This window comes from Falco punctatus, assembly GCF_963210335.1.
Source record: "Falco punctatus genome assembly, chromosome: 4".
NCBI classification, from domain to species: domain Eukaryota; kingdom Metazoa; phylum Chordata; class Aves; order Falconiformes; family Falconidae; genus Falco; species Falco punctatus.
In genome coordinates this window covers 29,632,526-29,685,512 of record NC_137583.1, presented here as the reverse complement: position 1 = coordinate 29,685,512, position 52,987 = coordinate 29,632,526, and the positions used below count along the sequence as shown (strand labels likewise).

The window sequence follows — 52,987 nt, the reverse complement described above, 5'->3', positions numbered from 1 at the left end:
TGGTCTTAAATGGCTGTGGGCAGCAGCCAGCCCACAGGGCCACGGTGCTGGTGGCCCAGCCGCAGCACCTTGATGCCGCTCCAGCCCTCCCTGGGGCCAGCACTGCAAATTCTGTTTCTGGGGAGTAAGTTCATGCATGAAATACCTGATATTTTGTAGCTTACTGGGCTTTAAAATGTTCAACCGGCAGCAGAGGAGTTTACAGAAGAAAAAAAAAGACAACAGAGATGATCAGATTAGTTTGCATTTGAACGTTGCCCTGAATGTCACAGAGCAATTTACACCTGTACGAAGTCTGCAGAGTTATATTGAATCAGACCTGGAGCATTTTACAGCCACTTTGCATGAACATAAATGATAACATAAGGTGCAAAGGAAACAGCCAGCCGGACAATTACAGAGCATCTTCACATGCCTTATTAATCCTCATTACAGCCCTCTGTGCTGAGGCTCAGCATCCTCCCTTCCCTGACAAGGGCCAGTGAGGCTGTGGAGACAATTTAGCCACGTGCCAAACGTGCGGTGTCTGGCTGCTGGTATCAACATGCCCTTGGTCCTGGAGAGCTGGATGCTCCTTGCCAGTGCCTGCGATGCATCTTGCTAAATTACAGTGATGGGAATCTCAGCTGCCCCTCCTGTCCTACCAGGCTTCTGAGCAATATGTGATGTTATGCTCAACAATATGTCTGTCTTTTTGTCTTGGTGTTTTGTGGTTTTTTTTTTCCCTAAAGCTTACCTTCATAGGTATCTCAGGAACAGGGCGGGGAAAGATGGTGTTCATCTGAAAGACCACAAGCCCAGTTCCTTGCCTGTGCGGTTACGCCCATGAAACAGGTCTGGGTGCTGTGTGTGCGTGCAGGGTCGTGAGCCTCGAGACACAAGGAAATGGGCTAAAAAAGGATTATTCAGCCACTCTCGGAGTGAGAGGCTAGAAGCGCTGCCAGCACGTGTCTGAGCTGTGCCTGTGCGCTCAGGTTAACGACCCAATACAGAGCTGCCAGCATCGCTCTGTATCTACAGTAACATTTCACGAGCGGTACGATTGTTTGCTGTAGCTCTCACATTTATGTCTGATGTTGAAACTCCTTAGAAGAGAGCAGCTACCCAGGGTTTCTCAGCGGTCCCAGAACTCTCACCTGTTTCCCACTCGGAGCCTCCTCCTTCCAAGCTGGTAGACCTGAACTTTTCCCGCTGAAGATGACAAGAAAGACATGGTGAGTGTTGAGCTATGCAGGCATGAGACAGCCTGAAGAGTCAGACCAGTGGTACACAGTTGGGAGATTGGCTGTCTAATGTTCTTTCTGGGAATCTTATTAATGTTATCTTATTATTTCATAATAGATATAACCCATGTGGTAGTGCTGGCAGGCTGTAATTGGGCCTTGCCAGGGAATTACTCATATTTTTCATTCTTGAAGGAATGAAGAGCGTATTCGGTTATGCTAACGACCTCATTTGTGTGGATTCCATTCACTTGATATGTCTCGCTCATGAACTATTACAGCGAGAGTGATGATTTCTTAGCCAAAGTAAACGTTGGGGTGTCTCAAAGCAGATGCTCTCCTCTCCAGATGCTGAATGGATTCCTCTGCCGTGTTTGCCTCTCCTCCAGCAGCTGCAGACTCGCCCAAAGGTGTTCTTTTTGCACAACGTGTTTTGCTGATGGTGAGGTACATCTTTCCCTCTCAGTGTCTTGGGGTACTGTGAGAGACGTAGAGCTCTTTGAAACAGGGCAGGGGAAGTATTTGCTATCTCTTGCTGCTCTATAAATCCTTTCTGCCTATTTAGTCACCCTTGTTTGGGCCTTGGGCCTTTTGGGGTGGCTTGTAAAACATTACAAGAAGTTGAGTGTCTATCCAAGTTCTTAGCTGAGGGGTTTTTTAACTCTCCACAGGGTATAAATGATAGTTTCAGCCATGGAGAACCTTCCTCTCCATATTTACAATTACTCTTCTTTGTGCACATATCAAAGCACAAGCCACATATCCTCGTCAATAAAAGCCCTTTCTAATTCTTTTTTATCCTCCCCAGGGGACCCCTTAGAGCCCTGTGGAACCTCGAGCAGCCCTTTAATTCCTCCTGCTTTGGTCCTTGCCACTGCTTGGGGCCTGTTGTTGTAGCAGCTACGCCAGCTGTGAAAAATGCTGCTCCTTAATCGAGCCGAGCGGTGGTGGCTGAAAGACACAAAGCGTTACCTGCCCATGGGGACCCAGCGCGCCACCCGCTTCTGCAGCGTTAGCAAAAATGTTTCCATGCATTTGTTTGTAAAACGTCTTTATCCAGCCAGGAGAAATGTCCCTTGAAGTGATCTAACCAAATAAATAAATAACAGTCAAAGACAATGCGGGGGGGGGGGGGGGGGGGGGGAAGTTTCTAGAGGGAAATAAGTGATGGATTGGAAGAGATTTGAGGCTGTTGTGTCGTACAACTCGGTGCGCAATGTGACAGGCGAGAGTCCTCGCTGTGCTGCATCCTGGCACCTTCCATTTTAAATGAAGTCCTGAAAAATGCTAATTTAAAAGGGTTGAAGAAACAGAATAAAACAGCCTGATGTACACTGTGGACATTAGATCTTTTTTCATAATATATCTGCTGGTAGCCGTATCAAAATAAAGCTCCTCGGCCAAGGTGCAGGAGGGATGCCTGAGCTACCAGAGGTTTTTCAGTGCGTTCAGGCACACATCTGAGCAAAGAGAGGAATTATTTTACTTTTTACATATAATAATAACAAAGAGAAGGAATCTTGACCTGGAATTTGTCTTTGCTTTCCAAGAGCATCCCTGAGCAGTCTACGGAGACCAGAGGAAAATGTTGATTAATACCACCATTAATGAAAATAAACACGGGCTAAAATTCCAAGCGCTGTGCTTGCTTCTCAAAGCATCCAGGGATAGCAACAGATGCAATAAAGCAGAAATCCACTTTGGCTGCCAAGGGATAACATTTCCTACTTCAGACTCAAGCCATGGAGGGGGGGCGGCCAACGTACCTCCCATTGCAGAGCAGCCCATGACCCTGAAGCTCTCTCATACATTTGAAAAGCCATCTCAGAAATGCAGCAGACTTGAACACTCCCGAGGGCAGCTTCCCAGCCCCTGCAAGGGGACTCATATCATTTACTGACCTGCATGGGACCTGGATGCTGTTCATGTGTATGTGCATTGGCTTTTTCCATCTGAGTATTTATCTCATTGATTTGAGCAAAGGAATTACAGGATTGAAAGAAAATTAATAGTTCCTTGCCCAGCCAGATTCTTATTTTGATTTGTTCCATTCTTGTCACTTTGAGTGAACTAAATAATTAATCATGTTACTGAAAATAATTAGGGCTAATATCACACAGATTACACTAGCCAGTTCTAACAATAATGTTGGTTGAAACATCTAAATAACCTGATATTTAATTATAGTCTGGCTTGTTTAGTGATGTACAGGTTTGGGGCTTTCTCTCACTCCAAATTTTGGCCAGCTACATTGAATAAATAAGAACTTTTTATAGCTGGTGTTCAAATTACCAAATACTTGCCTAAAGCAATCCCATTGATCAAGTGTATCATTTTTAATACAAATGTTTTTATTAGGACGCTTTGTTCAAAATAAATGAAGGATCAAATTAACTGGAGATTGGATGGGGTAGGAAATGCTGCAGCTGGATAATTTCAGCCACTGAGGCTGAACATTTCTTTCAAATGATGAGAAGTCATCAGCTAAGTCTTAATATAAAACACACACACGTGGAGGCATCTCTGTATTGTTTCCTCTCATTGCTGCGACACACTTTATATGAAACATATTTGCGTTTTGTAGGACAGGCTGCAAACCCATCACCTCACTGCAACTAAAAGAGACTGAGATTTTATTCTGGCCAGAATTAGGTATGCTATCAAAATACCAGCATGCACCAAAACCCTCTTCCCACTCCCTCATTTTTCATCCACATTCTGCTGCCCCTGTTACCACCCAGCAAAACTCCTTGCACAGCTCTGCTCTTAACCCAAACATCTCCTTTGCAACCAGAACAGGGCAACCATTTTCCTCTTTTTAGGAAGAAAAACCACTAGAAGAGAGCCAGCACGAATATTCAACTGTTCTAGCATTCATGGTAGCATAGCAGGAGCTGGACATGATCAAGAGTTTATCCATGACCAGCCAGTGGAAAATGATCATGTGAGTGAAATGCTGTTACTTTTATTTTTATGTGTATGTATAGATAGATAGATAGATATAGATATATACACACACACACACATACTTTTTAATCCAGACCAAATTAGGACAGCTATTTGGCATAACATTTTCTTGGCTGTTATGTAGAGCTGTAGATATTAAGTAGTTGCTTTCTGAAACAACTCTCCCTTCTCTGCATCCCGCTCCCAGAGCAACGTGTAAAGTGTTTGCTGATACAGGAATTACAGATGTTGGAGGAGCTGCAATAAAACCTCCCAAGATTTACATCTCCTCCGTGAGGCTTCTCTGCGGGCTGACTTCACAGGAAGAGTTTTTACAGGCATTCAGGATCCTTTTAAATGTATCTCCAGAGGCATTTGCAATAATCGGAGGAAATCCCTTGAAGCCCATCAGATAAAATACACAGAGTTAGGAAGGGAACGCGGAGGTCAGTTAGTCCCCACGGACAAACTATTTTTGACTTGTTCAGGGACACAAAGCCAAGTTTCCAACTCATGCTGAGTGCCGGCTTCATGAAGACCTCCAGATGCTTGCAGCCTCACCCCAGGTCCAGTTTGGGCTGGCTTACAGACTGAAAATAAAATTAAATCTCCCAAAACTGCTGGGTTTCTTCTTAATTTGGGGTAGAGAGGAAATTTCAGCTCTTAGACCCGGATCCAACCAGTCCTAATGCCTGTCCCAGTGCTCCATTGATGTGCCAGGCTGGTGCTTCAAGCAGGCAAATACGCAGCACAGCTTTTAGAGAGAATTATTACTTTATTCATTACTTCAGTGCAAGAAGTAATGAGCCCAGGTGGAATTACAGGTGGTAATGAAAAACAGAGACTTGTTTTTCTCAGGTATCATTTGTGGCCACTTCAACTATATGTATTATGTACTTGTACGTGCTTATACATATTTATATGTGTGCAAGTACCTGTACATGTACCACGTATATATGACAAAGATACAAAGGATTACAGATATATATATATGTTTGTCATGTTACATCCCTATTTTGGAGCTGCAGGCTTTGGGTTGTGAAGGCTTGTATTTTGCTTTTATGCTGTGGCCAATAATAGCTTATTGCCCTCATCATAAGGTTTAAAACCTGTGACAATTACATTTGCTGAAGGAAGCTCTAACTTCACTTTGGAAAACTGCAGTGTATTGGCCCAAGGTGTATTTTGTCCAGAAGAGCTGCAGCTATTGTAAGAAAAACAAGCGAACAATCAAATTTATGAGTTATAGTTAAAGAGATGGGGAATGAGAGCAAATTAACCCCTTTACGCTGTAGCCAAGGCCACAGCACAAGGACGTCGCCGCTGCCTGCCCAGGAAAGTGAGGAATGACAGCAACAGAGTGTATCGGTAATGGGTAACTTGGTACGAGGCAAGCAATTTAATTTCTATAGGGAGCCCCGTGACTGAAAGCAGCACTAATGCTGATTAATCCGCGCCCACCCACCCCCCACCTTTTCTGTCCCCTAATTTCTCAGTGCTCAGTGCTCTTTCCTCCTTTCAGTGATTCCCACCGTGCAGGTACACAAGGCACCTCATGTACCTACACTGAACACATGTAAAATCCCTCCGATTATGCTATTGCCTTTATTAGCCTGTGTGACAGTTTATACCACTGTGTTTATCTCTGCTGATTCTAAAACAACGTATATAGTTCATTTAATTACTATTTTAGTAATTTACCACAAGAAAATCTAGATTTTTCATCAGACTTTCGGGGTTGGTGTTTTTTCGGGTGGGATTTTGCAGCCTTGCATCCCTGTTTGGTTCCCAGGACCGTTCTCAGAGGACAGGATCTGACAGGACACACATTCTTCCCTGCTTCTTTTCTCAGTCAGGTATGAGCACAGGTAAACTCAAAGGGGAGAAAAGTTCGTGCTCCCCACAACTGTCCTTATTTTAGGAAAGCTGACCTGGCTTGACTTCAGGGGGCATGTTTGTTTCGGTTTTGTTTGGTAGATAATCTGATTTCAGGGAGAGAAAAGCATGCTCTAAGTTTAGAAACTACCCAGGTTTGGCCACCCAAACAACATAAGAGCTCTTCGACTCTTTTCTGTGTTGGGAAAGCTCAGTTAAGTGCAATGTCCCGCCTCTGCCTCCTGCATCTCCTGGAAAAGCCATGGAAGTGAGTCATGGATTGCTTCATCCAGCAATTGACTGCTGCTATTGCGAAAAGAGATTTCCCCATCTGCAGCAGCAGCTGGGCTGCTGTGTGCGGCTGAAACTGCCTGTGAAAGCAGAGGATATCTGGGAGACACGCTGATCCAGCACACTTTCAGGCAGGAATGCATCTGAGGACAGAGTTTGGCAGGGAAAACTGAAAAAGGGAAAGTGTGCAGAAGTTGCAGGAACAAAATCCTGATTTTTCACATATTGCCTTCAAAAGGAGAGTGATATTTCTGGGGGAAATGCCAGGATTTTCAGTACCTGGTTTTCTTTTCTGACTTTCAGAGAGGCCTGCCCAATGGGATAGTGGTGAAGTTTGATTGATTTGTTTAGAGAAAAAGTGTTCCCAATTGCCAAGGAGGCTGGGCTGTGTATGCTGGTTAAGAGCAGGCACTACTTCTGAGCACCTGCGTTCACGGGCATTAATAATAATGTGCTGTGCTTTTACCCCAGCCGGCAACTCAGCCCCACACCGCCGCTCGCCTGCTCCCCTCCGCTGGGATGGGGGAGAGAATCAAAAGGGTAAAAGTAAGAAAACTCATGGGTTGAGATACAGACAGTTTGGTAGGTAAGGCAGAAGCCATGCATGCAAGCAAACAAACCAAGGAATTAATTCATCACTTCCCATGGGCAGGCGGGTGTTCAGCCGTCCCCAGGAAAGCCGGGCTCCATCACGTGTAACGGTGACTTGGGAAGGCAAACGCCATCACTCCAAACGTCCACCCCTTCCTCCTTCTTCCCCCAGCTTTATATACCGAGCATGGTGCCGTATGGTCTGGGACATCCCTCGGGTCAGCTGGGGTCAGCTGTCCCGGCCGTGTCCCCTCCCAGCTCCTGGTGCCCCCCAGCCTGCTCGCTGGTGGGGTGAGGAGCAGAAATGCCCTTGGCTCTGTGTAAGCCCTGCTCAGCAGGAACTGAAACATCCCTCTGTTATCAACACTGCTTCCAGCACAAATCCAGAACACGGCCCCACGCTCGCTACTGTGAAGAAAATTAACTCTAACCCAGGCAAAACCAGCACCTAATAATACTACTAATAATAGAGCTAACAGAACTTCTCCTTAGGATAGAACAATTTTAAAAAGTACATAGTTTAAGGCAAAATAGTTGTGACTTCTGCCTGAGGTTATGGACATGAACTCTAGCTGGTCAAAGAAAGACAGTAAACTCATGGTCAACTGGTGTCAAAGAGATGGCTGGGAAGGGGGAGAACCTCCTGTTGGCCAAGAGGTTGTAAACTCTTGCACAGAGGAGCAGTGTCTTGGAGGACTGAGGATCAGCCAGGTCGCATGGGAGGCCAATGGACCTCAGACTTGGTCATTGCTGTCATGAGAAGCACAATATCAGTGCTGCTGAGGTTGGGTTTACATCTGACTTCAGCTGGAGCAGGATCAAGGACTTCATTATTCAGCATCCACTCCATCTGCTTTCCTGAAAATGTGTGCAAAGATTAAACATGACAAGGAATTTGTTTCCAAGAGACTGATATTTTGGGATGGATTAAGAAACATGAGTACCCTCCTTTTCCTAGAGACTGAGGCAGGCTGGCTCTGCCTCTCAGCTCTGGTGTCCTCCATGCTGGCCAGTACCACAGCAGAACAGAAAATGGTATCACAACCATCATGGCTTTTGGAGTTTATGTCTCTTCTTTTCCTACAGACCCCTTCAAGCTGAAAGAAGACAAGTTCATCAAATGTCATCTCAAGAATATCCATCTGCATCCAGGCATCCTGTGTGAGAAATGACTTGTCGGGCAATACTAGGGCCGGTGTTCACCTGTACTGATCCATCTCCTGTCAGCATCCACACCCCCGTTGACAAATTGAATTTCACCTTGATTTCATCTTTCCAGCTAACACAGATTAACTGGGAGCTGTGTAGAAATTTTTTTGTTTGTTTTTTTGCTTTGAAAGCATGCAGAAGGAGCAATCCTACAGATGTTGTCTGAGAAAATCCTGCCCTCCTGGTAAGCGACCCAGATCAATGTATTGCTGGAAACAGAGACACCAGAGGTACCAGCACCTCCTCTAAGGTTTTGAGCACAGTAAATGTAAACACCTGTGTTATTACAGTGTTTAAATACTGTTTTCATGTCTCCCAATCAGCATCTCCTCCAGGGTTATTGTCTCCATCTTCTCTCATTCAGCCTGGCATGGTTGGCTAAGATACTTCTTGAAGTGACTCTAGGAGATCTCTGAACATCTATCGTGGCCTTGTGTGTGAGGCAAAGACAGCCAGTCCACCGCTCAGGCAGGCAGGAATAGAGCCGGTGGCTTCAGATCCTGGAAGAAAACCACCTGTATTACACTGTACTCAGTACATATGGCTGTGTACACATACACCGGTGAGAAGAGATCATTCCTTCTCATTCTGTTCAGAGAAAAAGACGTAGGAAATGGAGGCTGTGATGAGATAAATGGCTATTATGAGGTATAGGCATTTTTAATTAGCTCCTGCAGACCGCACCACACTGCTAATGAGCTCTTGCCAAGTTTCATGCGATTCGTCTTTACTTTTTGTAACTCTGTAATAGTAACAATATAATCATTTTCTATAATAACCATGATAAACCCCAGATAATCCTTCTGTAACTCCTGCATAAGCTTCACGTAATTAAATCAGTTGGTGCAACATTCTTGGTCTAAGGCATGGATGAATATAGCACAGCTCTGCTACCCAACGAAGAGGACAATGTGCAGAGCGTAGTCCCCACGTCCTCCTACCCCTAGAGCTGGATAAATCCAGTGTAAGACTGGAATAGGGTTAAAAAGGAAAATGGTCATGTTTGGATCTCAGATTAGCCCACGACTGCCAAAGCGGAGGCCAGAATATTACCAAAGCAGTGAATGTGGTCCTGAGGGAAGACCCTAATTTGTGTTTGGTGGGTTGGCAAACAGGCAGCTGCTGGGCTCCCAAAGCAGAGCCTGGGTGGGTGGGGAGGTGTGAGAAGGGAGGAGGGGAAGAGACATCACAGGAGTCCCACTTTCATCTGCCCTTTGAAAGAAGGGGGAGTATTTCTCAACACTGTCGAGAATGCAATTTAGATAAATAGCTGGCAGCTCCTATGAAGAGTTTATCCAGCTTGTTATCTTTCACTGGTCTGCTCTGATTGATGTACCCCAGGTGGTGTCATACGTGCTTCTTCTTTTCTTCCTTTTTCTTTTAGGTAGGAGACACGTTTTCCGATAATTACTCTTCTTACAAGAATTTCTCATGCAAAAGTATATACACATTCCAAAGGAACAGCCTCTGCGCTCGAGTTGGGTGAACAATTGCAGATCTGCTGTCCTCCCTCCAGGAGCCTGGTGGTGATGAAGCCTTTTGTGATAGTGCCTTTAGATAGGAACCTAGCTTCTCGCTTTCCTGACTCATGTTTAAGCCTGCACAGTTTATTGTCAACTGTAAGAAATTTACCCTTGGGCAGAGAAAGGCAGCTGCCACCCACAGCAGTGCCGCAGACTTGATTCCTGCAAGGACTTCCGAGCATAGCTGTGGGAGAGCAAAGGCATCCCAGACAGTCCTGCCACACATCCCCATCCCACAATTTCACGGTCAACAGAGGTGGGGAGATCAACAGAGGTGAGTGAGCATCCAAAATCCTCCTCATACATTCCCTGGGTAGCAATTAGTGCTACAGCGTGGCCCAGCTAATGTGACAAACCTCAGTTTAGGACAGTGGCATGGAGGAAGGTGAACTTGTAACACAAACCTGCTTTGGCTCTCCAACAGCCCCTGTGCTCCCAAGCACCAAGATGTGCACACAGGTGGTTCAGGGTTATTTGTGGTGACATGGAGGGCACAGGCTGCTGGCTGCTGGCTCCTCCTTGCACTCTCCTGAGGCCAGCAACCTTCTGCTGGGTTTCAGATGAGCATTTTGTACCCATTAGGAGCTGACAGTGATTGGGATGTTTTGTCTCTCCATCTCCTACACCCACACACAAGTCATTAAGTAACTCCTCTGCTTTGTATCCCTGTCCCCAGTCACCTGTAATGGCTTCATTCATCAGCCTGCTCTTGTTTTGGCTGTGTTTTAGTGTGTACTGTGGATTTTTTTAGACTGGGTGCTCTGCATGCGCTGCACTGTGATCTCCATGACCTGCTAACACAGGGACCAGCAGCACATTGCAGTCTTTCATGCTGCCTCCTTCCAGCTCTTCTTCTCTGCCAGATGCTTCCACCCAGACTTTCCTTGTTCTGCTGTGATCTCCTCACCTCTGAGCATCTTTCTTGTGCCTTTACTTTAATAACTGGCCACGAGAAGAGCTTCATAGATTTCAGGGAGGATGTTCACACTCATGCTTTTAAGCGAAGGACTAAGGAAAAGATATTAATCTAGAAGACGGTGAAATGTGTTGTGAAACAGATATGATGCCCTGAGAACAAAAGTCCATTTCATTAAGAGACAGGAAAATCCAACCTCAACAGTAAACTCTGACAGTGTTTGGACGTGTTCTGGTTGGTGGAGCATCCAGATTTTACTGTTTGCAAATTGGGCTCTTAACTGAACCAGGTGCTGAACAAGTGCTTTCCACAGGTCGCTGAGTCCAACTTTATTCTAAATAGCACCAGCCCCAGGCCAAATTCACTCCTGAAATAAATGGACTCATCACTCGCTTACAAAGCCACATGCCCTGGCGTAGCGCATCTTCTGCGGTAGCCTGCGGCATCAGGAAACGCACAGCAGGCTGAGTTGCTCTTCAGCTCTCCTGCGGGCAATGCAGCTACGCACTGGCCCTTGTACGGGTTACTGCCTTTCTGCTCCAGTTATTGCCGCAGTTTATGAAAGCCTGCAGTGAAAATGTACTTTTCATCTTAAGGGGAGGCAAAAGGCTGGAGGAAGCCCACCATGAAAGTACTTGGAGCGTTGGGTGGTCTCCTTCCCTTTGTTTGGCTGCCTTCTACCTCTCTCACATCCCGTGCTGTAGGAGCCACTGCCAAAATGCTGCTCTGTTACAGTCTTTCCTGCCTGCTATATATCAGATGGACGCGATTTTGTTCTGATGTGCACAGATTCCACCAATTACTGCAGCTCATCTCTTCCGTAACTAAATGCAAGCAGCAAGGAAAGTCTGGGTATGGATGATCACCAAATTTGAGCATCAGAAGTATGTCCCAGTCACCTGAAAGCTGAAGTATTACTTTAATTTTTTTTTTCTTCTTGCTGCTAAGGGGAAAAAGGAAAAAATTATTTCAGAATTAACTAGATACTCCTTTACCCTTATAGAGGGGTTGCTGCGGTTGCTCATTTTCTCAGTGCCCGCTCTGAAGTACTAGTGCCACATCCAGGCTGTCAGATCCAAAGACACTGGGGGGGGAAAGGGTAGAAAAGATAACAACGATTTAGTGTTTAAGGCCTGAAAGAGGCTTTTAAAATCTTCTGCTTTCTCCCCATGCAGCAAGCCTGGAGACACTCAAACCTCAACTAGACAAGCCCTAAATCATCAGGCAGAGATTTCCCCCTGCTGAGGATGAAAGAGGGTCTCCTGCATCCTCCGCATGGCTGGATGGGGGCAGGCAGACTTTCAGAGCCTTGGCCAGAGCATGAACCTGCCCAAGCACTGACAGGTCTTAATGACGCTGGTCAGCCTCAGCTGGGCTCTCCACCCCCATCCAGGGGCCCAGAGCCCGTTTAAGCCCAGCCTGGCAGCGTGGGTCTCCAGTGCTCCCAGCCCAGGAGCAGTGTGGGTCTCCAGTGGAAGCACAGCCATGCACATGCTTGACCATGACCGCCCAACATCCACTTGGAGAAGGTGGTCTTCCCAGCTAATACCAGCACGGTAAGGTCTTGTTTTGCTTAAGGATTCAAACTGGTGGGTTTGTGGCTCGTGCTCTGTAAGTGTGAGCTTGCTGCAAGGGTTTCAGGGGGGAGCAGGGTGTTTGTGGTGGTGTCCGGGGAAGGATGGGGACAGCCCTGCCCCAGCCATTTGTGTCCCCTGAGCACCACAGCTACTGACCTGCAGCTTAAATAAGCTTTCCCCAGCCTCCTGCACCGGCTTTGCACGGAGCTGTGCCTGCATGAGAAACTCAATTCCTTTAGGATCTGATGCTTTTAGATGTGAACAAGCATAAGGCCCTGGGCAGAGGTATGGGAAGCCGTGTAATTCCCCTCTTACACACAGAGGTTCACCTTTTCCTATTTACTTCTGAACATTTTTCATTACGATGTTCTCACAATGCTTTAGGGCTGGAAACATCAGGAATATAAATCAGAGCTTGTCATTCACAGCCATCACGTTTATTTTACATTAATGTATGTTTTCTGTTAAAATATCACACATTTAGTCATGAATCTTGGCTATTATCAGATGCTTATTGTGCTCATTTTCCTTCCTTTTTATTTGCACACGTGAAATGCTGTGTTTAATGATGAATTGGCTTCTGATTGAAGGGATCAGGCTGTTTGGAAAGTCACAGCCTGCATGGCCTCTGTGCTCTGACTTAGCAATTTAGTCACCACTGTTCCCCTGGGCTTTATCCCCCTTCCCACTGGTGAAGGTAGCGAGGGAGCACAGAAAGCCTCTTCTCCACTCTTTTCACAGCTAATACTAGAGCAGAGTTCGGTATGCTCCTTTAGACTAAAAATCTGGAGAGAAAAAAAAATAACATAAAAGGAATCTATAATTCTGGAAGGATTTGAGGATTTGTCTGGGGAGGCTGAGAGTGGGGAGCCTTCCCCTGTCACTGTTGGCATCAGTCAGCTGTAAAATGCTTCCTGAGAAATGAAGGCATAGAGAGGGGGCAGGTCTTATTATCCTGGGCTGTCTGGTAGGAATCAGAAGGGAGGTATGTAACCAAATGAGATTTTTTTCGGCTGCGAGCCTCCAACTGCATGACATTTCCAATTATCCAAGCACATACATATGGATGCGCAGCCCCCCGCAGTCCCGTGCGGTGACGGAGGGCCTGGCGGAGGCAGCCCAGCACCGCTCTGCCGCCATCCTGCTCCTGCAGGTGGGCACAAATCCCAAAGCCTCATTTAAAGGACAGCAAAACTTTGTCCTTGAGATGTCTGCGTACCGTCAGGCTGCATGATGTTCAGCAGCTTTTTGAAGCGTAGTCCAAAGCCTCGATGAGAGTGAAGATACTTATTTCCTATGGAGCTCTTCCTCCCCCTGATGCTTTAGCTCAGGCCAGTGGGCAATTAACTAAACCTCAGGCAGACAAGTTTGGGCATCCCATAGGACCAATCGTGGGTTTCCTGAGGGGCGTGAGCAAGGACACCGTTGTCTCTCACAAGGGTTATTAATGACTGGGAATTCATCCATCCTCTGGCGTAAAAGCTGCTAACACCCAGTTTCAATGAGTCAGAGCCCAGATAGCCAACACGGGCTGAACTGGAGAGCGTGGGGTGGGGGGGAAGTAACCCATCATACTGATCAACCCTCGTTGGCAATGGAAAATGGGGGGGTCCTTGAAAGGATGCTCTTCTCCCAGGTTTTCCAGATTAGGTGCAGGATCTGGGCTTTGTAAATGTTACAGTTAGGTCTGCTGATCAGATATGAAAAATAGATTATTTTTTCCTATACGTTTCATTTATACTTATTAGAGTGCTACAAGTAATAATACCAGGAAATAGATTTACAGGCAGAAGTATGATTTTAAAGTTAAGGATGTTCATTTAATTTCAGCTCTTGTCTTCTAGATGTGCCTCCTCCTAATGCTCTAAATAGCTCCTCTGCCTTTTTGATGTTTACACCCTTCAAATGCATAAAGACAGTTCTCTACAATTCCTCATTTTGCCAAGCAATACATACTTAGTGCTTTTCATCTCTCTCCATAAATCAATCCTTTTCCTCCAACAGGAGCTAGAATAGGATTTATATTTTTTTCCTTATTAGATTTGTACTGAGAATTTCTTTTCAGAAACAGATAAATGATACAAGGTTTTTTCATGACAAAGCACCCTATCATACATTATTAGCAAACACTTCCACAGTAGAACAGGAATAAAAATAGAAAGTGAGCTATAAAAAAGAACGTATAGCAGGATAGCATCTAATCTCGCAGCATGGTACTAAAAGTGGAGCAGTTCCTTCACATTTCTTTGCAGATCTTCAAGGAAAGATCCAGGAGGCCGAAGGAACGCTTAGCATCTTTTACTTAAGGATTTCGTTAAATTCTGTGCGATCTTTGACATCAAGTTAATGAATTTTCTCCTTATTCAAAAAGCCCACCTACCGCTTGTGATGCGTTTGAAGCTGAGGATCCTTTCTAGCTGGCTTGGCTGCTGTTCCCTGCCTTGCTGTCCCTCTTCCCTGTATCTCAGCACAGCACTGGTTGTGCACACCCTCTTCCACAAACCTTTACCTGAGAAACCACCTGAGTTCCAAATTCTTTCAGGTGCCACTTATCTCAAAACCAGATTTTATTTTTAATAGAAGCTTTCAGTGGAAGCCATCAAACATGAACTGCTTGGGGTTCTCACCTGGCAGGTCAGATTAACAAGTACATAACGTGTTTTTTAGATTGCTTCTTCTGATGGACCCTTCCCAGGGATCACACCCTCTGACCTAGGTGGTTGCCAGTGCTTTAGAGGCTGCTGTCAGATAAGGTTTGCTGAGGAAAAACAGGCACCCTCAGGTTTCCCATATTTCTGAAAGCAATTTTGGTTGAAGTCCAGCAAGCCCTGCAAAAATGGATTTAAAATGAAATTACAAATGAAAGATGAATGCTTAAATAGACAAAAATTTCAGCAGGTATTTGTCGGGAAAAGATTGAGATTTTGGAGATTAGCATGCCTGGGCAATTGCTGCCAGGGGACAGAGGCATGTGCGGGTGGCACTCAGACGCATGTTCAGCTGAGTGCTCTCTGGCTTGGTGTTCTTCCCCGCGTTGCTCTTTCAGCTATGAATACAAGGAGTGAGGAAAGGAGAAGCAGATGGATGGGTTTGTTTACCTCACTTGTGGCTTCAGGGGGTGAATTTGAGAATGGGAACATCCCCCTGGGGCTGACCCGGGGCTGGCTTCCAGGTCCCAAAGGCTACCTGGGAGCTGGTATGGAGATGGGCAGAGGCAATGAGGCTTGAACCTCAAGCATTTTGGTGATTATTAAGTACATGTGGCAAATAATAAGCTGTGCAGCTGCAGCATATATATTGAGGGAGGGAGCCTGGAGGTAGCTTCTATCATCTTGCAAAGGAGCAGGTGCTGCAAAGGAAACCAATATCTGAAACTTTTAGCAGAATGCCAAAGATCTTCTCTAGAGCTGCTGCCAGCAAGCTGAGAGAAGGCAGAAAACCCAACACTGCTTTGTAATAAACCAAACTGGTGCCAGAACTTGTGCGCTGGGTTTTGTGACTGTGCATTTTAATCTTTGTTCTCGCTGTCCTTAGAGCTGGGTTAGCACAGCAGTGCGTCTGGCCACTTCCCTGGGATGGCTTCTTGTTGGACACTACTGCAGATTTGTCTTCTGTAGCAGTGTGTTCTTGTTGCAGCAACTTCATTGCTTCTACCTTGGGGCCTGCTGGGTCCCCATGATTTATGGTCTGGCATTTTGAAGTTTGCCATTTGCTAGCTTAAAAGAGCATTTGAATATGTTGGACAGAACAGTTTAGGTTGGAAAAGACCTTTAATATCATCAAACCCAACCATTAACCCAGCACTGCCAAGCCCACCACTAAACCAGGTCCCTAAGCACTGCGTGTACGTGGCTGCTAACCCCTCCGGGGATGGTGACTCCACCTCCCTGGGCAGCCTGTCCCAGTGCTGACCACCTTTGCAGTGAAGACATTTCCCCTAATATCCAGCCTAACCCCCCTGGCACAACTTGAGGCCGTTTGCTCTTGCCCTGTCGCTTGTTCCCTGGGCGCAGAGACCGACCCCCCCTGCCCACAGCCCCTGTCAGGCAGCTGGAGGGAGCGATCAGGTCCCCCCCGAGCCCCCTGCTCTCCAGGCTGACCCCCCCCAGCTCCCCCAGCCGCTCCCCACAGGGCTTGTGCCCCAGCCCCTTCCCCAGCCCCTGCCCGGCTCTGGACACGCTCCAGCCCCTCCACGTCCCCCTGGCAGTGAGGGGCCACAGCTGAGCCCAGGGTTCGAGGGGCGGCCGCACCAGTGCCCCCAGTACAGGGGGACGGGCACTGCCCTGGCCCTGCTGGCCACGCTGGTTCGGGTACCAGCCAGGATGCTGCTGGCCACCTTGGCCACCCGGGCACACGGCTCCTGCCCAGCGGCTGTTGGCCAGCCCCCCCAGGCCCTTTCCCTCCGGGCAGTTCCCAGCCCCCTGCCCCAGCCCGCAGCGCTGCGGGGGCTGCTGTGACCCACGGGCAGGGCCCGGCACGGAGCCTGGTTGAACCTCGGCCCCTGGGCCCGGCCTGCCCAGCCCCCCTGCAGAGCCCCCTGCCCCCCAGCAGGGCAGCTCCCCCCAGCCGGGTGCCACCTGCAGAGTGACCGAGGGTGAGCCCCTGACTGCCAGGGCCAGATCTTTGCCACCCGTTACCACTCCAGGTCCAGACCTTTGTGAGAGGAATGGTACAAAAGGCCTCTCGCACTGGACACTGAAGAGGACAGTGGACTTCTACCAGGGATGGCTCCTCCATGATAGTCTCCACTGTAGAAGAATGAAGCTGGGATAATTAGCATTGATAACATACAGCTGTGGTTGGCTTCGGGGTGGCGGGTTGGCCGATGTAGATAAGGTGCAGCTGTGGCTGGTTCTGTTACGTGGTTGAGAGCCAATGAAGAGAGGCAGCCGAGGAAGAAGTGGGGAGAGGAAGAAGTAAGAGGAGAGAGAATACATGTCCTGGAGGAGGTGAGAGGAGGAGAAGGCAGCAGAGGGACTGTATGAAGAGTATGCTGGTGTGAGATGGTAAAAGACCTTGTTGCAGCTTGATGGTTTTGAGAGTGCTGCGACACTCCACATATGTCAAAGTGCTGATAAATGCTGAGACCTGAAGCGGTGAAAGCCATTTATAGATATCTGTGTAGTGTTCATCCCTCTGACACCCCGAGGTGTGTGGCAGGTCCTGGGACAGGACCTGAGGATGGTGCTGGCACTCAGGCTCTGTCGGGATGTGTTGGGAGCTATCTCTTCTGAGTTAGCAACATAGCTGAGGGATGGGTGTCTGTAAGAGTGGGACCTGCCATAGCCTAGACCCAAGGACTGAAAACACTTGGATACTTTACTCGAAGGGGAGGTTTTGAAGTGTTAGCAATTTCTAGCTCTCAGTGTTGCTGATGGTGTAGATCTCTGCTTTCCGCCTTAGAAAAATAGTATTATTTTATTTTTAAGTTAATACAAAACCATCAATAACTAAAGGTAGTCCCTCTCAGACACAGAAACTTGAAAGGTCAACTTCTTAAACTCAAAGGCCCATGTTTCAAAAACTTATAGTATTCTTTTTGACCCATTTTAATTGTCTTCCCTAAGATGTGCTTGAATGTCACTGCCCCTCCACGGGGATGCTGAGAACTGCTCGGTTTTGCTATTGCTGCTGAGAACAGATTTCTTTAACTGCTCTTGCTAGTGCTGCACAGAAGCTTAGCACAGCAAGATGATAACAGCTAGGAGCTGGTGGTGAGAAGGCCTCTGAAATTCAGGTTGTGGGTTAGTAAAGAGCCCAAACTGACCGATTCTGTTGAAGTCGTGCAGAAAGATGGCAGTGGTTTTGGTATTTCAATGTCAAGAGCAGTTGTACACCTTGATGGTGCAGAGCAGGTAAATGCACCTGGTCCAGGCACCAAGTGTCTCACCTCTGAGTCCCTGGGTGGAGATCAGACCTGGTGCTGGAGAATCTCTCCAAAGACTAAATGGATACACCTCTGCCCTTCGCGTGTGTATGTATGTACACACAGATGCGTGTGTATCTATATCTACACATACTTGCAAAGTCTGAAATAGCACAAGCTGTCTGTGTTTGCTGCACATTCTGTTTCTTAGGGCAACATTTAGACTGTGAACTCCCCGAGGAAAAGACTATCTTGCTGAGTGTTTCCAACACGCCTAATCCTCCTGGGCTTTCATTTCCTGACTGGCTTTTAATGTAATGTAAAGATCAGAAATAATATCTTCCATTAAAACTTTATTAGGTAGTTCTTCCACTTAAGAGAGCTGTTTCACTTACTCCCAGCCAAATGAATTCCAGTCATTGAAAGCTAAACATGAAAATTCAGAAGGGGGAGGCTGAAAGCAACCCACAGCCTTGGGAAGATGAGGAAAAACAGGAGTGGTGGGTTCAGTGACCTGTCTGAGAAGATGCACATAGCTCAGTACAGAGTCCTGGGCCAGAGCTATGTGTGACAGGGCATGAGAATACAACAGCCAGCATGGGAAATTTCTTGGCAAGGGGAGCATGCAAATGCATGTCCCCCACTTCTGCATCCTGCTGATTTTTTATTGGAGTCTGTTATAATTATTGGGAGCACCAGACATCTGCTTGCTTCCATGGATGTTGCTAAGGCTGCTGGTAGGCTGATTGATGTGTGGTTACCACTAGAGAGCAGCTTGAGTGGCAGCAGCTGACCTTGTTAGGAGCATCTGCATCACTCCTTACCTTCCCTGTGGCTTTTGCCATGACCTTTGGATACAGATCGATTTCAGATTAGTGTTTGTTAACAATAAATACCCTAAAATTAGGATCCAAGTAGACAAGTTTTGAAAAGGTTAGAGAAGCTCGGGGCAAGTTAGTGCAAGATTCTGCTCGCCATGCTGGTGTTTTCTCTGTGGTCTACTTTCCAAAAGTATTCTCCATTCATTACCTATAATTCCAGAGCAAAACCAGCTGGACAGCCCCAGGATGGGGGAGCTGTGGTGTGGCACCTGTGCCTTCTCAGCTGGGCTGCACAAAGCCCTGATAGTCCAGGGGATGGACTATAACTTATTTTTCTGGGCACATTATGGTGTGTTGATGGAACTAGCGTTTTGCCAAGCAAAGAAGGGTAAATGCATCCAGCTGTACTGGACTGGCTTCACTTCATAAGTGACAGGCAAGGTTTGTCATTTTCCCTCGAACAGTTATATTGTCCTCCCCACTCCATTTGCAAACTTCTGGCTGCACAAATAGATCAAAGTATGCTTATGCATTATATAAATATATATGATATGGAAGCTGAAGGCCATGTAAGAAAATAAATTTGTATCTAGACATTGTACCCAGCCATGTAGGAAAGCCCACAGAGAGCATCGCTGATCATCAACTATGAACTGGTTAAATAAAAACTTTGATCCGTATCATCAAAGGTATTTTGTGCATCTTTGCAACATCTTCAAGTGTTCAGTAACAAAAATAAAGCTCTGAGGGGTAAATTAACTGTGTCATGGGTGATATAAAGCTGCATCAGTACCTATAAAGTGCTGTAGCAATACAAGAGAATTGAAGTAATGAACAGAAATGCTCAGTTAGAGCTTTTTCCATATTTTATGTTAATCATTAGGGTAGAGCTGAAATTAGCTTTAATTGATATTAAGGGTTGAAAAAATGAATCCTCTGGAGAATGAGTCTCTTTAACCTTTAATGATGCAGTAAATAAAATATCCTGTCAACATTTGTGCAACAGTAAGGGTTTTCAAAATTCCATATCTGTATGGTGAGCGATTCAATATGCCTAATTCTCTCCATTACAGCAGATAAAAGTGATGTCAGTGCATAAATTCAGCTACAGGTTTTCCATGTTTCCAAGCTATTTGTCATACTCTGGTAATTCCCCATGCAGGCTTGTTACTTCTAATAGGGAGACAGAGAGAGGAAGGAGGGACTGAGAACTAAACAAATTCTGCACGCTGGCTTTTTCATTTGTGCACCTTTCCGACTTGCAGGCTGCTGATGCCAGGGTATCAACAGAGATAATACCAGAAAGCAGAGGGGTAAGGTAAAAGGAGGAACGCTGCCTAATCTTCCTTTCAGGTGAAATATGTCTGAAAAAGTTTCATCTTTCACTTTAAAGGCAAGGGAGAATTGCAAAAGATTTCAATACTTTAGGGACACTTAGTTTGGTAATAGTCAGGCCATTCTTCTATCTGTCAGGGCTCAGCCTGGTATTGAAACTCCTAATAACTGACTTGGTGAAGCACATGAAATATTCCTCCGCTGTAAGCAGGAAATCTGTTTTTCATAAAATCCATTTGATCATCGCAATCGACTGAAAGTATTACATCATTTAGGCAAGTTACCGTAACATTGATGGTTACTCTGCTATAGCTAACTAAGAAACAGAAAACAAATCTCCCCACTCATTAACCACCTTTGTCTTTCTTCAGGAAGGATACAATAGCAGTTCTCCTATCATGGGGAATATAACTCCTCTGGAAAGTTCCCAGCAAGCCTTTCTGTATTAAGAGGAATATATTGCTGCATACTTATAGAAGCCTTCCTGAGTGATGCTGGTGTTTTACCAGGGTGTGAGGCTGTTATGCTTGCACAGTGATTCAACAATAACTTACCTGATGAGACACAACTGTAAAATCTGTAGGAAATGCATATTTTTTTAAGATGCTGGTGTAATATTGATTTTCTTCATTTTTTTTTTTCCTTCTGAATTAGGGTTTGGGAGGGTTTAAGGGAGGAATTGAAATAGAAGTGTCCCGAAAATAAACTTGTACCTTGTACTGTGTTTGGAAGCTCTTGTCTCTGACAAAGACCCAGCTATCTTGGGACAATACAATGTCCCAGGCCTGCAAGGGATGCACTGAAACAGTTAAAGGAATCGGCAAAGGTCGAGACAAAGTAAATAAGTGTCATCAGTGCAAACATTAGAATTAATTGCCAATATGTCTGGTTTAAAAAGGAAACAGCCAAACCAGTGAGGAAAAAATTGTAATGAATGTATGGCTACTAGGACCAGCAGACTCTTGGCCAAGTCACATCCATTTCTGAGGGGTGGCCAGCAAAGCAACGGAAAGTGCTGGGAATGATGGAGGCAGCCCTTATAAGCACAGTAATTTTATGGAGTTAAGGCACAGAGGATCTAATTTTCTTTTAGAAGACTCATTACCATGATTTTGTTACACATTATTTATGGGCTGTTATGATAGTCCTGGCAGGTCATAATTGGCTGAAGCCAGAGAATTAGTCACATTTTTCACATTTGGAAGAATGATCTGTACAGTTACGCTAATGACTTCATTCCTGGAGATGCCACGTGCTGGGCAGGGGCTGCCTGTCTTGGTACAGCTGAATTAACCCTTTCTGGCTCTAAGCGCCATGCAAAGGCACTTGATTCTGTTCATGAGACACCAAAATGAATTTTCTTTACTTCAGAGTAGCTGTTTGGCATGTAAGTGACTTGCTGCATTTGTGATGGTTTCCCCTTTCTTTCCCTTTCCTTGAGCCTGGCGTTAGTTTTGCCTGGCACTATTTTGCTGTTGGAGAAATGCATTTTTTTAATTAGTCCATCCATGCAGGGTTATTGCACTCTCCCCATCAGAGCTACTGCAGCAGTAAGACAGGCCCAGTTCTTCCACTGATGGTTTTTAACCCCTGGTAAAAGATGAGCAAGAGTTTAAACTGAGGAAGGACCTTATTGGCAGCATTCCTAACGATGCCTTGCAGTGTACATAACAAAACCCAAACAATTTTTCACAGGTGATGAATCAGAAGGGAGCACTATAATTGTTTTATCTGCCTTTTGGGACAGCACAAGCTGCTTAGTCTTGAATTAGAGCCTGGTGAATGTGGCTGCATCTTCCTGAAAAATTGACAGCTTTGACTTGGGGATTTCCAGTGATCAGGAATCCACTGCACCACCAGCTGACCACTCCCAAACCCCTTAACTGCTGTTGCTAAAGAATGGACATGAATTCTTGAATAAATTTGTATTACGTTGGATCATGGCATTTGGGTCATGTTGCAGTTTTGTCTGCTAAACTACAGAGAAAAACATGTGGCCACAAGAGGGGTTTATGGATAATTCAGAAAATATTGCCTTGAAATGAAGGATGCTGGGGGAAAGCTAAGGAGTGACTTGATCTGGTTTGCAGCTCTTCCAAAAACCTTTCCCGTTCTTCTAGCATCCTTCTTGGTTTGTAGGTGTCAGGATTAGCACAGTATACTGGAGTTAACCGGTATGTGATGTTAGGACCCAGGAGAACCTCCCATCTGCTTTTTGATATTCCCTGTTTATTTGGTCAAAGCATCATGCTGCTGGCAGGACCAGTCCATAGGGCCCAAGCCATGGACTGCTTCGGAGCTGTTTAAAAGCAAAGCAGCTCACAGCAGGCTAACATCCCACCATGGGCAATGTGTAAACTCTATCCATGGCTCTGGGAGGCAAGACCCAGCTACAAGCTGTGTCCAGACAATTTCTCCAGGGGCAGTGGCCCTGCTGCTCTCCGCAATCCGTCCTCTGCCACTGGAGGAGGGTTGGCCAGTGTTGAACTGAAAGCAACCTCTTAATCAAACTAAGTGGGACTTACAGTGTTTGTAAAATACTGTACAAATGGGAGGGTTTGATCGCATTAAATAAAGGATCAGATTCATTAAATTAAGTGGAAAGCAATGTACATGGATAATTTCAAGGGTTGAGGCTGAATATGGTTTTTAAATAGGAAGTGATCAGCCACTATACACAACACAGAGCAGCTCTCAAACATTTTTAATGACAGTATTTGTACACACTTTAGTTTAATTAACACATGGCGCAGGAGAGGTTTGGTAACTAGGATGTAGTCTCACACCAGTCATCTCAATTATAACACATGAAATTTCAAGCATCAATACACCAAGAAGAATGTCACCCATCCCTGCCCAGTGAGGTCTGGTGATTTGAATTTCTATCACACCTTGTTTCTCTTGGATGCAACAGTAATTTCTTCTCTCCAGATGGAGAAATCCCCTCAGAAGTAGCTGATCAGCTTCACATTTGGATTTATTTCTTGTTTTCTGCAATCAAAATTAGGGGGACTGTGTATTGTTGCTGTCCAGTGATCCACATTACGTTTCTGACAGCTATGTTTATTAGTAAATATGTAGTAATTGCTTCCAGAATTAACTAGAGCTGCTTTTCTGTGGCTGGATGTAGAGGAGAGATTTCATGCGATGTGTGATCCCTTTGTTAGCACAACACTCATTAGACAGCGGAGAATTGTGGCAGGCGCAGCTGGGTTTTATGCCTCTGCAGGAGCGGTGCTGGTCCGCGGGACTAGCTTCAGCATGATGGGTTTCTCTGGTTTTAGCAATCCCTGTGAGCTCAGCTTGAGAGGGATCTGCAGCGACAAGAGGAATAACAACGCTTGGAGATAGACAAATGAAATAAGGAGAGATTAAAGGAAGGAAACTTGGCCACAGTTAGGGCATAACTGGATCCGTGGCGCCTGGGAGCACACAGCATCTGGTGTCAGCACCCATGGCAAGAAACCCATCATCTGGTTCATCACATGTGAGTTTAAAAACATTACATGCTCCTCACCTGAGTTTCTTTGCAGGTTTGGAAGGTGAAGTGTTGCAGTAGGATGATGATGGCAACTTTCAGACTCAGGAGACCAAACCGCATCCCAATGCAGTTCCTGGGGCCAGCTCCAAAGGGTAGGTACGTATATGGGTCTATGGTGTCTTTGTTTTCCTTACTGAACCTGGATAATGACATGGGAAAAAGAAAGGAAGGCAGCAAAAACCCAGAGCTCTGTGTCTGTATTACTTATCCAGAGATCACTTGCTGGTGCCCTACAGAGACTTGCTTCTTTGCTAAGGTATCTCAGTGTCCCCCAGCAACCAAGTGCTGTGTCAGAGTCCTTGTCCAGAACAGGGTGGGTTCCCACATGAGTTTCTGATTGTAATTGTGTCTGTCCAGACTAGTAGAAGTTGGAAGCGAGGTGAAAATCTAGGCAACGTGTTCTCCCAAGGTGACTGATATTTCCTGTCTGTTGTATTTGGTGAGAGGGAAACCAGAAGTCATCTTGGTTAGAAGCAGCTTGTGGCTTCATCTTGCTGAGAAAGAGGTAGATATCAATTATAAAAATAACCAGCTAGGGAGAATTTATCGCTTCCTCAGAAACAAGGAGGGAAGGGGACTGCAAGGATCAATTCTGGCAGATCTGGTAGCAAAGCCTATGTGAAGGGAACGGGTTCAGCAATGAAGATTATACAGAAGGATGGCTGGCAGTTACAAAAACTCACCAACTACCGACTCTGTCAGCAAGCCTAAAAACTGTATGCAAGCTGTTGTGAGGTATCAATGTTATTCTTCCAAGATTATGTTGTTTGAAACCCCGCTTTAAGCGCAAAGCTCATTTTCTTCTTAAAATGACATTCCCATGAGCCTGCAATCTCTCATTGGTATTGTTTGTAAAAAGATGGGAAGAACACAATTAGGAAGCTAATCAGAGATTAATACTTAATTACTACATGGGGAAAAAGCAGCACATTTCTTCCCTTTCATTATGCTTTTGTACCTTTCTGGTCTGAACTCCTCTGGGTTTGGCCAGTACTCAGGGTTGCGGTGGAGGGTATAGGGTGGGATTACAACAACAGTTCCTTTGGGAATCATCACTCCATTTATTTCTATGTCTCTCTTGCAGACTCTCTCAAGCCGTCCTCCAAGGGGAAAGAGCCGAAGGGTTTCATTCACTGTCATATCAAGATAGTCCAATTTCATGATTGCGTCGTATGTGAGAGGAGCCTGTTGGATGACAAGAGAAAGGTGTCCAGGTATGTTGGCATGAGGATTGAGTAGTCCTAAAATGACTGAGACCAAAGTGTCCCCAACCCTTACTGTCCCAACTATGACCTGGACTCACTGAAGACAAAATGCAAGGTAGAAATTGCATAACTGGTTTCATTTTCCATCCCTGAGTGATGAAATACCTGGAAATCCACATCCACTTGTGCATGGGTGGAGGGTATGGCAGATGGGTTTGTGCAATGGGGTGGCCTGGAAGGTTTTGGTTGCCAAAAAAAAAATTGCTACGGGGCTCAGTTGTCTCAGGAGCTCTTGGAAGATCCTGTGGCAGGTGTTTAGGAGCTAAAGATTTCTGTTTGACTCGACCGAACAAGGAGGACAGCAAGGTCAGAGGGTCTTCACCATCGCTCAACACCCCCTTACCTTGTTGGGTAACACAGTGTCTATCTCCTCCAGCACTTTTTGCTGCACATCAGGATGCAGGGCCAGCTCATATGCTAGGAAGCAAAGTGTGTTGCTGGTGGCCTCATATCCAGCAAATAAAAAGATGAATGCTTGTGACAGGATCTCTATGTCAGTCAGGCCTGTGGGGGGAAAATGTGAGGAGGTGAGCAAAACCAGCAGTGGCTGATGGTCTTGGCAAGGAACAGGCAGCTATGGGTGGGGTTGGGGCAGGTTTGTTGCAGTTGTTTTCTGATGACACATTTATAGCTACCCTGTAATCTATGTTTGGGAAATGCCATTCGAAGGAGGAGCCAGATAATTTCCTGGGTATACGTTAATGGCATGGTGGTTGTATTTGCTGGCAAAGCACCTGGGGGATTCCCCTTTGGTCTGATGCTGGCAACAAGGGACAGACTTCTGCCTGTCTGGAGGTGGTGGTGACCCACTGAGCCTTTCTCTGGGAAACAGCTCCCCATATTCTGCTTTTCTCCCATGGCCCCCGTTCCTCTGGTGAGTATTTGGCTGTTGTTACCTTTGTGTGAATGAGCAGTTCCATTGCTTCCATGACTGGTTGAGTCCTGGGATTCAATCATCAGCTGCAGAAAATCTACTCTGCCCTGAGAACAGTGGGAGAGTTCTTTGGTGATATGTCCCCTGGAGGGCTCAGATAAGCAGATCTCATAGCCTAAGCATAATTTTTAAACTGAAAGCATCCCTGAAATGCACATGAATTCCTAATTGAATAACATAACACTTGCCTTTTATTTGGAAAACCTATCAGGTTGTTTTTGTGAAGCCATTGGAGCTGGGGTGGGGGAGTGAAGAAGTGTCTTGAATGCATTTTGGAAAAGGGATCCAAACTCTGAAAAGGAGAATTTTGCCAGGAAGCGGCTTCAGTTTTTGGGAAGTGAGAGGGAAAGGTGCAGCCCTAAAAGGTGGTATTGCTGCTTTTGTGCTGCTTACTCTGCTCTACCTAATCTTCAGGGAGTCTCTGATATCAAAAGTTCTGTCAAACCCAAGCTTAGTCCAAATCTACCACACCTTTAGCTCCACATCAAGGATGTACAAAGTCCACTTGCTTCTCTGCCAGGACTGGCCAGGCAAGGCTTTTCTGACAGTATTAAACCCAAGTGTTTACACTTAAGTAGATTCAGGGTTTTGCCGAGTCATTGTACTTCAGCTTCATCTTTGATATCAGCACCCTAATTATATATCATTTAAGTGTATTTTCTGCCACAATTGCTAGGAAATTCACGCTCACTTACATTGTGAGTCTCTTTTTCACGATCCTGCCTGATTTTGGCGACGGATCTCATGAAGAAATTTAGAGCATCCTTGGGGAAGATGTTTACATTCATCTTTGCCAAAAGAGGAATAACGAATGGGCATACAACTGAAAAACAAATTGAGAATAAAATTGCACACTAAAACTGCACCTCATAAGATAGCTATGGAAGTTACTGAAGAAGTGATGATGCTACTGAGAAATTATTTCCTTTCTTGATTTCTTTACCTGGGAAAAGCCTTGACTTTGCCTTTTTTCCTCTTTCTCTTTCCCTTGGGATAGTTTGTTTTGATGTAACCCTCTGCCAAGTGGGCACAACTGAGCTGGGTATAAACATTGCTTTAGGAGCTGACCAAAGCACAGGCCACATTTTACCGAGGCACTATTCTAGAAGGACAGGTTATTTCTGTGCATTGTACAGCGCTACAGCAGGAATGTGGCTCAGAAGAGAAATATTGCAAATTCTGAATTCTTTTTTTTCAGGCTGAGCTATCCACCACCATGCTGTGCTCATACGCATATTTTCAAGTCCCCTTCAGAGCATTTCCTTCATCATGGAAACTAGCTCTTGAGCTGGTGTATAGCTTCATAAAATCTCCAGCACTAGAGCCTGCTCTATGTAGATCACAACTTTCTCTGTATTTTAGCAAGATATCTAATCTTGATTTAAAGCTGCAAGTGATAGAAGGTCCACCACAATCACTGCTAAGCTATTGCACTGCTAGGAAATTGCATCTAATTACAGTCCCCACTCAGCACTCTCTTCCAGAAAACTCACTTCAGATAGCACCACCCTTCTCAAACCTCACAGCTGAACTTGCTTTTCAACCCCCAAATCACTTTCCAGCACTCTTATTTGGATATTGCCTGGGATGTTCACGTTCCTTGCATTGCGGACACTGAAAGTAGAGGAAGCTTTTTACCCACTGCCTTCCTTGAGTTTTAGCATGAAGCTAACAGTGAGGAAACAATGAGACGAGGCATTAGGACTTCCACCCTAGCTAGAGAAGCTGTTTAGTGCATTCTATACATATTACCCATTCTGACACGCATGCTGAAGTCACACTTCAACAGTACTCTGACACCTGACTGAGGTTTTCAACAAAGTCACTTACATATAAGGATGAACAATGGGTCAAAAAAATCAAACTTGACCAGCTTCTGCATCTCTCTGACAAAGGGGTCTTTGGGGTTGTTCATTGAGTCGATGTTCACACCAAACGAAGTGCCGGTGATGACATCCATGCTGTAGCTTCCAAAGATACTGAGGAAAGATGGAAAAGCTAAACTGTGGTTAAGTATTTGGACCAAGCGAGTATATTTTTCCTAATGTCTATGTGACATTCAAATATAAAGTCTCATAAGACCACCTGCCCTGGTTTTGGAAAGGAAATTGGATATATAGTAACTGAAAAGCACTTATAGTGAAAGGGATAGATTTTTTTTTTTTTTTGAGAGCTTTGGTTTCAAGCCTGTGTGGGTTTTGAAATAGAACGCTTTTCTGAGGATTTTTAAAACAGCATGTAGCTACATGAACGGGTTAGTGCAAGGGGAGGATGTGGCTCTCAAGCACGTTAATGTTAGCTTCATGGGGAGGGGTGGTAACACCTTGCTTCGAACATGTCATGAAAATGGTCTTGTTTAACCCAGCACAGCCCTATACTCTTGCAAGCTGTCCAAGTTTTCCCCTTATGTGGGGGTTTTAGCAGGTGAGAGCTTTGCTTGTGTGTGACTACTGGTGTGTAGCTGCCCCTTCTGCAGTTGTGCTTTGAAATTGGGGGTGCAATGGAGTTTTTGTTCCAGAGCGCATATGGAGGGCACAGATGATGATGATATACCTAGGGCCACACTACAGCCTCCCTCCCCTCAGCAATGGGGCAAGTGATGGACAAGCATCCCACGGTGCTGTGTGGGGCAGAGAGGCCAGCAAGCCCTCATCTCTGCAGTATAAGGTGGTAGTGCACAGAGATCCTGAGCATATGCAGGGAAAAAAAACTCAGTTTTCCTGGCAGATTTGGGGTTGTCTTGGGTCTGTGGATTCATAAAGCTGTGATGGAGTATTTTTTCCCCATCTAATTTTCTTCAGAAGAATTCTCTGGGTCTCTGCTTCTAGGAAGTTTCACTAACATCCCAGCTAAAATTTTTCTTTTCAAATTTCCAACCAGGCTTTCAGCTCGCCCCCTTCCTCATTTCAGAGGTCTGCTTTACCCAGTGAGTGATCTGCATTGCCAGTAACAAATAAACCACAGCACTTGCTAACAAGCTTTGCTGCTCAGCCTGCTGCTCCTAGCAGCTACTTACTCCTTTACAGTTAGAGCCTCGTCCTTTTCCACTCGCTTTTGAACATTTTTCACCAAAACTTCCCCATAGTGCTTTATTATATGGAACATCTGTAACACAAACCAGGTATGGTCACTTAAGTATAGTACACTTTACTGCTTTAAGACAGGCTTACAAAGACTCCAGGGAGTTTCATGAATATTTACAAATGAGGTCTCTCTGCTAAGGTTTTATTTTAGGCCTTTTTTGTTTTAATTTAGGCATAAATTAAACAGGCCAGCTTAGTTGCCAGGCTCTGACTAAAGAAATAGGACCCCTGTGACAACCTCAGCCTGAAAACACTGTCTACTGACTTTCTGATTTAGTTTGTACCTGTTCCTCTGTGTTTTACCTCCTTTAGCTTCCCACTGGTGAAGGTTGGAGAGAGCACAGTGCGAATCCTTTTCCACTGTTCGTCTTCGGCTAATGAGATAGCGTTGCTCAGCACCCCTACTAGTTCCATACGCTAGAGGGGAAAAAGGCAAGGTGTTAACCCCAGGAAAGACAGGGGCTTCATTGCAAGGATGGGGATGTAGCGTGCAAGTCCCTGCCCAGGCTGTTTCAGGGGCATTACTATTGGCAGCTGCAAACAGCCTTTCCTGAGCCACACATACATAAATAATCCCCTTTCCAGCAGTAGACCAGCTGTGAGATGCCATTTCCATATCCAGAACAAGTAACCCAGCAAGCCCAACATATACATTTGGGTGCCCACCCCTAGCTGTGCCACCCAGAGCCTGCATCCCAGCTGGTGGTACATGTGCTAGCTGGACCTTTATGGGTTCCTGTGTGCTCACACATTCAAATTCATCCATTCATATATATATGTATAGGTGTAAGAGCAGAATTTGTCTGATGTGCAGGCAAACCGCTTGCTCTGCCAGCCTGGGTATGCGGTCCCCAGCCTGTAAGGCAGGGGAACAGTGACATGCAGTGGCCATTTACAGTAGTCCCTATAGCACAGTCACTCGTCCCCTGTGGGAGCCCTGCTATGTGCTTGTCTTCTCCTGTTCTTTGTTTTCTGGACTCTGTGGTACACCACGATGCTTCTGCTCTTACCCTGCGGTTGGTAAAGGTGGAGTAACACTCTTTAACCAGCACAGATTTAATGATCTGGGGGTCCACAACAGCCATCACAGGTTGCCTGCCATCGTAAATCCTGGTGGGGGAAGAGAAGACAGATAAACAACCCCAGATAGTTGATGTACAAGACTTGGCTGCTGCCCATGAAACAAAATGTGTTACACAAATGCCTCCCCCACACCAGCCTTGATGTTCTGCAGATGCCAAAGTACAGAAATGTAGAGATGGAAAAGGACTCCTAGGCCTTCTCCCATCTGGTTTTGTGAATGATAATGGGGGCTAAACACCTTCTAAATTCATTGGGAAATGAGCAGGACTCAGTCCCTCAAAGGACCAGATACTAAATGAAGCAAGCGTCTTCCCTTTCTCCCCTGACTCTCCGTGTTTTTCCAGGCACTTAAACACATTACAGTATTAGAAGGAAACTTGTTCGACCCCTTTCAGGCTCTTGAATTGGGTGCCTGGAGACCTGGGCTAACAGCATGGAAATTTCCTTGGAGATGTAATTCAATCCTTGTTTTTGTCTTTTTAATCTGCCAGTTCTGAATGCTTTCATGGAACAGATGTAGATTAAGCGGATTTGTGCACTTCCCCATTTATGCAAAGATATCTTTTCCAGACTCCATTTTTAAAGTTGCTACAGGGACCAATGGATGCAGTATAGAGCGTATGCAAGTTTGTAAGCCAGGTTACAACAAGTAGAGATAAAAGCCATGGGAGATGTCCAGAGCAGAGCAAAGATAACTGCACTAGCTCCCACCACCGCAGGCACGGATCAGCAGCACGAGGAAGTTGGCAGGCTTTGGATCTGCTTCTTTGCTCTGCCTTGGGAGTCACTCACATGTTTCTGCTGTTGACAAACTAGAAGAACCCAACCTCCCAGTTCCAGATTTTCCCCTAAGTAGATAGTTTAGCTGCTGATTTTGTTAGGAGCAGGTGAAGGCCTTTGGTTATCAGCTCTAAAACAGCTTTCCTAGTGTAGGTCAAAGCAATTTCCACATAGTGTAACAGCACAGCCCTGCAATCGTCAGGCTTTGATGTAAACTACCATGAGCACCTCGTCATTGCCATGCTTGTGCTAGGACCATCAGGGCAGCAGGTAGAGGAAAAGAAGTTTTCCCAATGGCTTTTTTCTCCCTTTTGTATGGATTCTAGATTTACCTTAAGAAGAGATCAGTGGTTCATACTCACCCCCAGACTTTCCCATATTTCTGGAAACACTCGTTGTCAAACTCCAAGAAACCCTATGGAAAATAATTTAAAAATCATCTCAGAGAGGGTGCAGTGGAGGGGATGATGTTGGATATGGTGGGTTGGGAGGAATATCTGTTCCTGAACTGATGTTCAAATCTGCCTTCTGAGTTCTACTCTCCAAAAGCATCGTGAAGGACAGCAGAAATGTCCATCGTGCTTGTGAATGAGCTGGGCACTGGCAAAGGGCAGCTGTGAATCAACCACCCACGAGTGCTTGTTTGGGGATGCTGTAAAGGCGAGGTGTGTGTTACTGATCCCTTATCCCACGTTGGCCTCTGCACAACTTGTGCATTAGTGGAGCTTGGCATTTGGAGATAACTTATCATGGCCATGTTATCATACGGCTGTATGAGCAAAAGCAAATATTTCTGGAGCCAGGAAGGCTTCAGTCACTTACTTTGCGATATTCCAGGCACGTCCCAAAGAAAGGCAGAGGTCTTGGCCCAGGAATACCCAACTTCTTGAAGACACCAAACGGCCAGGTTCCATATCTGTGGGACAGAAAAACGAGTGCTCCACCAGCATGGCATCGGGGCTGCAAGCTCTCCTAAACCTGGAGACTGCAGCAACGTCCCTTTGGAGACAAGGTAGAGGAGTAAAAAAGGGGGCCCGAAAGAAAATTCCCTTTATAAGCTACTTAATAAGCATGGCAAGGCTTACTGCTGCCATGCAGAGCTTCAGAGAGATCACTCTGATGTGAAAGCAGCCATCTCCTAAAGGCGTAGGTGCTCTGGTGGGAGCGGGACCTTAGTGCCTTCAGCAAAAGTCAAGAGCGGAGCTCATTGCCAACCAAAGGAGAGGTAGAAAAGGGAGCTGGAAGAAGGAACGCCAAGCTTATGTGTTGTTATTGAAAAGAAATCAAAGCAATGCCAGAAGTGTTGTCCCAAACAAGGTTTTTGTCAAGCTGCACTTTAATTTCATTTATTGTTTTCCCTCCCCTTAGCCTGGCATTAGTTCCATGGTGCATCAGGAATTCTTGTCATGATGGTTTTCTCTTTAGATTTTATTGACAGCTTTGCAGATTTCTTTCCTCTGAAGCACCCTTTCTGGCAGCTGTAAAGTTATTACTTCTACCTCGGGGCCTTCTGTTTCTCAACAAGGGCCTGGGCTGCAGCCCTTTGAAGCTTGTCTTTGGCTGTGTTGAAAGAGCTCCTCAAAATATTTGTTTTTAGCTAGTAGCTACAGCTTCCCAAGTGAGTGGTTCATTGCAGAAGGGATGTAAAACTGCAAAGGTTTGGCAAAGGGATGTTATCAGAGACCCGCTTGGGGCCACACAGCAGCAGCCACTCAGCCAGCATCTTGAGGATGCTTTCCTGAAGAGTCTAGGCCGAGACTTAGGGGGATTTTCCTCACAATTAATAATATTTTCTAAATCTGGGGGACCCCAGATGAGATAAGTCCTCCCAGCACAGGTCCTGCCAGAGCACAAAAGCAGACCTCTTATGTTCCAAACGGAGCAGGCAAAAAACAGGAAACGGGGTGTTAGCAGGTGCAGAAATGTTTCACAGAGCTCAATTTGTCAATGTCTAACCTCTTCTGTCAAAGGTTAACTCAGTACTAGGTATAAAACGTTGGTGGATTCTCATTTCTAATGTTTATGGGCAGCCAGAGCTGTGGGAGGGTCAGGAAATGCCAGGCTGGGCTGGTTACAAAGCCCAGAAAGGCTATAAGAACATAGGCTAGGTTTAATCCATTTGAAACATGGCCAGGAAAATGTAGTCTAATGCTCTTATGACTCAAATGTGACATGGTTTTCTGCTGGCTTAGAAGGGCCATTCAGAGTAAAGAGAGAAATAATCAGTACTGCTTCTTACCATGGATGTGAACCAGAAATGCCTGATACTCCTTCATGTGTGAAGTAGGACAGCATTGCCCCAGATGGACAAGAAGCCTCTGAACAACTTCCCTGTGCTAATGGGCAGTGAAAATTCTATTTTTAGCTCAGATACCAGAACACAAAGATCTGAGCTCTGTCCCTGTCGCAACAGCAAAATTGCAAGTAGCTGCAGAAGGTGGGAGTCTGGTAACCAGCAATCTCAGATAGCCACAGAGTTATTGAACGATGAGGGTATGGGTCAATAATGAGGGTGGGGGGGTTAGGGGTGTTTTGGGTTTTTTGGGGGGTTTTTGGTTTGGTTTGGGGTTTTTGTTTGTTTGTTTGTTTGTTTTTGGGAGTCTGTCCCAAACAGGCTTTTGAGTGATCCAAATCCCAAGGAAGGGTTTGAAAAACAGGGCTAAAAGTTTCAGAGCTTACTGAACTGCTGTGGTCGGAGCATTGCCAGGGCAGACAAATGCGTTGTGCTTGTGTGCACCGCATTAATCGTTAAGGTTTATGGTTTGTCAGTCCAGCCTTGTTGGCAGGGGCTGCCAGCAGAGACGCTGTGTGTCCCAGCAGAAGGGGGGTTTCAGCCAGCCCTGCTACGCTGCAGCACTGAACAGCATCAGCAAAACAGACGAAAACATTTTCTAAGAACTTATCCTATGAGTCCTCTTTTTCTTCTGCCTTTCTGCTGCTCTCCACCTTTGCTAGTCATGCATAGGGTCAGCTGCTCCACAGGGCAGGCTCAGTCAGGGAGGCACAGCCTCCCTTAGGCTGTATTTCTGTGGGAAATAACCTAACGGATCACAATCTTCACTGAGCCAGCACCCTTCTGGCAACAAATGCCTGCCACTATTATTATTCAATTATCGCTTTGATGCTCAGCAGCAAGATCCTAACAGTGCAGGGGAGTACTCCAATCCCCAGTGTGAGACCATGTGTCTATATGGTCTTTAGACTCTTCTGCTACTTCCCAGATCCTTGTTAGAGGCTGGAAATCTAGAAATCACACCTACATGTTTGCTCTTCAGCAGACTAGTTGCATGAAAACAAACAACGGCAAGAACAGGGAAATGGCATGAGCGAAGAACCAATAAAGAATGTTTTACTCACGCTACCAGGAGGGCTATGAAAATAAGCAAAAGGGCGCACGTCTCCACCGAGAAGGAGGGAAGGAGGTTCATCCTGGTTCTTCTCTGGCTGGCTTCGAGTTCTGTCTTGGTGCGTTTGTCACAGGGCTGTGGCAAATAGGAGTGTTTCACAATGTGCAAATCTTTTGTGTCCAGTCATACAATTTCAAGGCCCTCCTCCTGGCATGAGGGAGGAGCAGTGGAAGGCAAAGGTATCAAAATATGCTAATCTGGAAAACATGATTCCTGTGATAGATCAATGCCTGGCTACACTGTTGAAGGTTCAAATTATTTCATGCATCTGTTGCCAGGCACTTGAACTAGTCTCACTGTTGTAATAGTACTAACTGATTTCTCACTGAGTAATGCTCCTGGGCTCCTACACCAAAATAAATAAAACCAAGTTACCATGAAAAGGCAAATCCCAAAGCAGGTGTCAGAGCTGATTTACAAAAGGGAAAGAGAAGTGAAAAGGTTATTCATATATTGTATGACAAGATCTTTTCTGGCAGCTGAATTAACTTTGGCAGAATTGAAGATTTTGTTTAAAATATCTTTCTTTCTGTGTCGTGAAGAGCAAGTGCTGCCTGCTTCTGTCTGTGGTGGGTCAGGAGCAGCTTCTAACAAAGGCAGGAATTTGCCCCCTGTGAAGGCTTTAGAAGGCCACCTTGTTTGCTGGCTTGAGGCTAGGCATTTTGTAAGAAAAATAGTGTTGTTCCACAAGTGTAAGCAGCTAAAGTACCACCACTTCCAAACCACCAGCTCATGGCTCATGAATAAGAATCCCACCCTTCTGCAGCAGCTAGCAAAAATACACTAGCGAAGGGAAAACACAAATTTCATAATGGTTTTCCTGTAAGGATGGTGTGGAAAAGCACTTGCATCCTAGGGGTCTGAACCTGCTAAAAGCTGATTATGATGGTGGAGAAAATTGGGCTAATTGGAAGGTGTTTTTTCGTGGTCATAATGTTAGGGCAAGAGCCTAGATGTTTTGCATGGATGTGTACTTATTGCATCTTTAGGGCTTCATTCAGAACTCTAAAATGAGCCATCCTTCCTGTTGGCAGAACTATTGTCTTCAAAAGCCAGTTTACTGACTGCGCTGGGTGCAAACAACTGGGTGTTGTAAATACTGGGCCCAGCAAATGCCTCGTGTTTCTGCGGATGTTGCGGTGATTGATGCTGGGTTGACTGAAAAGTGCATCTCAGTTCATGTGGTGATACGAGAGACATTCTGAGAGTCATCATCTGAGTTATCTCGGCAGTGTTTGTATCTCATTTCACCTTTGCCTGGCCTTTGCTCTGACCTTCAGAGACAACTCAGTTGCAGATAATTTTGTAATAAACACAGTTTAGTTTACTTTTACATGAACAGGCAAGTTCATGACATAGTTATACAAGCCTGTGTCAGGTCCCACCTTGCTTGATTCAGAGATGTTGAAAGAGCATGTGATTAAATAGGTGCTTTCCCATCCAGGAGCTTGTCACAGCAGCGATTGTTGTTCCAGGGTCCCCCTTTCCGCATTTTGACATCGTCTTGAAATCTGAATTTACTGGGCACCAAATGTTGCCAAATCACCGTGTTGGGAAACAGGTTAATGAAGTTTATTCATGAAACAGAATTGCTCTAGGAGTCTCCATCCTCAGTAAAAATAAACTTCAATCCTTGTCCTGTTTGAGTCGTGTTTAAGATTAAGAACAGTCTCTGGAAAAACTTGTAAAAAAACAGATAGGTGCAAAGTCTTGCTGCTGGTTTTGCGTTGCAGTCTTACGATCTCTGCTAAATGGACTGCGCCTATTGACTTAGAACAAACAAATAAAATCCACCACCCCCTTGAGAAAGCTGATAGAGAAACAAACAAACAAACCCTCACGTGATTAATCCATGCCAGGGGAAAGTCAATGACGCAGGAGCAAATGACAGATTTTCACATGACATGTAAGCCCAGCTCAGAGCTGGGTTTATGACTAACTTGTTCTATATTAAAACTGGAAACCTCCAGCTCTAGGCTGTGGTGCCTCCAAAGCTGTGAGGGGGTATGGCAAGCCAGCCGGGAGGTCATATTTGAGCGGTGGCTTGGACACCTGCAGAGGGAAGCCTGGGGAAGACTTCTCCTCCTGCCTTCCATCTCTGGGAGGGAGGAGGAACATCAGCTGTTCAGAATCACCTTCAGCCAAGGCTGAGCCCCATCTCAGAGTAAAGGTGGGAAGGAGGAGAAGCACATGGCCAAGCCCCAGCCTACCCTCTCCCTTCCCAGCTGAGGTCTCTGCTCACCTGGATACAGCTGTACCGAGCACAATTATCCCTTCACCCTATCCAAGTCCTTTAGATGCATTTTATTCCTTACCACCATGGGCTTTTAGGTCCATCCCATGCTTCTCCTGGACATGTTGAAGCACACTGTATCCCATCAGGGGTTTGGGTAAGCCCACCACCCCAGGCAGCTGGAGCAGGGGCACACTGCTCAGGGGCGTGAGAAGGTCCAAGCCCCAGTGGAGATGCAGTTACACCTGTGGGAGCACCCCGCTAGTGACAAAGCTGGTCCCATTCATGGGTGACAGTGTCACACACGATGTGCAGTGCACAGTGGACGTGCAGTGGTCACCCTCGTCATTTAGGCTGCTGCGCCGTACGGTAACTCCCGTGTTGCCATTGTGCTGCCAGGACAGCCACATGCTGGGGGTGAGAGGTTTAAAAAGCCAAAGTTTGCAGCAAATTCAACAGAGAACTGAGCTGCTTTTCTATTTCTAATGCCCCTAAGCAGCTCAGATTAATGGATTAATGGTTTTCAGGAAAGCAAAAGAACACCACATTGTTACTTGCAGTGTAATGAAGGGAGTGCTCCTAATCCAGGTTGTGAACAAGGTGTGATAAGCAGGAGGGATTTCTTGTATAATAATGACAGGGGGCTGGGCAGAAAAATGGAAGAACATGTATTTCTTCCACAAGCTGTGAAATCAAATGATGTAGACTAAGAAAAACACTGTGGAATAGCAATTATGACTGGGGCACAGGTGTGGAGATGAAAGAGCAGTTCAGAAGAGAAAGAGCTATTGGGAAAAAAAAAAATCCACAGTGGGTAGCGTTCTGTGTTCATGATGAAAAGGACTGCACAGGAATAAGGAGGGCCAGGCTGGATAAGCCTGAATCTTTAGGTCTAACTCACTTTTGAATATGACCATAAAAGAGGTTCTCCTGAGATACTTTGGGGAATGTGTTTTAGATTCCCAGGGCTGGACCAGTTGTGGTAGAGACTCTGCAGTGCTACTTGGGATATAAGTATTGCTGGGGAGTTGTATCATTATGGAGTACTTTAAACTCTCTAGATACAGGTCGTAAAAAATGCTACTAATCGTGCAGAGCTCAGATAGTCTCTGTACAAGAGATGGAAGATTTCTGCACTGGAGAAACACCAAACTGGCAAGCAGTGGAAGTGGTTTAGCTTCGGTGGTGTTAAGTAATTTAAAATACTCCAGAAGAACAGTTAAAAGTAAAATTACTTTGGGCTGAACACAACACATTCATTTAGTTTAATGTAAGTGGAAGTATAAAACAAAATAAGCTTATAACTAAGGCTCCCTTTTTCAAGAGCACAAATTAATGAAATAAACCATTGGAAGATCTCAGGGCCTTCTATGTAGACCATGTCTACCTCTTTTTTTAAGTCAGCAGTGCTAGGATTATCAGCCGGTTGTATGCCAAGGGATTTGCAGGAACAGACTTTACACTCAACTGCCTGTACGGCCACATTAAAAAGGATGCTCAGAATAAACCAACCAGGTAGGAGGTGGGGAAAAAACCAACAAACAATTATTCTGTAGTTTGAGGTATACTATTATATGTTCTGGCCATAAAATCTGGGAGGGGAGCTCACTTCTGTGCCTGACTTGGAGCAGCTCAGTGCTTGAACATACTGGCTCACTGGGGTCCAATTAGGCAGGGTCCAACATATTGGTGGCACTTCTTGCGCCCTTGGAGATGTGCCCCCAAAACCCTTTGTTTGTTTAGTCTAGCTCAATGATAGCTAAGCTGGAAGGAGGTTGCTATGAGATAAATGCCAGGTAGAAGAGCTATTTAATCAAATGTTGATGTTGGCACAGAGACAAATGGGTATAACCCAGCCACGAATGAATGTTACGCTGGAAATGAGCACAGTCCTGGCCTGGAATGCTCAAGAGTCTTCCCATCACAGGGTTAAAAAAAAGAAAAAATGCTCAGATAATGTAAAATGGGGCTAGATAAGATAGCTGCTGGTGGGAGGAGGGAGCAATACATTAAATTTATCAATGCTCTTCCGCCAGAGCTGTGTGAGGAGTTCGTTTTCCACATAGGCAGAAGATGTGGGGAGGCAACTGTTTATTTTCCCTGATACACAGTACTTTAGTTACCCACAAGAATATGCTTCATAATGAAGGCTACATTTTGCTGTCAGTGGTTAAAATATTGATACACTACTGCTGGATAAAAAACCAATGTATGTGCAGGGGTCTCTAATGGTGCTTTATGTAGTTCTGTGTGCAGATGACTGATACCCTCCTGCACACAGATTTCTTTGGGATTTAAAAAGCTCACAAAAAAACTCAACAAAAAAGTAATTAATTCCCCTGGATGTTTTGTTCCATATACTGAGCTTTGGAACTAAGCAGAAACTAGGACATTTTTCTGATGTTTTTCCAGTTAAAGTAATATCCCTGATACATACCGATCTTCCTCCGTAATCTTTACAATGTATCATTATATTCCTTTTCATTCTAAGAAATGACAGCTACCAAAGCTATATGTTATCTGGATAGCTGATTAATTCTGAGCACTGCATTATTTTGTGCAGTCCCATACAAATGTCTGTTTGAGGCTCCCCTACTTTAACCTTATAAAATGAGTTAAGAAAACATGAAGTATCCTGCTAGCTCCACACGTGACTTCTTACCTGCGATGCAATGAAAGACAAGGTTTTTGTAGTAGCAAACAAGCTGGATAAATGCAAACTAGACGAGATGTGTTTCCAATACAGGGTGTAAGATCATGTTCTTCCCCAGATATTTTAGGAAGGATATCTTGATGAGGCAGCTGCATGTGAGGGCTGCTTTGTTACACCATAGTTTTGGCAAAGTCATTCCAAGAAGTGTCTGCGCACGTCATTGCCGGAGCAGACTTCTGCATTGGTATGTCACAGCCCGGTGAAGTCAGCACACTTGACTCATTCCGAGCGATGAATCTTTTAAAGGGTGACAAATCAAATTGTTCATCCAGAGTATAAGGATTTTGTTATGCAAAGCACTGCATGAGATTGTGCCTAAAGCGGGAATAACGTAATGTCTTCAGTCAGTCCCTGCCACCGTGGCAGCTTTCCGCAGGGTGACCTGCTGACTGTATCTCAGCAGGTTCAGCTCCACCGTGGCTGTAGTTACACGAGTTAGTGAGGGCCATGAGACTCCAGTATTTGTAATAAAAGAAACCAGGATCCTTTCTCAGTGTGCTTTTAGACCATAGATCACTTGCCTCTCTACCATCTGACCAGGGAGGGGTCTGCTTTCTTCATTGCTCTTTGGTGGACTGGGATAGATGAGGCAGCTTCTCACAATGAAGATGTGCAAAAGCAGTCGATGTGAGGGCTGTCACATCATGGAGCTTCTTGGAAAGGGCTGAAGATGGTTGAGGTTTAATGCATTTCACCTAAATAAGAGTGTTTTCCAAATTGCTGCTCACTCATCCCCACTCCCTCTGGTCAGACAGCTGATCTACTCCCAGGTACCTGTAATGCTAGAAAAGGATTGTATCAAGTTTATTTTCATATCACATGTCAGTGCATCCTGCTATATCCTTTTTTTCTTCTGTTTTGCAAATAGCATTTCCTCAGGGTCTAAAGTTTCAGCTTTAAGTCAGGTCTCTATTTTGTTAAAAGTAAATGGGATTATTTTAAGAACCAGTCCCTAAAATTATCTTACATGAGCAAAATACATGGGCATTTAGGTCATCTCAGCAATACAGGCTGTTGTTTGAATCAGTCTGTGATAAGTCCTTTTTAGTATGCATTTGTGTTAAGATAGTTATGCTGGGGAAAAAAAAAAAAAAAAAGAGAGAGAGAGAGAGAACAACTTTTGCCATCTTTGTTGCAGACCGGAGATGAGTCTGAGAGGTCAAATGAGTTTTAAGTACACAGTAGCAAGGCTCTGGGTCACTGAGTCCCTGGAACTGGCTTATCTGAACTCAGGAGTTCATGCAAGTCCTTTGGGACGTCACAAGTTGTGATCTCACTCCTCACTCAGGTCTGCATGTGAAAACATTTCCCTCTGCCCGATTTGTCCATGCAGTTTGCCTTGTGGAATATTTAACCAGTTACTGGTCTATGCAACAGTGAGCCTGGAAACCACTCACAGAGGTGTGGAAGAGGGTGGCTCCCCCCAGAAAAGTTTCCAGCGGTCCCAAGAAACGAGGCACCGAGTTTCTACAATCCAGGGGACTTTTGTTTGAGCCTTCTGTGCTTTTATGCAGTTCTGTGCCACTCTAGCTTTTGACGTATCCACACCAGCTCGCCCTCACTGGCAGGAGGCACCTTGGCAGAAATGCTTGGCTGGGCCGACGAGGGCATCCCCAGCCCCGAAGCCCCATATCTTTCAGGTGCTTTGAGAAGCGGAGGGCTTATCTCCACAGCAAGGACGTTTGCACTGCCCCCAGCTCTGTAGGCTGTTCCTGATGCTCTTTTAATTTCGAGAGAGGTGTATTTTGGAAAACAGCTCGGTGTGCTCTCACCAGAGAGCTCTGGCTGTGGTTCTGCAGTGGCTGGTACCGATGCCTCAGAGGTGAATTCAGGTGCAAATCTGACAAGACGCATATAAATGGCAAGGACAGAAATAGTAGCTTTAAAACACAATTATTCCCTTAGGTTGACGCTTCTGCCCAGCAGCACAGCAGGTTCTCAAGGAAAAAGCAGCAACACAGGAAGCGGATTCAAAACCTTTTTCTGAAGTTTCATGGCCTCATCCTGTGATCCTTGGACACCTGAGAAATCCTTACCTCTGTGATCTGAGTGTCTGAGTGCGGAGTGAGAAACAGACCCCGATTAAGAGATACTGATCATTACAAACCGTCTGGCCGGCAGCCCTCATCCACTTCTGTGCTGATTTATGCATTTCAAGAATTGCAGAAACAGCGTGAGGTTCAGCAGCTCTCAGAGCTGATGCCGAACCTCCTGCCATTTCATCCCTTCACCATGATGGTGCCTGGTGGCCACTGTGCCATTAATTTTCGATGTTAACTGAGGGAAGAGCCCTTTCGAGCCCCACCATACGCTTTCCTCTCTCTCGTTCCAGCACCAACAGCAATTCCCACTCTTCCCTATAACCTTCAGCTTCCCCAAGCCTATATGTATGACAAAGACAGACCTTTAAAATGTTGGACAGAGACCCAAATTGAAGGGCACTGTGATAAATTCTGGCAGCAGTTTGACATGATGGGAAATTCATTCCTCCCACATAAATTATTTTCTGCACTTTTCAGGCTTTAGCCTTTTACTGTGCATTTTCAGCAATAAACAGTGAAATATGACATTATTTACTTGTGAAGCACTAATAATGCGTACACGCCATAAAACCTGATGATGCTCTGGAGAGCTTGCAGTCACCAGCATGAACACAGGGAAGACAGAACATGCCGGAGACCCCGAGCGGGGACGGTTGCGCATGCCTCGGCTGCTTCCCTGCTTTATGCCTCCCTGAAGCATCACTTACGCCAGGCAGCACAATTTATTCCCTGCTGACTTAGCTCCCCAAACACATGGGATGCCCTCTCCTTTAGGGTTCATCTCTTCTGATTTTATAAACATCCCTGAGCTACTCTATTGCTACCTGACCCAGCTTGTTTAGTGACATCCCCGGTGGAGCCAAGCTCAGCAAGGGCTGTGAGATGGGCTAAAACCTGAGCCTTGCTAAACCCTGCCGCCGGGGCTTTGGTGCTCGAGTACAGTTAACTTGGCATGGCTGGCTGCAGGGGGGAAGTGTCAGGAGTGATTTTCGGCATGTGTGTGTGGGTAATGCCATAATGAATTCCGGATACTTTAACTTTTCTGCAATTTTTTTTTTTTGAGGCCTTTCATGTTGATGTGGCTTGATTTTATGTTACTCCGCTTTGGGTTAGTTTAGCCTTGCTCTGCGTGTTCAGACATAGCTGTGCCCACACCATGTCCTCATACCTACACCGTGTCCTTGGCACTTCTGTCCTTGGCTCTGTGGGTTGGGAGCTGGCTGGATCTGCAGCAGTAGCTGCCCCCTGGATAAGAGGTTCATGGGATGCATTTGTGGCATCCCAGTGGGACAGTTTCTTTTGTTACACCAAGCCAGGGAAGTTTCAGATGAAACAAAAGGTGAAGCCTGGGATGCTCCTGGGTGCTAGCAAGGCTCTGAACCCGGAGAGATTCCTGCAGGAACCCTGGTAAGGGCTTGGGTTAACTGTGCACGGTTGCTAGCTCATGCTTTGTCATCCCTTTGGGCTTTGGCAGCGTGAGGAGCATGGTTTGCTTATCGAACCCTCAAAACGCCCGAGAGACGAGAGCTGGCAGCGCAGCCAGCCTGTCTGCGAGCGGGGAGGAGGAACCTGGCCTCCTCCAAAGAAAATGCGAAGCAGCTTTGGCCATATCTATTATCATTATTGGAGCTGTCAGCTGAGATTCAATACAGAGCTTTAGATAGATGTATCGAGGCCAGCTTCCACGCTGACTTACCACAGCAGCGAAGGAGCCAGCTCCTGTCTCATTTGTGCTCATTTAATCCCATTGATTTCACCAGAGCTAAGGGTGAGGAGGAAAGCAGCAGCAGGCTCTGCAGATTGCAGCTCAGGGCACCAGCTTGGCTCGACCACCTTGTCCTTCTTCCACCATCGCCAGGAGACGGCGGGGGGATTTGGGGCCCCAGTGTCTTGTGCAAATGCCAGGACCAACGTGGAAGGACAAGCTCTTCCAGAATAAAAGATTTTGCCTAAAATCAGGTCACTGGGAAGCTGGACTGTAACCCTCTCATTTTCTGATTTCTATTATTCTCCCTCTGCAGTACGCTCTTGTAGCCTAAGTGTTTTGCTCCATCTTAAGGTTGTTCCGAGAAAGAGAGAATGTTCGCTACTTCAGCAGAAGTTAAGCCAGTATTCCTGTTTTCCAACCCATTCCACAGAGCTGTGCAGTGATCGGTCTCAAAGAAGCAGGGCCATGTCAATTCTTGTCTGTTATAAAAACATTGTGTAAGAAGTTAGATCCCTCTGGGGTACTGATTTACTTCCAGTACCTATACATTTCTGTAGAAAATGAGAATACTCAGAAGTGGCAGTCAGTCTGTTCTAGGAATACAGGCTAGAATTTGCTGTCCAGATTAATTAAAGGCCTGGAAATGTTGCGAATGTGATTACCTTTTCTTATCTTGTTCCAAAGTCCATGCAATAACTACAGTGTTTCAAAGTTATACGTGTTTTTTAAAAAATCAATAGCAGTGGAGTTCTCATTATCACCAACCTACAAATAAAGTTGTATGAGAAGCACAGAAGGGAAAACATTGGTGTGCAAACAGGCTTCACCTTTATGTTTGCAAGTGGATTTTCCTTGTAAGAAAAACTATTGAAAATCTCAAAAATTACTAATGCAAAACAAAATAAGAAACCCCTCTAACCTACCTTCCTGTAGGTGAGGCTTTAAAAAGTGTGTACTGATGTATGTCAAGTACCAAGTACTTGAGATGAAACACATGTCGGATTTTGGCTTGGCCATCAAATTCCAGTGTGTGAATTCTTCTGTATCCTTTTGTTCGTGGACAAGGGCAGTTTAATAGCAGGTCCCCACAGAGGACCTGGTAGGACCTCAAGAGATAAAGGGTCCGTTCGTTGGCCCCAAGAGCTGAACACAGATACCTCAAACCTCCCCTTCTCCCAGGGCACGTGGGTCTCCAGTAATTGCTGCTATTCAAATCACAATCCTTAATTGAGAACGTAGTATTTGAGGTGAGAGGAGACTTTATACCTGCAAATACTTTCTCCCATCCATCTCACGGGGAACTCACCACTGCTCCTTTTATGCCCTCCACTGCTGCCACCACCGGCCAGACCTTTGAACAGAGGAAGGCAGCTTTATTTTACCCAAGGGTTGTCATGGGTTAGGGCACCTGTTGGTGGCTCAGCACGAGGTTAGTGGACTGGGCTGGGACTCTCCAGCCACAGAGGCATTCAGGTATCGCTTCTGCCATCGCACCTCTTCCAAAAGCCACCAGCACAGCCTGGCATCTCCGGGACTGTCGCACACTGCCATCTGCAAGCAGCAAGGTCAGCAAAGTTGCTAGCGCCCTTTTAGCCTGCTGTGATAAACAATCACAAAGGTTTTATAACACAACTCAGAACAGGATCTGCCCTTCGTTATCCAGACGAGGTCGAATTTGTGCCAGCATATAACTATGAGTCACGGCAGGTTTCGATTGGGATTTCTGATTCCTGAACAAGGACTGATGAGGCTCCACAGTAGCTCCCATTAATCTTCTTCCCTGTGAGCTCTGCATGGCTGCAGCTGAAGAGGTTTTGTGTTTGTTCTCACTCATTTGCACAAAAGGTGACAGTGCAATGGGTCTGACAGCCAGGACGCAGACGGGAAGGAAGGATCTCGTCTGGGTTTCAGGCCACAGATTTCACAACAGTCCTTTGTCATGCTGAGCAGTGCCTTGCAGAAAGGCAGCTGCAGGGAGGGGTCTTGGTCCATGTTCAGGAGACGTGGTGGTCTGAGACAGCTTCTCCAGGGATGAAGGGAGCTGCTTCTGGCCAGTGGGACAGGCATCCCATCCTGGGAGATTTTCTTAGCATGCTAGCGGTGCAAATGCCTGCCCACCACACTGATACCACTGTCCATCAGCAGCGAAGCCACCTGTGTTTTCCAGCGTAGGATGCTTCCTGCTCAAAGTTGTGTGGTTTAGGTCTCTCCTTGGTATTTCAGGAAGCTTTTAGACCAATTAAATCTTTAATGATAGCCTTTCAGCACTTTGTGCAGTGGCTTCCCTTCTGCATTTTCTGCAGACTCGCTGCGTGCCCAGGTACAAACCGCCTTAAACACACCCAGGACAAGACAAAAATTCATCTCCCTGCTCCCCCGCTCTCCTCCCTGGACCACACTCTGCCAAGGAGAGGAGAAACCAACAGCCCTGGGCTCCCAGTCCCGGGAAGCCAAGGGAATTAGTTTTCTATTGAGCCTTTCACTCTCCAGATATCAAAACACTTTGTGAAGTCGGGGTCTGTAGGGAAGCAGAGCTGCTATTTATGTGATCAATAAAAAGTTTTACATGGAGCCTTGGATGCTCACAAAAGATGAGAAAGAATGTAGCTGAAACAGCTCTTCGCATGAAAACAAGATGTTTATTGGTATTGAAACACCCTGCTAGGCTGAAATCAGATGCCAGGCAATGTGAGCTCAAGCCAGGATGGTTCTAGTTGTGGAGGGGAGAGGAGCAGGCTGGCTTTTTGCATAGGACTAGCTAAAATTTCCCTGTCATTATGTGTAATAATAGAAGGATAAATGCACAGCATGGTGAGACGATTGAGGATGGAGCCAAGGGGGACAGAACCAATAAAATTTTATATATTTTCCTGCATGTGAATTCTTCACACCTTGAACTACTTTTCCTTGATTTTCTTTTTTTTTTTTTCTCTTTTTTTTATTGAGGCAACAGCCAATAAAAGAAACTAATGGGTTAGAAACCACGTAAGCAATCTCCCACTGAGCTTTATTCCCCACAGGCTCATTGCATCAAAGGGAAGGCAGCAAAATAGGGCGACCAAATGCTACGTAAGAAGGAAAATGAGTTGGCTGCTGCCTGCTTTGCCCCACACTCGGGGCAGGTCACGTTGCCTGTGGGGGCTGGTGTACTCCTGGGGACCATGGCAGCTGCCTGGGCTGGGGTGAAGAGGATGTTTTGGGGCTTTACACCAGCCAGCACTGCTAGCACTTTGCTCTGCGTTCCTCCTTCCCCACTCCTTTAAATGCAAATACATCTCTCCCACTGCCCCACTTCTTCCTGTGCCACCTCCACAACCTGAGAAGAAGTTTCTCGCTTGCTGTGTGTCCTCTTTCACTGCGTTCGAATCCCGTTTTCTGGCTGGGAGGTGCAGAGAGACAATATATCCTGTGTATCTCCTGCCTGCCCCTTCATCAGGAAGGGTAATCTCATCCCGCTCCTGGTGGCTTCCTTTCCTCACTCCACCTTACTGACCTCAGCAAAGTCCAATTAGCAAATCTGGGCCTCCTGTACGCAGCAGATATTACTTCCACCTCATTTCAAGTTTACCACTCTGCGGATTTTTGTTGTGCTCTTTCCAGCAAACTTGGTAATTTTGCTCCATAATAATGGGATCAGTATCTCATAATTAGTGCCAACTATAGTGCTGCGTCCTGGGAAATAAGATACAGTGGGCAAATACTGACTGTCCCCACTGCTTCCTGGGAGACACCAAGCCTGACGTTTCAAAGCAGTCTGGAGGGGGCAAGCACTGGTTATTGCACAAATGTGGCCCATGGAATTATGCTACAGAGCCATGCAGTCAGCACAGAGCAATAGCAGCAACACTGTATGCAACTTTACCGGGGCTCTGCAAGTTGGAATAAGGGCTTTATTGTAGGATAAACTCAAGGCTTTTTGTAAAGGCTTGTCCTTCCCCTAAATCCTGCTAATTCCACAGCTGGTGCATCTGCTCAGCAGGGCGGGCAATGCAGCTCAGGGTGTCCTGCACCCGCCACCCCAGGCACCATGTTTCACTTGTGCTTCTCTCTGGAGATCTCCTCTCCAGCCCTGTGCGAGCCACAGCTGTGGATCTGCTCTTAATTCCCTGCGTTACTTAGCCACAAGCAGTGCTGCTGGTAACAAGCTCTGAAAAGATACAGGGAAAGAGCATTAGGAGATAATAAGTCTTATTTACAGCTTGGAGAATCTGCATTCTAGAGTGAGACACCGTACTTAAAAATCATAAGAGACAAAGAGGCACTTTGCAAAAGTGAGTGTTGCCTGGGCAACATCAGCATCTGCATCCCCGCATCTCCTCAGCCCCGTGCTTAGCAAATATCCTCACCATGGCGCCTCCATGCACACTCAGACTTACAGCTTGCTCCCCTTCACTCATGTCTGCATCCACTTCTCCAAGGTGAAAGTACAGGGATTGGCACAAGAAGTCTACATATGCCACTGGCAAGAAATGAATCTTCCTTCAGCCTTCCTGCTCGTCTTGCCTGCTGCGCTCTGCAAAGCCCCAGGTCGGTGCTTGCACAGCGCGGGCTTCACTCCACACAGGTGCCTTCAGATGGAGCCGGGCACAGCTGTGCCCTCTCTGTTTGGTGCTGAACCATAGATCCTGAGTATCTGGCTGTGTCACACCTCGAAGTTACATTTATGGGGTAGTTAGACTGCAGGACAGATGCTTTTTTCCCCCCTCTGGCTCTTTTTTTAACACTCTAAAAGAAAAACACACTCATCTTCCAGCGTTGGGTGTTCTCTTGACAGCAGAACAGTGTGATGGATGTGCCACAGCATCATTTCATCAGAATATCAAGCCATGAGGTTGGCTACTGTCATTCATTCTTGTCATTTGAATCCTCTTGATGTGTAAAATCACATTAAAATCCTGTAAGAGAAAAGTGCTGCACATTTTGTCAGAGGGCTGCGCCGGTTCATCCATCCAGCCCCAGGACAGTGCAGGTGGCAGGGAGCTCTTTGCTGGGCAGTTCATTGAAGGTCAAACAAAAGTCTACCTGATCCTGATCCAGCTCCATTTTCCAAAGGAAAAGAAGGACAACCTCTGGCATATATTGTTTGCAGTTTTCTCCACCCTAATAGTTTAAAAAGTTGAGGGTTTTCCTTTCATCTTGCCACTGGCAAAAGGAACTTGTCTTTCTGATGTCTTTTATTTTTCTCTGATATTTTTTTTTTTTTTAACATCTTGAGCAGTGGGCTGGTGGCCAGATTTCTGAAGGTGTTTAAGCGTCGACAGATGCATCTGGGTACCTGGAGGGATTTTTCAAAAGCATCTTGCTCTAATCATTTATGATATTCTTCATTTCCCATCATGATCTTTTTGGTAGCATCCCTATTCCTGCCAGCATTGCGTCTCCTATTGCAGAACTGAGCTGGATTTTTCTTTTTTTCTTTCTTCTAGTCCCAGAACTCCAGGGAACTGTACAAAGGGAGAACAAAATGGGCAAAATTTGCTGCACATGGTTATATTTGGGTAGATTTTAGTGTCCCTATAAATATCGATGGGACGACGAGAAGGTGCACACTTTCATTTACAGCAGCAGAACTCCAATATGAGCAGACACTTTTCATAGATGTGATCTTGCGCTGAGAAACGTACAGAGAAACCAACCACCTGCTCCCTTTGAAATTCAAAATATTCGTGTTGCAACATCATGGTCAAATTTGCCAGTGGATTTTGAGCACTTGTATGTCATCTTAGAAGCAGAAGTTCATTTACAGAGAACTTCCTTGTTATTTTTGCCCATTGTAAATTCTGGGGGTCACGTTTCTGGTGTTATTAAAATCCAGATTAAAAAAAAAAAAAAAAAAAACTGTGAGATTTACAGGCAGATCTGCAGAAAGTAGCAATCTGAGGTTGGCCTGCTCCACCGGGAGAAGCTGCAGGAGCCACCGCATCCCAGGGTTGTTATTAAAGAGCAAAGGGGCTGCAATTTCCATCCTGCACTGCCATCTATAGCGCAGCACTGCGCACAGCAAACAGCACGGCAAAAATCACAGCAGAAGCCAAAAAGAAAAACGAACTAAGGCTGCAGGCTGTGAGAAGCCTTAGTGCAATGAACTAAATTGGCAATTTAGGGACTGTGTTGTGGTGGAGGGGGTGGGAGTGGAGGAGCTCGGGGTGTGAATTCCACCTGCCTTCCTGTCTGGGCATCCCTAATTTTTGGGGGAGTTTGCAAGACAATTTCATGCCTTCCAAATCAATACAGAAATGGCAAGCTTTCTCCAGGGGACAGCTGAAGATATACTAAATCAGAGGCATGAAACTAAAACCCATTTTGACTCTGATGAGCAAAGGGAATTTCTCTTTATTTTTGATTTTTAAACCAGATGTTGCTTTCATGCTCTGAAACCTCTGAAACAGCTGAATGGATTTTCTTCATACTCCTCACATGCACAAAAATTCACCTTTGGGCTGTGAACAAGCTTAAGAAATTGCCCTGTGATGGAGATTATTTTTTTTCCCCTCCTCTCTTCCTTTTTCTTTTTTTGATTTGGAAAGTTTAAAAGATCCTAAAATAGAAGCTGAGAGTTGGATTAAACATCCCTCTGTTAACTCTTAGCACTGCTCCAAGTCTGCAATTATCATTTCTTAAGGTGCCTGGCTCCCATCCTTCTTACACTTCCAGCTGTCACATTTTTTTATTAAAATATCTGCTACAATAACGCTGAGGACAAGCTCATCTCAGGCAGTCTGAAGAGGGAGTTTTGCTGAGAAAACTATGAGAAAGCCCAGGTTTGGCCCAGTTTCATGTGCCTCCACAACTGACCTGTGAAACTGGGGAAGGAGATGGAGGTCACAGGGGATGGGGAACCCTACACCAGGAGAAACCACCACCCCCATGCTCTCGTGGCCCACCAGCATCCTTTGGCAGGAGGGGCAAGGGGACAGCACGACAGCCTCAGGTGCCTTGGTCTGGGCTATTTGGTATTGAAATATGTATCATGAGAGCTGCGATGCCAACAGAGCAGAAAAGCAGCTTAGCCAGTTCACCACTAGGAATGGTACCTCACATATAAATACCTCTCAGGTAGCTTTCCTGACCTAAATCCAGCTAGAAAGGGACATGAGAAACAAAAGGTATAGTTACATCATATGCATACCGTATGTAGTTACCAAAGAAACCTTGCAATATTGCGGAAATCTGAGGTTTGTTCCCATCCATTCTCTGTTTTTCAAGATCAAGCTCAGGAGCAACTTCAAACAGGAAGGCTGTGTGGGCTGCCTGACCCGAACAACAGCCTCACAGTAATATTCATTAATGGTCTTGGGGAATGCATATCTAGCTTAATGCAGGCCCTTTCTGTATCGTGTGGGAATAGCTAGGAGTGTTGGACACTTGGGAAATGTTTTCATTTACAAGGGATGGGCTAAAATCAACAGCTCCTGCTCTCACCAATGACTTCCAATGACCCCCATTTGTGCTGGTGAAGTGTCTTGCGTGAGCAGCTACTCCCAGTGTGAACGTGGAGCAAACAACAGCACAGGAGGAAAGCAGGGTGGGCTTTGCCAGTGTCTGAGTAAGGGATTTCAGCCACCCAGGGGCGCTGGAGGTGGGCAGGGAGCCATCCGTGACCTCTGGAAAGGATTTGGTGAGAGCAGCCCTTCCCTGGGCAGGCTTTGTGCAGATGGATGTGTTAGCTTGGCCACTAGCTGGTTTAACAGAAAATTATATGCTAAATCAAGCTCCAGGAAACAAAGTGCACACTCAGCCTGGCACAGACACCTGGTCTCAGCAGAGACACGTTCACCTCCGGTGGGACCTGCCACCAGGATTTCCTTTTAGCAATGCTGGACACTCGGAGCAAAAGCCAGGGTAGCCAGGGCAGCTTCAGCAGGAGGGTGCTGTGTTTGCTGCCAAATCGTATGTATTTCTCCAGGTTTTCCACCAAGGAAAGCACAGCACGGGGCTGCCTGCTGGAGGCTTGGCCTGGGGGGAAGCAAAGCTTGCCCGGGGAAGGGCTGGAGCCTGCTGGGCTAAAGCCCCTTGTGCAAGCCAAGATGTGCCTGCAGGGATGAGGTGAATGAGTCACCTGCCTTCGTGCAGGGGCAGCTTCGCCTGCTCTTGAGCTAGAGGCAGGAAGGGGTAAACCAGAAATTCCTTTTAGCCTCCTAGCCAACAAAAATCAGCAGTAAACCTTCCCTGTTTACACCTACAGTAATTCCACCCCTTGTTCTCGCAAGCCGAGTTCAATTTTCTTTTTATTCTTGTGCATGTATCTGCAAATAGCTGATTACTCACGTTAGACCCTGCCAATAAATTGTAAGCTTTTTATACGTTTCCTTTCTTTCCAGACTTAGTTTGCATTAAGTACTGCTGCAGCATGCAGAAGGGGTTGAGGCAACGCCTTGGTGGTCACATAAAACAAGTTATTATTGAGCATGGCCCCTCTTTCTCACAAAAGGAGCCCTTGGAAGATGCAAGCAGCTGGAATATGGGTATTTTCATGACCATAAAAAGTTCATTTTACTTTTATTGCTGTTGAAAAGCTCGGGATGGGTACATTTCTCATCCAGCTGATTAATCTGAGGTTAGAGGCCACCGCACCAACAATTACACAGACATGTACCTTTGTGCGTGTGGAAGCAGCGTATCTCAACCTCTTTCCAAAAGAAAATGAAAGGCAAAGTGTTGCTAGCATGGATACACAAAGAATACCTTCTCTTTTTCATCTGAGACTCCAGCGCAGGCTCGCTACGCCCACTTAAGGCTCCTTTCAGCTCCCAACATGCCTCTGGGTTGCCTAGCAATCCTAACAATATTTTATGAGGCCTTATTCCAGAGGCACATTTTCCTAATGCCAAATTCCAACTAGAAGCTCCAGGAGAAGCACGGAGGAAGCCTGAGATAGCATCACTCCAATTTATTACAGCCAGGATACAGGGGCAGAGGGGGAAAACCCAACAAATTATCACAATGGGCATTTAGCTGTAAGGTCTTGCATTGTACCCCGGGAGCCAGCGTGGTGCCAGGGGTGGTGTCTCTGCCATCAGCCGCTGTAGCAACACAGACACGTAGCTGTGAATGTGCCGAGGCTCCAAACGGGCACTTCTGCAAGGAATTGCCTGCTGACAGCCAGCGTGCCTGCTGCAGGCTTCTGAGCAAACATCTAATAGAAAGAAATGATGAGGGAAAGCAAATTCTGGATGAATGGGATAGAAAGAATTCGGTACAGCCAGATGTTGCCATTCTCATGTTGGGTGCCTCCTGCCTCCAAGTCGTGCCCCAGGGTGACTGATGCTGGGAATTAAATGGGCTGAAGGGACTGTGGGCTCCAGCATGTTGGGAAAGCTGTGACCCCTGGTCCCCCACTGCCTGGACTGGTCACACAGCTCCAACAAGCCCCTTGGCATATGCGTAGCTCCCCAGAATCAGGGGGTTCAGGGTAGTGGGCTCCCAGGTCCTGCAGCAGCAGAGCAGGCTCTGAGCTGGTCAAGGTGATATATTAAACTAGCATGACCTGGAAGGGACATCCATGGTAAAAACCCTCCCGGCTGGGCTGTGGCACTGCTGATCTGCTGATTGCAGAGTCCCGCCTGGGTAGCTGGTTCCCATCTCTGCACTCCAGCACAGTTCAGATGCTGAGCAAGGACAGGATGGGGACAGGTCTGCTGGCAGAGCAGTGGACAGGTGTAAGGAGGCTGGTGGGAGATGACATCCACCAAATTACTTTCCCCTCTGAGCTATAGGGAAAATAAAGGGACCAAAATGCACTAATTATTTCAAAATACATTCCCTTGGTTTCTCCCTCTCTAGCCCCAAACGAACGTATAAACCAGGCATAAATGAACTGTTGAGGTCAGAGTCAGTGTTTCGGAAGGCTACAGGGTTCCAATCTTTATCTTTTAGTTTGGCTACTGCAAACTTTGTCCAACACACAGACTTTCTATAAGTTGTTTTTAATGGTTGGGGGTTTTAAATCCTACCTTTAAAAAGAAAAATAACACTCTAAACTTCATCAAAGATTACTCCATAGTAGTAATCTCCTCCTAACATAA

General features: G+C 45.9%; 1 protein-coding gene across 1 annotated transcript; it reads right to left on the bottom strand.

The window, feature by feature from the left end:
* Positions 1 to 7,196: 7,196 nt before the first annotated feature.
* Positions 7,197 to 48,534, bottom strand: LOC308061850 (cytochrome P450 3A9-like). Its single transcript, XM_080382433.1, has 13 exons — positions 34,217 to 48,534; positions 31,682 to 31,775; positions 31,222 to 31,274; positions 30,007 to 30,106; positions 29,300 to 29,413; positions 28,930 to 29,018; positions 27,744 to 27,892; positions 26,609 to 26,736; positions 25,876 to 25,960; positions 25,323 to 25,483; positions 24,673 to 24,899; positions 23,691 to 23,853; positions 7,197 to 23,487 (listed from the first exon to the last, which is right to left on the bottom strand). The coding sequence occupies exons 1-13, from the start codon at positions 34,285 to 34,287 to the stop codon at positions 23,389 to 23,391; spliced, it is 1,533 nt and encodes a 510-aa protein (XP_080238559.1). The 5' UTR covers positions 34,288 to 48,534; the 3' UTR covers positions 7,197 to 23,388.
* Positions 48,535 to 52,987: the final 4,453 nt, after the last annotated feature.

Coding starts and splice junctions, on each gene's coding strand:
- LOC308061850 (XM_080382433.1), bottom strand. CDS start 34,287: ATGAACCTCCTTCCCTCCTTCTCGGTGGAGACGTGCGCCCTTTTGCTT. Junction 31,776..34,216: donor TTCATAGCCCTCCTGGTAGC/GTGAGTAAAACA, acceptor TCTGTCCCACAG/ATATGGAACCTGGCCGTTTG. Junction 29,019..29,299: donor CCAGTGGGAAGCTAAAGGAG/GTAAAACACAGA, acceptor TTTGTGTTACAG/ATGTTCCATATAATAAAGCA.